Consider the following 60,948-nt stretch of genomic DNA (forward strand, 5'->3'; position numbering starts at 1 on the left):
TTACAGGAAACCAGGCAGAGGGCCTTCTCGGTAGTACCGGGTGCTACTCGATAGCACCCACCCTGTGGAACACCTTCCCACCAGATGTAAAAGAGAAAAACAACTACCAGACTTTTAGAAGACATCTGAAGGCAGCCCTGTTTAGAGAAGCTTTTAATGTTTAATAGGTTATTGTATTTTAATATTCTGTTGGAAGCCACCCAGAACTCACCATGAAGCTGTTACAATAAGTCACTGGGCGACTCGGAGCAGTCCTGAACAGATGCCAGTTTGACACATGGACATCTTAGGTAAAGGTAAAGGGACCCCTGACCATTAGGTCCAGTCGCGGACGACTCTGGGGTTGCGGCGCTCATCTCGCTTTACTGGCCAAGGGAGCCAGCATTTGTTCACAGACAGCTTCCAGGTCATATGGTCTGCATGACTATGCCGCTTCTGGTGAACCAGAGGAGCGCACAGAAATATCATTTACCTTCCCACTGGTACAGTACCTATTTATCTACTTGTAGTTCATGCTTTCAAACTGCTAGGTTGGCAGGAGCAGGGACCGAGCAACGGGAGCTCACCCCGTCGCAGGGATTCGAACTGCCAACCTTCTGATCGGCAAGTCCTAGGCTCTGTGGTTTAACTCACAGTACCACCTGCCCCCATTGAACTGAATAATAGAATTGTAGAATTGTAGAGTTGGAAGAGACCCTGAGGGTCATCTAGCCTAGCTCCCTGCAATGCAGGGATCTCAACTGCAGCATCCATGACAGAGGACCATCCAGCCTCTACTTAAAAACCTCCAAGGAGGGAGAGTCCACAACCTCCCGAGGGAAACCGTTCCAATGTCAAACAGCTCTTATTCTGAAGCACATGTGCACAGGATTGCAGTCTGGCTGCATAGTTGCAAGCCTAAAACAACTACCCTTTTGGATGCAAGTTCTGTGGAAATGAATGAAGCTAACTTCAAAGTAAACATGGATAGGAATGGGCTGCAATATGTTTGTTTGTCTTTAAAAACACACACACATCCCATTATTAGAAAAACTAACCAATAAACTGAAACTGACATGGGGACAAATAGAAGAAGACGCTTTCGCCCCGGTATGGTTCCCCTTTATCACATACACAGCCCAACAAGACAACACAACAAGAAGACTCCACCAACAGCATTCAAATCAATATGGCTAACCTGATTCAAAAATGCACACTCACACCCCACTCACACTCAAAACCAATTCTCACTACAGCCAACTAAAGACAACTAACCACGCCCTAACCCACCCCAACCTCTCTCACCACCAAGGAAATACAACAAGTGAATAGTAAGAGAATCAATGCAAGTAACGTTGACACAAAACCACAAACACACGCACTACGTAAGTAGAAGAATAGAAGCATAACCACCCCACTCACCATTCCCCCTCCCCCTTTTCCCCCCTAATTGTTTAAACCAATTCATGAACCGAGAACTTGTACATTGACCACTAATAATGAAACATATGTTATAGATATTTCCCACATTTATTGTATTTATTTATGTGATATACAAAGACATGTGGGGGGGGGGGGAGAACCATACACCATTTTCGCTAATTTCATTTACTATTTTGTTAAGAAAAAAAATGGCTAAATGGTCTTTTTAAAATCAATGAGGGGGAGCTGTGTAATATTTCTTGGTTGGAGTTTTCAAGAACTCGGCTCAGAGCAAGCCAGCAAACTACCGTACAGTACTTAAATTCACTTTATATTCAATAGGTACCAATGGACACAGATCTTCCTTTAAGACTGGTGGAGAGAAAGTGCAGGATGTTCTGAAAAGAACTCCACAAAACCAAAGTACCCAGTTTTAAAAGGCGTTTCCCCTTCCTTAAAAAAACAACCACAGCTAAAGCACCACCACTACAAAATCAGTGTTTTGAGTGCTGCTGCCGAAAGAATTGCAGAAGGAAAGTTTATCTGCACAGACTTAGGAAACCCATTTCTAATCCCTCTCTGTTTATTAGGAATAGCCCCCCCTTCCCCCATGCCATGGAGAATTCATCATTAGGCCAGGAGCCTGGGGACTCTTCCTTTGCTACCATGGCAACTTATCTGCATCATCTACAATGCCCTGTGGATAGTCTTCCTCAAGTCCTAGTTTCAGCGGAAAACAGGGAGTCAAGATAACTCTAGTCATCTGTCTTTCCCATTAATACAAGTCGCATTTGGAGGGAGGGGAGGCTGAAGAGGATTAAAATCGACAATAAATTTGTCAAGAAGCATTATGTTTAGGGGGAAAAGAAGCCTTTTAGCTAAGGCTCTGCAGGATTCCCTATATGCACAAGTACAACACAACTATAGATTTTTTTTCTTCTTTTGAAAAAGGCTCATGAAAGGGTCTCCCTCCTCAAAGCTGTCAAACGAAACAGTGCTGGCTAGCTTGTTCAAACATCTCTGGCCGTTCGAAGTCACACAGAGAAATGGGCCCGTTTCTTAGCTACAGAACTGAAATGGTAGCTCCACAGGAAGGCCGTCAGAGATCATGAAGCACTTTCTTCCCGGCTGGTTTAAGAAGTCCAAATATGGGTTTCTGTAGACATGTGGCGGCATTTGCAACCATTTTGTCTCACACACTTCCCCCATTTTATTCAAGACCCGTGAATTGGAGGGAAAGAGAGAGAGAAAGAGAGAGGCCTGTTTTGTCCACTGGCTTAAATGGAGGCAGAGTACAGTGGTACCTCAGGTTACATACGCTTCAGGTTACATATACTTCAGGTTACAGACTCCATTAACCCATAAATAGTGCTTCAGGTTAAGAACTTTGCTTCAGGATGAGAACAGAAATCGTGCGGCAGTGGCGCAGTGGTAGTGGGAGGCCCCATTAGCTAAAGTGGTGCTTCAGGTTAAGAACAGTTTCAGGTTAAGAACGGACCTCCAGAACGAATTAAGTACTTAACCCGAGGTACCACTGTAGTTAAAAGTAGATGGCAGACGTTTTCTTCTCAGGTCATCCTATTAAGAATGTAACCTGACCTTAAAATGACATTTGTCACAGCTGATGGCCCACAGCAGGCCATCTGCAAAGCGGCAGTCCGGTCCAAGAGCCATCAATCCCTTTTCCAACAGCCCGCTGGGTGGAGACAAGAAGAGAGGGAGCCAGGGTTGGCTCCATACACTCCTGGCTTTGGCCTTGCCCACAGTCACCATGAGACCCATGGCGGATCACTCCTAAATGTATGTGGCCCTCGATTTTAAGAAAACGTTGCCCAGCCTTGAGCTAAGAGAGTCAGCTGCTTGAGGCTGTGCTTGCAGACCCTCCATGTGTCCCTATTTTCCAGGGGAAAGTTCTGGATTTACAGAAACCGTCCCAGTTTCTGATCGCCAGAATGTCCTGCTTTCCCTAGGATGTTCCTATTTTCATTGGAGAAATGTTGGAGGGTGTGGAATTATGCGACCCCTGAGTCAAGGAGATAAGTAACTATACAACCTTTAGAAGAGATCTGAAGGCAGCCCTGTAGTGGGAAGCTTAAAAAAAATAAATTGTTATATTATGTTTTTATATGTGTTGGAAGCTGCCCAGAGGGGCTGGGGCAACCCAGTCAGATGGGTGTGGTATAAATAATCAAATTATTATTTTATTATGGTGGAATAGGACATCCCTATTTTCATCAGCAAAATGTTGGAGGGTAGGCAGCTGGACTGTGGCCTTGAGGTATCCTGCCTTGCTTTAAAAAGACCTAGATATACAAGGATATACAACAAGAAGACCGAAAGATGGGACTGGTGAATACGAAAAGCAGCAGAAATATGAGATGACTGCACCCTTACTGAACTCAAAGCATGGGAACCCCCAACAAAAATTTATAATTTTATATAATTGGCAAAATATTTGGACTTTATGATATGTATTGGTATAATTTGGAATAATTAATGTGATATGATTGGATTGTTAAATGGAAAACTTAATGAAAATTATTATTTTTTTAAAAAAGACCTAGATATAGTTAGCAGGTAGCAAGGTACATGTGTGGGGGACTACCCTGAGTCCCCTAAACTTGCCTGCTGCCCTCAGTCCTAGCAGCAAGATTCAAGAGCCAGTCCTGTCAGCTTCTGTAGGCTCAGTGGGAGACGGGAGAGAGAGAGATGCCACCTTGTCCTTTGCCTCGCAGTCGACCTGACCGATGGACCTTATTTGACCATCAAGAGCCACCATTTTCCACTAAGAATTCAAGGGATCATGACTGTTGAGATTGTCGGTAAAGCCTGAGGTTTTCCCTGTGGTAGTTCTTTGAAACACAGGACTGCTTTGACCAAAGCTATTGAAACCGAGGATCAAATGACCCAAATGTTGTTGTTTAGTCGTGTCCGACTCTTTGTGACCCCATGGACCAGAGCACGCCAGGCACTCCTGTCTTCCACTGCCTCCCACAGTTTGGTCAAACTCATGCTGGTAGCTTCGAGAACACTGTCCAACCATCTCGTCCTCCGTCTTCCCCTTCTCCTTGTGCCCTCCATCTTTCCCAACATCAGGGTCTTTTCCAAGGAGTCTTCTCTTCTCATGAGGTGGCCAAAGTATTGGAGCCTCAGCTTCAAGATCTGTCTTTCCAGTGAGCACTCAGGGCTGATTTCCTTCAGGATGGATAGGGTTGACCCAAATACAGAGAGTTCATCGCGCTTCAGGTGGACCACTTGAGCAGGATATCATGGCCCATGGCCATCTTCCTTTCTTCAGGTAGGGTTCAAATGTGTACTTAACAGCATATTGAACAGCAAATGTGGGAATTTTCCCAGCATAGAGATAAAGCACCAAGATGTACAATCCTACGCACATTTAACACTGACCTGCTCCTGAGCGCAGGCCCCTATTGCAATTCGTGTGATAATATGGTCTATGCTCTACACAGGAAAGCCGCTCAGTAAACTTCAGATAAAGGAGTCTTTCTTTCATTGTGCAGTTGGGTTTTTAAAATTCATCCTTTTGTGCTCCTAATTTGTCATAAGCGCACACACCCCCTTGCAGGAGCAGCAACAAAAGACCAGAATGATGACATAATAGATTCTGAACTCCCTCCTCCACCCTCTAGCAAGAGAGATTTGTTTTCTTCGTTAAGAATAAGCTGGCTGGTTAAAAATGAGAGACGAGAGATGATATTGAGCTCTCCTCCACAACCACCCACACACATAGTTGGTTTTAATCACAGATGAATGTGCTTGCTGCAGTGCTGCATGTTTGTGTAAGAAGAAATGGCTTCTTAGTAGCTACAATAAAATAAGCCCTCATACTTTGTAAGGTGGGATAGGCTGCAAGGCAATGTTTGTAACTCATTGACTGCCACCATGACACTGGAGTACTAAAGCTGGACACTTGGAATGCCCAATCTGTAGAGGTTTTTTATATTTTATTTTAAATGGATGGAGTTCAAGATGGCGACGAGGTAAGACGCACTTGCCGGAGCTCATTTTGAATCCTCCCTAAATTTGTGTTGTGGCTCCCAGCCTTTCAAGTTCTTGCTGAAGATTGTACCAGGGTGTTGGAGTCCATGCTAGGAGTTCACATTGCCGATAACTGTAAAGCCTGCATCGTAAATCAGTTTTAATGAGCAGATAATTGTATTCTCCGGCAGCCTTGGAAGCAGCCTTCGACTCACTGGTTTTCCGCCAGCTCACACTCAGTTGTATTTTTATTACCTTCTATTACCTTTTAATCACTGCTATTTTAAACATCTCATAACGATGGGTCAAGGCAAATGCCTAAGGGATTGTGACGAGGCTTTGCCCTCCCCAAAAGCCAAACAACCAAAAACCGACCCCCCCGTGTCTGGCAAATGGAGTGGCCCCACTGAACACTGCTATAGGGTGAAAACTCAGAACCGTTACTACCCACTAATGTCCCCAGAAACAACGTCAACACCAGAGGAATTGTTTTCACCTCAGATTAAAACTGCAAACGGCAAGCTTGGAGGAGGAGAGAGTGTCCCACTGAAGATGGTACAAGACACCAGAACTGAGGACTGCGCAAGACAAGAACAACATGAACATCTCCATCTTGTGGTCAGAACCCTTAATTGCATATTCAAGAAGATTGATGTGCTATCCTCCCAGCTATGTAACCTCGGGCAGAAAATGGATAACTTCTGGTTAAAGTCTAAGCCAACTGTAGATCCGGGGGAATTGAAGTTCCAGAGAACCTTACCCTCAACCAAAAAAGGAAGTGTGATTCCTAAATATAGACCAAATCCTGCACTGAAACATCAAGCACTGTCCCTGCAACCCAAGAAAATCTGCCTAAACATCTGGGCAGGGTCAGCAAGGTGGCTCACTCTGGGTGGGGTCAAAAAGCATCTAAGCAATCTCCTAAACATAGAAACCACACAATGCGATCTCATTGCAGTATTACCTTTGAACCAGCACTTCAGGCCACAGAAAGTGATGCTTGCGTTTTACTCTCCAAGGATCCCTTCAGTTATCATCAGGCAGAAATCACTCTTGGCTAGGTGCCAGAGAAAACATGCACTCCTTCCAGGGTTAGTGTTAGACAGGGCAGTGGGCTGTCGGCCAGATCACTGAAATAAAAACTCTTTAATCAGTTCTAGGTTTCTGATTTAAAATGCTTCATTAACTGATTCAGGAGAAATCGGCAGCTGTGCAGAAACAAAAGCAAACCGTATTCGCTAACTAGTGCTTACACTTGATGTAGATCCTAAAACTACTGTATTTTCAAAAACCTATGTATGAAAGCATAGTATCCTGTTGTGCACAAATGGCAGAGTTCTCCTTCTAGAGCTTCATTAACGTGTGACTCCAAAATTCCAGATCCCCCCAAACTGATGTCAAACTTTACTGCTAGTTTCATGCCATTTCGTGCTGCGAACCCTGCATTTTGTGTTGCCCCCCCACAACCGAGTAATTGACACAGAAAATTGGGGTCACAAGTTAATGCCAAAAAAATCCAGCCTTGTCCGATGGACTCTAAACAGGTGCCAAAGTTTTGAGCTCATTTTGTGCTGCAAACCCGACGTTTTGTGCCACCCCATAATCCAATCTTGTCTGATTGATTGCAAACTGCTGCCAAAGTGTTGTGCTAGTTTGGTGCTGTTTTGTTAATGAAGTCCAAGCAAAGCTGCTCCAGCCAAAAAGACAAAGACATGCCCATTCAAGGGTTTCTAATTTAATGCATACACACCGGTCATGATACTTAACACGTTAAGAGCATGCACACATAATATGTGCAGAAACTAGCATACAGCGCAAAGGCAAAATTCACATTATTGCTCCACCCACTTTTGTCTCTGACCGCACCCACCACTGGCATGCGGCCCCCAGCAGGTTGCTTAGAAAAGAATGTGGCCCCCAGTTCCTCCCTCCAGTCCTGGCTTACCATGCCACCCAACCCTGGTTTGTGGTTTGGTTTTGGGCTTAGAGTTTCTGTTGGTCTGGAGGAGAAAGACCACAAGCCTGGGTTTGGATGGCATGCCAAGCCAAATCATGGCTTCACTCTGAGCAACAACACAATAAAAGGAGAACTGGGTGCCACAATTTCCTCTCCAGGAACCCACACATTTGCATTTAGTCATGGTTTGGCTGGCATCACACGTAAATCAGCTCATTGCTGAGCTTCTGATGAGGTTCATCTGATGCTTCTGCTAAATATGAAAGGGTCTGCAGCAGCAAGTGCTGCTACACACACACACACACACACACACACACACACACACACACAGCTTTGCCAGTCATGCCATAGTGACCTCTGAATGGACCAACTCATTTGGCTGCTCTTAAAATGAAAAGAAAAAGTTTAAATTGCAGTTTCTGCTCAAAGCTATAGCCAGGGGGCTGGTGGTCAATACTGCCATGCTTGTTTTATGTGATCTCTACTGGTTTCTGATTAGTTTCCGGGAGCTGGCTTTGACATTTGAAGCACTTAAGTATTTTACTCATTTAAAAACCTTTATAATAAACCACCTTTCCAAATGATACTCTGCCAAAGGCAGCTTTCAAATAAAAATTCTAAAACATAATTTCTACCCCCCCACACAAAAAAAAACCACACACCTGTGTATCATAATACAAAGAGAAAGAATAGAGTTATTTGCAGATGAAGTGATTGTTGTAGATCCCATTCCTTTGGGTGACATTCCTGTAGTACATTTTAAAAGAGTGTTGCTTAAAAAAATTATTTGGAACTGGCATTATTGCATACACATCCTCAACCCCTGTGGCTCCCAAACTATGTTTTGGGTTCCTTAGATGGAAAGTGATTGTTGAAAAGAGCTGCTCAGTGCGAAGAGTACTAACAGCAGACAAAATTCCCTCAAAGGAAGCTTGAACTGACCTCTACTGATCTCTTGGAATAATTAAATTGGGGAGAATATTTTCCCCCTTGTCTGTCAGGGATGGGCAGACTTCAAGCTTACTTTTTTCACTAGGACGCCTGATATCCACCAACCTAACCCAAGCCAAACATACTGTAATGGTTCTAAGGGGTTGCTTGTGCGTAAGCAGGTGCCTATCTCCCTGGCTGGGTGCAAACACCTGGCTGGGCTGCCAAAGTGAACCTCTTCTGTCCGGACAGCCACTCACCCCTGGCTGACTCAATCGCTGGCAGAATCCGTCAGTGGGCGTTTCTTAAACTTCTTCCAGCAAAGAAGTTCTTTGACGCCTAGTCTCCGCCTACCCTCTCTGCGTGAAAGCCTTCTGCGCAGGGAGGACGTGGGCAACGGAGGACCCCTACTCTCCCCGCTGGTCCCAGGCAAGGAGTCATGGGACTGCCTCGCCACTTCCCCCACCTGCCCCCCTTCTCCACTGGTGCTACGCTGATTCTCTTCCCCAGAAGATGGACTGCTCCTCCCGATCCCTGGACGCTCTCCGGAGTCCCTCTGGCTTTTGCGCTCCCCCTCCAGTACTGATGGCAGATCCCTGACACATAGCATCAGAATAAAATAGTTCTGAGATCAGGAAACTGTTTTTTTTAAAAAAATCAGAATTCAATCGAATTTAAGTGTTTCTACACCAGCGCCTGTTCTTTATGGCCCCACCCCTGGGCACACTTTCTTCATTTCAGCAGAATAACGGAAGGGGGCGAAAAGCAATGCTGTTGTTTCCAAGTTGGGAGTCAGAAATCCTCATGATAGACTTCAAACCACCCATGCCTCTCTAAAACTGATTTTACAAGCTCTGTAGAAAAAAAGGCAAGACTCAGTTATAAACACCAATATTTGTTTTGTTTTATTTTCTAAAATAGTACAATGCTGTATTTTATTTTGTTGAACTGCAAAAGTATAAAAAACCCCTTTAAAATGCATATAAACCATAACGAAACTCTAGAGAAAGATTGTCTTTTTTGACACATGTAGGAAAACAGTTGATATCAAAGTAAGTTTGCAAGAAAAATGAGCACTCTCGTTATTCCTTGCAGTTTCCAGGAGACAAGGAGAAAGGAGGCTGAGCTTCACAAATTCGCAGCTGCTTCTCACTTGCATAAGGTATTTCTGAACATTCTGCAAAAGTTAAAATTCTATGAAACTAAAACAAAAACAAAAAAACCCTCTCCTGTTGTTGAGGATGCTCCTAGCCCAGCTTGTAGGCACATATTTAAAAATGGAAAGTAAAGGAGATGAGGACGGAAGGGGGAGGATTATTCTCTCTCCCCTCCACTTGTAATTGCTTATGCATTGGCTCTGAAAGGTGGAATGACACATCTAACAATGGCAGGAGTTTTCAAAAGCTGGACTTTTGCCAAGCAACTGCAAAGTAGCAGAGGGAAGGTGCAATTTTAAATGGGGGAACAGGAAACAGGAATACACGTTTTCTCCTTAATGCAACCAATATCCATCTAGGACAATGGTGGTGGTAAGGGAGAGTTACAGGGGGAAGTAGGAGACGAGCCAAAAAACCTAAGCATCTACCCCTCCTACCACTTCTGAGTTGAATTGTGTCCTCTCCCAACACTTTGTGTACCAGCAGGGACATGGGACTCCCTGCCAAATATGTTGCACCAGATTCTTTCCCTGTTGTGGAATTGACTCTATTCTACTTAAAGCTTCTTTGAGTACTTAAAAAAACCCCAACCCTAAATTACTAAAAGCCGACTGCTAACCTTCTATCCAAGTTACTATAAGGGGAGAACATTTGTTGGCAGGTTTCACCTTCCAGTTTAATTTGTGTTTTCACATTTCAATACTCAAGTTATAAAATGTAAACAAAATACAACCCAAATCAAAGGAGGAGTAAACCTCAGCTTAAAAAAAAATAAAAATCAATTATTTTCTTCTTCTCTTCATCATCTTTCTTGAGGGCTTCTTGGGGTGCAGCTCTTCAAAAGTGTCCTCTTCGCATTTCACTTCACTGTCCAAGTCTTTGTCATGGTCAAACTCTAAAAGAGGAAGAATTGTTCAATTTTAAAGACAAAACAATGCGCCAAGGAATACTTACTAAGCTGCATCCTAGCAGGGGGAAAATTTTGTGGAGTCCCACAGCCTTGTTGTTCACTTTGTCATTGGCAAATATGCCAGAATGGCTTGAATTTCTATTTTATCTAAAACCTTTTTCAACATATGTAAGCCTTAAGCCATCAAAAGGAGGTAAAACTTGCACTCGTTAGATGTCACTTATGAAATCTCCCCTTGCACGTGCAAGTTTAAACTGGTGAAAAAATGCTGCTAGAACTTTATAGGGTTTTTCCTCCCTTCTTCACTAATGAAGCTGCTGGATCTCATCTTGTTTCTTCTCTGGTCGCTTAGCCCCCATTCCATGAGCTGCTCTGTGACAATGCATGAAAGATATACTTTCCAATTACTGTATCACCTTACTGAGAAGAGCCAGCTGAATTTTTGTCGTGCAGCTAATAAAAGGTCCATGAACCTCTGTTCGAAAACAAAAGTGAGGATCCTAATCTCCTTTCTCAGCAAGTTCATCTTGACCCTGATTCAGAAAACACACAATTTGGGGTAGGGTGGAGGAAGGGTTGTGTGTGAAAATAATCCAACTTCAATAGGACACTTGAAGTTGATGCTTCTGTTTAAATGCCTTACTGCAGTGGTTTTCAACCAGTGTGGCATGGCGCCCTGAGGTGCCTTGAATAATGGTCAGGGGTGCCATGGGCAACACTGGCCTCCGTCCCTCTTTCCTTCCCTTCCCTTCCTCCTGATGCCCTCTTGCGTCTCTGCCTCTCAAAGGCTTGTATAGCTGTTTGTATAGAAATATACAAAGCTTGTATAGCTGGCTACAAGCTCTGTAGGTGAATGGTGCCTCTGGAGCTGGCCAGGGGGTGCAGGTTGCCAGGGGCTGAGGTGGCAAGAAAGTGGGCGAGGGAGTCCAGCCAGCCAGCGTGCCAGCCCTTGCTGTTGGGAATGGGCAGACAAGTCCTAGGCCCCTGTGGGGCAGTGTGAGGAGGCACCTCTCTTTGGGGCAAGGATGGCAGCTCAGAGACCAGGGGCGGCGGCAGCAGCTGCTCAGAGGACTCCCAAGGAGATGGGAGGAGGCTGATGGAACATTCCCCGAGGGAGGGTGTTCAAAAAAAGGGTGAGGGACTGCTAGCTCAGCAGGCAAGGGGTGGCATAACAGGGCTCCTGAGTCCCACAGGGGAGCTGCAGGAAGAATATAGTTGTTCAAGGGAGCTGTAGACTCAAAAAGGGTGAAAACCTCTGCCTTGCTGAATGGCCCATGTGTCAATTCTAATTGCCAAAAGGAGGAGAAAGAAAATTCCCTGTCCCTTCAGCAGTTGAGCAAGAAAGGAAGAATTTAGTCAAAGAAAGCTCCTGACCTAGCAATAAGGCTGCATACATACTGAATCCACTATCTCAAATTACAAGTTCCATGCTAAGTAACTGAATGGGCTGCCAGCATAGTATATCACTATTCTTACAAGCCACAGTACTGCTCACTTCTAAACAATACACGCTTCAGTTTTAACAGATGTAACCTTATATTAGTGAGCTGCATGTACTTAAAATTTAAAACGTACCTTCCTCCTTTAGTAGGCGGGACTCCGTTTCCTTCAGCCAATTAGAAGCTTTGTCTACATTAGAATTCAAATTGCTAGCCAACTTGGACATGGTTTCTTCAGCTAAAACATAAAACAAAAAGATGCAACCAATTAGGATCAAGGGTGTAATGGGAAGGGGTAACACCCCATTTAACACTTATTATAGGAAGGTAGAAACAATGGAAATTTGGGACAAGGGGTGGGCAGGAAACCACTACTTTCACCTGAAAAGGCAAGCCATTATTTAACAGTATATGTGCATGATGGCTGGTTCCTTATGAAGTGCTGGGCATTATATCTAACACTTCATTACTGGAGTGGACTGTTGTTGTTGTTGAAAAATCGCATCTGCATAGTGTGGGTCCTGCCAGAATGCTTATATTCACTAAATAATTTTGATGAATGACATTTCAGTATCATTCCCTGCAAAGGAGAACATTCCCTGACTGCTGAGATGATAGACGTTGAAACAACTGAAATGCCTTACCTTCAGCCCATGCCTTTCTCCTATAGATGTCCTCCACCATATCAGAAATCTTCTTAATAGCCGCTTGGATTCTACTTTGCATGTGATTAGACTGCTCATTGGATGCAAAGTGGCCTTTGATGCACGTGTTATCGGCAATACTTTCCATCACATCCATCCCCTTTCGGATTAATGGCTCCACGTTAATTCTGAAAAACTCAAAATACCTCTGGTAAGAGGCAAAATTATTTCCATGTTCGTCCAGCATGATGTGATTTTCAAACGTTTCACCAGCGGCAAAAATTTCATTTCTGTCCATGTTCTCTTCCCAGTCTGCCTCCGTTGGTGTTGTCACTTCTGTGGGTTCTTTTTCAGAAGGTTCTGTCTGAGCAGCAAAGTTTGCAGGCCTCTGGAGAAATTTGACTCCACAAAGGTCACACTGTGTTGGGTCAACGTCTGCTTTTTTGAAGACTCCCAGTGCCATATCCGGGGATTCTTGCTTTGAAGAGGAAATCCTTTTCCATCTAATGCAACAATAGACAAACAGGAAAAGGCCCCGCAGCTTCCGCTTGGCAGAAGCTTTTTGCTGTTGCTTCTGCTGCCTTATCGATGCTATATTGGCTAATGGGTCTTCTCTCTCTTCGATGTACATGTCCTTTTCAAGATCTATTTCTGCCTCTTCGAAATTCCTTGCCTGGCTCAGATATGCAAATCTGTCCAAGTCGGCAACCTCAAAGTAGATACCTCTGACAAGTTTGTTGTTCTCATACTTAGTAACCCTCGTTGCTTTAGCGTCCCACCTCCAACAACAGTCTGCTAAATACTCTGTATCTCGACAAAACAGCAGCTCCTTGAGGCCATCGACTACTTCTTTAACACTGGAAGTCTCACTCATCAGATCCACAATCTTAATCAATCTTTCGGGCACCTTGGAAGGGTAGTCCCTTTTCAGTTCTGCAAGGAATTCTCGGAGGGTGGGAAAAATTTTGGCTAAGAGATCTTTATATTTCCAACCAAGCACCTGATCAGCATTCACCAACATCACTAAGCAAAGCACCACAGTGCGCTCAGCTTCCCCAGACATGATGAAGCCAAGGTCACCAAAAGCATCAAAGAGTACATTGAACTTTTCATACCCACACAGAACATTGGCTAAATATCTCAGGTGAACCTTAAATTCCTTTATGGCTTGCTTCGTGTCCTGTGGCTTATACTCTTGTATGACAGAAAAGGTGAAGGCGTCTTTACATCGGTCCCCTCTTGCGAATAAATAGTCCCAGTAATGGAAGAGGGCAATATAACTCTTGGGGAGGCAGAGAGTCATGGTTTTGCAGAGGCGCATGAGGACAGCACAACACAGGATGAACTGAAATTCCAGCAAAGCCACAGTGTTTCCTATGCTTGGAATTAAAGGGTCAACGCATTTCTTCACCAAGACATTCATGAAACGATAAAAAAACCACCTGCACCGCTCAAGGTTTCTGTGAATGTAGAGTTGGTCCATGGATTCCTGCAAGAGTCTGATGAAACACAAGTATGTGCTCTCAGCATTGCCCGCATATTTATCAGGTAGCAGCATTCCATATCTGCCCTCTATGCCTTTGGATCTCCCTCTCCCCCTTTCATCCGCCATCTTCAGTTCTCTATTATAGTCATCTTCTTCTTTGGAAAGGAGTCTATCAAACTCTGCAGGGTAAGTGGAAGTAAAGGCAAAGACCTGCATCATTCTCAGCCACAGATCCGTCGATTCTCTCCTGTTCTGGGCCGTCTCATTTCTAAATTCGGACCGGATGCATTCTCTCAGAACCGCCCTGCAAGGATTAGAATTTTTATGGCTAAAGCAATAATGGCTCAGGATCTGTTTGCATACCACTGGATTTTCGGACACCATCCTCAGGTGGAAATGCTTGGGAAATATTGCATTGATAAGAGATTTGCACAGTGCATACTTATCAGTGGTCAACAGCTCATCAATGGCATTGGGTTCATGAAGCAAATCTTTTGGGAACACTTGCTTGGCTTCTAACAGAAGCCCATTTATTACAGCCAGGTGCATTTTACACCGAAATATAGATTTTATCTCGTGAAGTGACAGGGAGCTATGGAAGTCCTCACAGGTTTCATCCTCACACTTCAAGCCTGCAATAAACTTTGTGCAAATATTTGGGAAGCTCAGACCATGTAAATGGTGAATAATGGCAGTAAGCCTATTCAACAAATGTTTATTCAGTGCAAATTTCACCTCTTCCAGGCTTACACTGAGCTTATCACTTGTTCTCTTTTCTCTCTGTTTGTAATTCTCGGACAAATGTTCTAGAATACAGCCCGCTTCATTCTGGGAGAGCTGACAACTTTCCCCGTCTATCAGGACAATTCCAAAGTATTCAAAACACGACTTCACCATTTCCTTCTCGGCGTTGGTGCCTGCTTTTTTGAAAGCCTTGACCAGATTTAGGAGGGCTTCGATTCCATAGGATGTTAATCCCAAGATGGCCTCACTCTCGACATCACAGCTTGTTGCGCCAAACAGAGCTTCCACAGCCCCAGCATTGTGATTCACACGCAAAAACATCCCAGAGGCCTTCTCCAACATATAGAAGTCTTTCTCTAAAAGTCCTATCAAATAGGTAGCCTCTGCGCTACCAGACTTTTGGTCTGTTCGCTCAAACAGATCTAAGGCTTCGCTCAAGATGTCTCTCACGTTCTCCACCTTACAAATGCCTGCCACACTAAGGCGGGCCGCAGCAAGCAGACACGATGCTCGGAACTCTTTTTGGTTAGTGAGCTTGGCTGCTTCCAGTACAAAGCCATGTTGCATCATCAGCTTTGCGGCTTCTTCACCTTTGCCTTCCCTCTTCAGCAGGTCAGCAGCTTCAGCAAAGCATTTGTGCGTTTTCAAAAACACAAGCTGGTCTTCGGTGTCAAGGTGAGACAGCACCTCCTTCATTTCACTCATCTTGTTTGTGCGAAGGTACTTGGCAGCGGCTTCCAAGTAAAACTGGTTTGCTGTGTATGAAAGTTTGGAAATTGACAGTCCTTCTTTTCTCATCATCTTTTGATATCTGAAACAGACATATAAGAAGTAAACTTCAACAGGGAATTGGAAGTAGATGCACAACTTAACATCCATTGAGATGTTACCTAACACTGCTACAAGTTGTTCTAGAGACTCAGAGCTTAATGTGAAGCTGAGCCAGGTCTGAGCTAGCTGACAATATTTCCCATTTCCCTTTCTTCATATTACTGGTGTTTGGTTTTATTATTGGTGTATATTTTATATTATGGTTTATAGTCTGGCAAACAGTAATGAAATTGTCATGGCATTTGGCTAGTACAATCAGCTCATTGGTTGAGTGACTGAATGATTTTCAAAGCTGATTTAAAAACAAAAAAGTACTGGGCACTGTTTCTTTTTTTAAAAAAATAATCAGCACTTTTACTTTTCTATTAGATCTTTGTATATGCACTGTAGAAATGGCTTAAACCAGGGGTCCGCAAACTTTTTCAGCAGGGGGCCGGTCCACTGTCCTTCAGACCTTGTGGGGGGCTAGACTATATTTTGAAAAAAAATTATGAATGAATTCCTATGCCCCACAAATAACTCAGAGATGCATTTTAAATAAAAGGACACATTCTACTCATGTAAAAACACGCTGATTCCCGGACCGTCCGCGGGCCGGATTGAGAAGGCGCTTGGGCCAGATCCGGCCCCCAGGCCTTAGTTTGCCTACCCATGGCTTAAACTATCTTTTCCAAGTAAAGTGTTAACATTTTCACAGGCTATTTAGATATGCAGTTCTAAATGGGATGCATTGCAACCCAAGGACACAAATCAGCAATCTTTTCAAAAAAACTGGCAAGGCAGAAGAAATGCTATTTTTTTTAATGAAACAGGTTCTTGAAATACAGACCTTTCAACAGATTTTGCTGCTTCTTCATACAGCTCCTCGTGGCAACACATTTTAAGCGCTAGATCAAACTCTTGCATCTGCTCAAAACATCTGTATGCATCTTTGTAGTATTGTCCTCTTTTATAGTAATATGCCGCTTCTTTCACCTGTACGATGATGACACCACATGGATGCTTACATCAAGCATACAATAGCTGGCAACACCTCTCTAATTCTAGCAAATAGGGCTAGACTGACTGCAAGATGAAACAACTTGCTTATGCTAATAGACTAGCATCAAACATCAGATAGGAGTTTAGTTATCACCCAGAGTTCACTCAAGCACCACATATTTCAAGTGAATTAATACACATTCAGCAGCAAGTCACCAAGGGTACCACGACAAATGTAAAGGAAATCAAATCAGGTGCATGTGTGTGTGATCCAGCCCTATCTGTGACAAATTTCTCCCTTTTAACACTTCTCAGAATAGAAAGGAAATTGATTTGTCTGTCTTCATCACACAACAACACAAGGGCCAGCTTAAAGTATTTACTGGTTCCTAGACTTTCCAGACACTCTCTCTCTCCCACCCCCCATCTGCTTCTCCATGACTGACCTCAATTAAGTCTCACCCACTTAGGTAAAATTAAGGCTTCATACACCCATATATCCACACAACACACATATTCTGTAGGGGCAACCAGGTGTACACCAAGCTAGCTTTCATTTCTGCCTACCGACTATGCAAAAGTGAAGTAATATGAACAACAGAAAATATGAAATAAGAAACCTTTTGCATGCAGAGTAGCTGTAGGATAAAATATACTGACCCAAACAGCTCTCCTGAGTCAAATGTCACTTCCATTAACTGTTAAAATAGCTCTCAATGCAATGCTTTGATGAGCAGAGATAAATCAAATTGGATTTCTTACTCTCCCATAGTGAAATACTAAAGAGTCCCCCAATATAAACTGGACAACAAAAAAATAAAGAAGTGGGGAAACCACATTTACCTTTCCTAATTTTTCATAAAGTTGTGCACAAAGCTGGTACTCTTTGGCGTGGATTAGGCATTTGAGAGCCAAATTTGGTTCATCACATTCTAGGTAAGTTTTAGCCAGTTCCATATATTCCATTTGCTTCTCTCTGTTTTTATATATATATAGAGAGAGAAAAAATAAAACAAAGCAATCACATTTTGAAAATTAGGCAGCCAATTGATTCAAGGTATTTCATTCCATTAGCTATTTTAAAACATTAACAAACTGAGACAGAAACAGATTCCAACACGCGCTCTTCATGCAGCAAGAAATATAATGAACAGTGACTTCATTGCTCTAAAAGGGACCTCAAGTCTTCTTTTTGAATCAAGCCATGGTCTATGTTACATCTATCACAACTGTCTTTATTGGAAGCAAAAAGGAGTTAAGTAGTTATGACAAATTTGTTCCATTGGCTTCAAAAGGAAGCTCTAGATATGGAAAGAAGAAGAAGAGTTTGGATTTGATATCCCGCTTTATCACTACCTGAAGGAGTCTCAAAGCAGCTAACATTCTCCTTTCCCTTCCTCCCCCACAACAAACACTCTGTGAGGTGAGTGGGGCTGAGAGACTTCAGAGAAGTGTGACTGGCCCAAGGTCACCCAGCAGCTGCATGTGGAGGAGCTGAGACGCGAACCTGGTTCACCAGATTACGAGACTATCGCTCTTAACCACTACACCACACTGGCTCACACTGGTGCAAAAGAAAGGCCAGGCAGGAGAAAGTCTGATGGAGAAACTATGTGGAATGATAATTGTAGGAATGATAATTGAGGTGGTAGCAGCATCCTAAAGAGCTGGGTGTGCAACCTAGAGTAAGGCAAGATATTTACTTTTTATAGCATCTAAGATAGGAAGCATAATACTGCCACAGATTCCCTATCACCACCATGCCAATTCACAAGTCACAGCAAGCCGCAAATAATGATTTACCATGAGTACGAAGATTGTTCTTGTGACTCTCTACTAGCAAGTGCAAAGAACAAAGCAAGACTGAACCCTGAGATGCAAATCATGGTTTGCTTGGAGCGAAATGAAACAACCAATCTCTGGATCAAATTAACATTAAACCAAGGATTATGGCAGGCACAGTCAAACTCAGCCCTCCAGATGTTTTGGGACTACAATTCCCATCATCCCCGACCACTGGTCCTGTTAGCCAGGGATGATGGGAGTTGTAGTCCCAAAATAGGCCAAGTTTGCCTATGCCTGGATTATGGTTTGTTGCTTCTGTGCGCTTAAGTTGGGGGAGGGCAGGGTTTGCTGTAAACCAGCGTTTACAGTGATGCATCAACTGACCTTTAACCAAAAACTTTCAAACAGATTTATGTTTTTTATGTTTAGAAAACACTTACCTGGGGTTCATTTTCTTTGACTGTACTTTAAGCACAGCGTCATGTGCCAAGGCTAGTTTTTCCTTCTCGGTTGCTCCTCCTTTTTGATAGCATTTAGCAGCCACCTGAAATAGGAAAACAACATTTATCTAGAGCACTGGTTGTTTCACAGAGGAGCAGTGCTATCCACGCATTTGAATGGCAGACAACAGACCAAGCAGGCTTGCTAACTGTTGAGTGTGTTGTTGTTTTAAATCATCTCTTGCTCCTGTGCCTGTAACAGTATCTTGACATGCCGCTATCTGAGATATCAATGCTTCCCCAAAAAGCAGCGCTCCTAGAAGGCTTCACAAAATGCCCGAACAGATGCTTGTAGGAAGCCCGCAAGTGGATTGTTGCCCTTCTTCACTGTTGCTGCCCACCCCCAAAACAAAACTCAACATGGAGCTTCCATCTAGTCATCATAGCAAATAGCCACAGATAAACCTTCCCTCCATGAATTATCTGTTGAAAACCATCTAAGTGTTGGGGAGGCCACCAGGTGGAGTATTGGAAGATGGCCGACAATAACATCTCCCCGACCCACACGAGGTAATTAAGAGGCTGCTATGGGAAGTATGCAGTCTTCCCCCCCCCCCAAGGATATGGGGGGCTGCCTTGCCAGCGGTGGCCACAATGCACCCCCGGATTTGGGAGAAGAGGGTGTGCCGGTCACTTGGCTCAGCCCTCGGTGAAGTCAGCTCTTCCCGGACACTGTCTCCAATCTGCGCATGCTGGTTTGCTTTAACACGAAAATATAATTGGAAATATATAACTGGAAGATGTTAAAGCACATACGTCAAGCAAAGGTCGGGAGATAGGACTGCTGATTAATGGATCTCTGGGATCGGAGCGGCGGGCGAAGACAAATAAATCAAGAGATGAAGCGCCATTAAGAGATGGGTATGTCTGGAGCTAAGAAGGTGGGGTGGAGGAAAAAACTTTTATTTCTTTGTCTTATGAGTATAAATAACCCTCCACCCCAAAGAAAAAAGAACCGCCGTATTTTACTACACAAGCAGGAATCTAAAAACTGTGTGGGATGAATTAATGATGAATGAAGAGAGGATTGGTAAAGATCGGAGAATGGAAAAATTTTATGACGCAGTTTTAAAATGGCGTCTCGCAAGACAGGCTTGTTTAAGAAAGATGGGGGGAGGAGAACCAGCACTATTTGAAAGTGAACAATGTTTAGAATTTGATCTTTAACCTGGCAGAGCCCTCTAGGAGATATTTTACAAGCCTGGGAAAACTAAAGGGCAGACTGAATATAAACTTTCGAAGGAAGAGTGGAATGGCGGCTGTCCCTATGAGATATGACTTGTGGAGTGCGTAAAACCCACACAGACGATGTTTGTTTTTAACCTGCCTGTGAAGATTATCAGAGATCGCAAAGAAAGGAATATATGACAACAACAAGAAGATGAAGAAAGTAAAAAAGAGACTATCTGGACAGAACTGGATAGAACGGTTTAATTAAAGCAGTAATAGAAGTGATGTTTGGATTCTCATCCGGAGCTTGATGTATGGGTACCCCCAACAAAATTGAAAAATTTGGCTGTATAATTTGGAATTAATGTGATTTGAAATAATGTGATATGATTGGCCTGTTAATAAAAATTATGTTTTTTAAAAAAGAAAACCATCTAAGTGTTGGGGGTCACCGGGAGGAAGGACATGCCCCCTGGCAAATGACATATACATGCCAGCCCATCTCTCCCTTCTTCGTGCTGCTTGGGAGATCCATCAACCAACTTCCCGACATGCATCCGTGACTCATGTCTTGAGGCGATGAGCACACATTGACTTAGCAGAATCAATAACAGCAGAGCTAGGCTTGAGATGTGAGTACTAAGCTACTTTTATTATATACAAATCAGGACAAAGGAAACCAAGGCTCCTCTCTCTCTCTTCTTCCTCGGAAAGAAGGAATACAACAGTACAACAGAGTGGAACAGTGTAAAAACAACATCCACTCCCATGACTCCAACAGTGATGGAATGTAAACACAGACATGTGATGAAACAATCCCACATATCTGCACAACGGGGGAATGGAATTCCAACACTAAGCAGGTATCGCTCTTCACATCTTGCAGCAGTGAACTTCATGTTAATTATAAACTGCAGAAAGATGCAGAATCAGAGTTGGGAAAGGATTTGAAAGGTCATTTGACTCGTCCCACGCTTCAAGAGCCACTGCTGCTACAGCATCCATGAGAGGTGGCCATCCAGCCTCTACTTAAAAACCTCTAAGGAAAGATAGTCCACCATACTCTGAGGCCATCTGCTTCACTCTCAACCCAAACATTTGCCCAACCTTGGCTTAAGGCTTAAGCTGTAAATTGCAACATGCAATTAGTGTCTGTGCAAAGAAATCGAGCAACAAACTACGACAGAGTTAGATCCAAAGAAGTGTAAATGGAAGGAAAATAGCAACAAGCCCTGTTCCACAAACGTTGGCACAATGGCTTGATTTGGAGTTCACTCAGTTCTTTCTGTAGCAGGGCAGGCTTCTACAGCAAAGAAGAACAGCATCTTTGCATTTAGTTTCAATTCTTTCACACAACTCTGTAACCCTTGCCCTTCCATAAACATAAGTTGCCTTCTGCATCTGGAAAAGCACATCTGCATCCATTCCTAAATGTACATGCAAACCTCTCAAGAACATTGGTTAAAAAAAATATCTTAATATAAAATCCAAACTGCAAACAAAAAAGAAAACAGTTACAAAACACACTGCTTTTCTATATTAACCAATATATATAGAAAAGCACACCCAATATTTCAAGTGTACCAAAGGTAACCCAAAACAAGTTGAGCATGCTCTACAGCATTTGGTTAATTAAATTACTGGGTTAAAAAACAAAAGCAGCACTGGATCTAGCCTTAATTCTTAAGCATTTCTCAAAATTGTGCCAATTCAGCTATGACACACTGGTACATGACAACAAAGACAAAATGTGAAATTAGTTCCACAATTATCGGTCTACTTGCTATATAGTTTTCACTGAGTGACACTTTACCAATGAAAGCAACAAAAACAAGCCTTTGTGTTGCACTGCAAAAAAGTAAAAAAAGACCATTTTAAGTAAAGCAAACATTAACAGGGCATATAGACTTAAACACAGTAACTCAACAGGATTTGTAGGTGTCTTCCCAGCTGTGAGTTAGAGAGGCCACATCCATGGCATTTTGCCATGCCTCATCTGCAAAATTATTGAAAAGCATAAAAAAATTACTCAATTAAATGAAGTTCTGCCCCACCCTAGCAGAAGCCTCCCCCTCCCCCCAAGTTCTACAGGTACACAGGTTAGCATAATTCTAATCTGTATTGTTGTTTGCGTTTGTAATTTCACTTCTATGTTTCATTGCCAAGGTTAATGTATTTTTCCTAAAATGGCCTCCCTTTTAAGCAAGTCTGTGAATTTACCTTCCAACACTGATGCTTTGCATAATATTCTCCTTGCGCAATCCATTCTTCTGGAGTTGAGGTTTTAACAAACATGCTGTCATCAAAATCTAGGAGGCAAAACAAGGATGGAAGGAATTGTTGTTAAAATTCTTGTGACATCAGCTCAGCTCACTTTTAATTCAGTCATCTGAGCAGTTCTCTCGACTATAAGCCTGCTTTGGGGTGGAGAAAATGGGACGTTGGTTCCCCAACGCACATCCCCTTCTCAAAATGGCCCTCTGACAAAGCTAACTGTTGACCACAGATATAAATGTTCTTGGATATGTGACAGCCTTAGCCAATGCTTTCCTAGTATGTTGCAGTCAGCTGTGAGTTGGTTCCAAGGAACTCTTGAAGAGACAGAGATAAGAAGAAACCAGAGATATATTAGACACAGATCTTTTAAAGTCAGACTTCCCCAACCTGGTGTCTGCCAAATGTTGTGGAATTACAACTTCCATCATCCCTGACCTTTGGCCATATTGGATACTGCAGTTAAAAACAGGAAGGCTGTTTCAAGCTCATTAAACTAGCCCTGACATTACTGAAGTCATTGGGAATTTCCTAAAATGTAGGCAATAAAAAACATTTAAGCATAAATTTCTCCTTCCTTAATTATTTGCACCTTCTGTGCTAAAATCAAATGTTGATTATGAGAAAGTCTAGTTTGCAGAATTTTGTAGCATAGACCTTACCTTTATCTTCCTCTGTTTTGACAACCTGAACAAGTTCTCGCTTGATGAAATATCGAAATGCAGGTGCACGCCTGTCACTGTTTTCGTCAAAGATCCACAGATTGACTCTGGCCCTTGTAATAGCAGTATATAACTGCTTTAGCTCTCCATTAAGCATCTAGGAATACAATGTTGATATGTGCAAAAGACTATCATAAAGAGCAGTGCTGCAGCTAAATACATTTGGACTAATGTTTCATCAAGAGAAATCAGACTCTAGGACACCATGTTTGAAGACACGGAAATCAAAATAAATTTAATAGCGCAACCTAACATGCCATTAGACTGCCAAGCCAAGTGTGGCCTTTGGTTTAAACTCGCCTGTTTGGAATTCACTGCTTGTTTATAATACAAGTCTGAGAAATCAGCAGGTAATTTGGTGTGCATGTTCAAAACCTCATTACGGGCTTCAAGTTCACATATTAACTTGCCTGCCCAGGAAAGAAGGGCAATATATTGTAATGTTGTAGTTCTCTTGGACGCTAAGATACTTAAGTGAAACTTGAAATGTATTTTTATAAGCACAATTTGTATCCAATTTAAGACAATGGATGAAAGTTTAAAAATGCATTACAATGCAATATCTTCGGTTAGTCCTCAAAGATTGGGGTGTCAACTATTTAGAGATTCATATGTATTCTTTATTTATTCTCCAGGCTGATTAAAAGACAAAACGGACACAATTACTTGTTTAAAAATGGGGACATGATGATTGCTTCCGGTTTTATTTTGTAATCACCTTGTACATTTCTGGATTCAGAACAGGAAGTTTTCTTTGAGCATCAGCAAATTTCTCCAAGGGCGTTTCAATGACCATTTTGGTTTCTTCAGGTAAAGGAGAGGGAGGTTTGAAAGAAGAAATTATTTTCCATTCTTTGTAAGCCTAAGTGGGGAGGGGGAACAGAAAACCATAGCTATAATAGCACTACTGCACCCGGAAAGCTGTAACCAAGTTTTCAATTTTACTCGTGTTTGAAGTCAACCTCAGAAAGCAAAACAATCTTCAAATCAGTGAGCAAAATCACACAGTGCAAGGAAACAAAGAAACCTTCTGTCTCGGGCGAAAATCCCTTATCCAATCCCAGATATGAAAATGACTCCAGCTATAAGCTAAGTGGAACTTGTTTGTCAAGTGTTCCCAAAACAATTTACTTGGGGTCAATGTCTTCACTGGTCCTGAATATATTCTATAAATCAAGATGTGCTGATATTGCAAAAAACAACAACATTTAGTACAAACAAGCACATGTGATGGAAATCAAGCCAGCAGATAAAATAACATATTGTTATTAGCAGAAACAAAGGATGACAACTCAACCTAGCCTATTTGGGTTGTTCAGCTCTCCCCTAAAGAGAAATGAATGATATCCAGTCCCTCCCTCCCTCTCTATTTTTACATACCTCTGAATCTGTGAAAAAGTTGTAAAGGAGAACATCATCAAATTCCAAGCCTTTTGCTTCGTAAATTGTTAGCACAAGAGCTAAACTAAGTTCCTCAGGGATCTTTTCCTTTGCTATTTCATTTGCTACAAGAATCACCTACAATCAAAATGGGAAACATTAGATCACCAAAACCACAGCAACCCATGAAAATAATGCAACAAGGAGAAAGTTGCCTGAAGTTGAATCTAGGTCTTCAGATTCTGGTGATCGATAAGCCTAGACAGATCCTATCACTGAGAAGAATAGCCTCATTTAGGTGCCTAGGTTATCATAGTTATCCAGGAACAGTTTCCACACCTCCATCTGAAATTAGGGCTGTGGATTTTTCTTGAAGATTCAGACCTGGTGCCCATAATTTGCAAGTGCAATGTATTCTGATGCTCCCAAACAAATAAACAAGAAAAACAAGTGGTCTTCTCTATTAATACAGACATGCTTAGTTTTATTAACATTCTGAAAAGCTGTTCAAAGAACTCAAGACAGCACACTGTCATTTACAAGAGCGGAAACAGCAACGTTCTGTTCTGGTACAGAACATTATATGCTGAGAAAAGCCTACCTGATGCGCTCCAAACTCTATCGGCTGTGTTTTTCTTTTGTTGCCTCTCAGCAGAATTGCCAGATCGCTAACACTGCAAGATTCCAAGACGGTGGGTTTGGGCCCATCAAAGAGACCGGAATCCCTAGGAAGACGATCAAAGGATTCTGGGAAATAGTACTGAAGCAAGTCAACAACTCCCGAGGCCAAGTGGAGAATACCTGCAAACGATAATGAGCAGGTAGAATTGACCTATTAAATCTGTCTCTCGGGTGGGAAACAAAATAAAAGGGTAACAGAAAGAACAATATTAATCTTGAAAAGTTAGCAAATGCCTAGCTCAAAACCGCAGCTGGGACACAAAGCTGTTTTACAGCTATGGCTTAAAAGCTGCTTCATTGATGGTGGCCACATGAGGGGACAGAGAAGGACAGAACATGGTTGAGTCATATATCCTCCTTCCACATTTCTGATAAACTCGTGTTCATCAGAAAGGTGCACGGAAGTGGGTATCACGGAATCACCGTTTTAGACCCTAAGGAACCAACCCAAGTTGGTGCCAGTGCCCAATCCTGCACAGCAGCAGCTATGAGAATCAGTCACCAAAAGCCTCAACAGTTCTGTGAGAAGTCATGTAGGATTGATTTGGGTTGCATCTACGCCATACATTTAAAACAGTATTATACTACTTCAACAGTCATGAAGAATCTTTGTTAAGATTAAGGGTGCTGGCAACTGTCACTCTGTGATGTCAGCACCCTTAAAAAAACAAACTTATAGTCCTTGGGATTCTCCAAGACTATTAAAATAGTGTTTTAAATGCATGTTGTCCATGTGATCTTGGACTGGGGCCAACTTCCCGATCAGCCACGGCTTTACTGGGAGCAAAGATTCTCCACCTCTTTTCTGTGTTCAAGAAATGCTATACAGTAATCACAAGCCCACATTAGAGAACTGTTGCAATGATGGGTACGAGAAATCACACAGGTCAAATGGCAGAATTACAGGAAAATCCTCTGTAAAGCAGTGCTTCAGTATAAGACTGCAGAGGATATCTGTACAAGCTAAAATAAATTCTCATTCAGCCTGGAAATTATCGTTTTCATTCTAGATCAGTGGTTCTCAGTTAGCTAAGTACTGTGGACCCTGTTTTTCAAAAGCCAAGCCATAAACCCCCTACTTTTAAAAATGATATTTTTATGGTAGTTTTTGTTATATGAATGGTGTGGGTGGCTTACACAAACCCCTTGGGGTCCGCAGACCACCAATTGGGAACCACTGTTCTAGGCATAGCTGTCAACTTTTCCCTTTTCTTGCGAGGAATCCTATTCGGAATAAGGGAATTTCCCTTTAAAAAAGGGAAAGGTTGACAGCTATGGTTCTAGGTTGTTCAACCTGAATACTTTAAAGGAACTTTAGCTTAATGGAGTACAGCTATCCTCTCTTTTAAACCTCTGTCTCCTCAGCCCACCCCATGTAATGTATGTATATAGATTTAAGATTTTGATACCTGAATGAGATCTGTAGTTCTGATAAAGCTGGTATATCCGTTTTGGTTTTCTAACAATACTCTGTTTCTTGTCAGCAGAGTTTTTGCTGGCATAGTGGAAAAGTGATTTCAAGTCACTGAAACGAAAAGCAACTCCTTGCATAATGCTCTGTGCTGTGTCACCAGTCAGGAACATCGCATTCGGGTCATCAATGCATTTCATTAACAATGCTAGCTCTGCCTGGGTGAAATCCTGAATTTCGTCCCCATAAAGCTCATGGATGCACCATGGTAGATCATTGAGCTTTAAGAGTCTTTGAGACAATTTGTGCAAGACATCTTCTTCATCAAAATAATTTCCTTGTGATCTTATTTGTTGGTAAAGGACAAAGAGCTGATAAATTTCGCTACGGTCTTCTTTGAAGTCTGGGGACCTCTTCCGTCCTAGTTTTTTGTATTCCTCTTCTGTAAGTATGCCTTGGTGGCTGCTTAAAGCCTCAAAAGACCCTTTCAAGAAAGATTTTATTTCTTTCCAAACTAACGCTGGGTTGTAGGGACATTTGCCTTTTACCATTTTGGGCCAGATTTCATTAGCAAATATACCGTAAGTCACAAAGACTCGAGGATCACTCTCTCTAATATGGACTTCTGCAACCTTTTCATCCTCATCATAATCTACGCCAACGTCTTCCTCTTCCTCCTGCCAATTTGAGATGGCGAGATCTTCTTTAGTAGACCATCCAGCAGTGGTGCACTTAAGACTTCCGTCTTCATTTCTCAGAAAAAATGGTTCAGGCATAGAGGCATCAAGGAGCAGCAGCAATTGTCTGGATGTGAGGAAGAGAGGAAAGTTTTCGTCTTTAACATCCTGAAGTCGGTGAACATTTGGTTCAAGGGGCTTGAAATGACTAGTTGCCTTTGAAGACTTGCTAAGCTCTATGAAGTTCCTCTGAACTTCTTGGCACAGAACATGGTTTTTAGTAACAAAGATCTGATGCAAGTGTTCCAGTTTGTCAGTTTCTTCTGCAGCATGTTCCTCATCAGAGTCATACCCCAAATTCATTTCTGGGTCTCCTAGATTTGAACCCTGTTCATCTTCATCCTGCTCTTGCTCATCTGTACTTAGAGATGTTTCCAGTTCAAATGAATCAGTGGGGTCGCTGCCATCTTGCTTTTCACTGTCTTCCTCCTCAGTGCTGTTTTCAAAATGCATATTAAACTTCAATCTGTGCCACATCTGTCTGACCAGCAAGGGACCTCCTGCCAACTCAGCTTTCTCCCAGTAAGAATAAAACTTTTTCCAAAGCCTGTACAAGCAACAAGTAGTCTTCCCAGTTCCGCTCCGTCCAATTAAGATGATTGGCTCCAACGGTCTGGGGTTCAAGTCAATGACTGCGTATTCCAACTCGCCCACTCTGAAGGGGTATTCAACAGCAGTGGTCATGTCACTAATGATATTAAGTGCCATGTTAGTACTGAAACTGTGAAATTTCATGATGTTGTATTCCGTTTCCACCGCACTAGCTGGGGGAAAGTATTCAGGCAGGACATGATCTTTTAACTTTTCTGGCTTAGTATCTTCAACATATATGCGAGGAATGCGCTTTTGTATATTCAAGTTGGAAGAAATTGGAGTTGCATTGATACCTTTAAGCTTTTTCCTCAAAATACAGGACAGCCCACGATTGTATGCTTTACATATCCTTTCAACAGCAAGGTCAACAGCGGCACGGTCAGCAGCACGGTCGATAGCGCGGTCAATGGCTCGGTTGAGTTTGCAGTGATCAAGCACAATGTCCCATATCCTGATGATTTCTGTGTAAACCCTCCCAGTTTTTTCTGTGGGATGTGTGGAATTCTCATTCTCTATTATCTTTTCCGCAGCCTCGCTACAGCGAGGAGAAAAGTCTATGGCAAGCTCCCAAAGCAGCCTGGCCCCTTTGTCCAACTTCGCCTCGTAGAGCTGAATGTCACCTTTCAAATGTTTCAGCCTCTTTTGTAAACTTTTGGTCCATTCACCGTTTCCTAGCTGCTGAATTGCCAATACTACTTTCTTCTTCATATGGTGAGGGAAGCTTTTGTCTCCTAATTTCTTAAGCACCTCAGAGGTGCACTCAATTTCCCATGTCATATTATCAAAGTCCTGAAGGCACGTCTCAATTTCCTGAAGCTGTCGATTGGCTTCGGCGTCTTCTTCCTCTTCTGCTTTGGCCTCCTCAAGCTCATTCTGCATCTCCTCCACCAGTTCATCTTGGTCTGGGCAAGCATAGGCCTCATGGGCGCACGCCTGCCGATATTCACTCTTGTCATCTGCAATCCTAGTCATGGAAGGTGGCTGCTTTGGTACTTGGGGTGCCACTGAGTTCTCTTTTGTTGAGACTTCATTCAGTTCGAGTTTTTGGATTAACTGTGTGATTGCTTGGACAAGGCAATCTCGCAGAGTCAATGGCTTATTGGTATCTCTGAAAGATGAGCTTTGAACTCCAGCAACTTCTGCCTCTTCCTCTTCACGGGAAACACCACATAGATTATGTTCTGTGTCTGACGGGAGTCCTTCAGGCAGCATTTTGGATGACTGTGCAGCTGAAGAATGGGTTGAATTTTGGGGCTCTGACTTGCCGCAAGCCGAAGTGGATTTCAGTATTTTAGTTTGATGTCCTGCTGCGTCATGTCGGGACCTCTTCTTGTTCTCAGCCACAGCTTCATTCCAAGCTATAAGCATCGGGTCGGTCTTTTTTATTCTGTGACGCACATCTCTGCCAGATTTATTTTTTAAATTCAAGTTAATTTCAAACTTTGCAAGCAAGCCTAACATTTTCTTAACATGCTTTGTTAGGTTTTTCTGAAAAATAATGTGCATGACTGTGTCCCCATTCTTGTCTCGCCTATTGGGACTAAGATACGAAAATCTGGATGGATCTGAATCGTACAGTTCTAGAAGGAGACTCAATAAATGTAAGCCATTCTCATCTAGAGAGAGAGAAAAAACCAAAATATACAAAATTAAGTTTTGTATTTCCATTTGCACAAGCCACAGTAATATTTTACATTAAAGTTGATCCTTTTTATCCATACTGTACAATGCTCAAAGTGGTTCATAACCATCTCTGTTTCCATCCTTCAAGTTAACTTACTTCTAATGAGATGCTGCCTACCAGAAACAATAAAAATTTACTGGCCTGAGAGAAAGCTATGGAGGGCAGATATTTCATTCCAAGTAGAAGGAATTCTCCACAGCCTTGGAACAAGTTCAGAGTTCTGCAATCTCTTGACCTAGGGAGTGTTAGGTGACTTTTCTTTTTAATCCTTTTGACCCACCTTAAGGAATATTTATTCCTTTTCGGAAGGGGATAGGGAGTGGAAGAATAAAAAGGGTGCTTCAAGAGCTGCACTCTGCATACAGGTTGTCCCCATTTTACTCCCATCTGTCATCACCAGCATATAGATTCTCCATACAATGCAATGGTTCATTTGTTCCTAATTAACTTGGCTAAATCTCTCGGCTCTGTTGAATTTTATACTTAATTGTTCAGGTAAAGCTTCCAAATGAGGTAGCTGTACTCTAAGACAGGACAGAAAGGAGAATAAAAAGTGCCATGCTGTGTGCTTTGATATTTAAAAGAACTAACAAATATTACACATGATGTAGGAGGTTTCATTTGTTCATGGAACCCCAAGTTGCCCATTTCAACTGGCAGCAAACTCTCTGGGTTCTTTGGTAAAGATTCTTCTTATGATTTGCTGGCCACAATTCCTCTGAGCAGAAATCATGGGGGGCAGTATGGGGTAGTGGTTAGAGTGGTGGACAAAGACCTAGGAAACCAGGGTTCAGATCCTTGGCTTAGCCATTCAGATGACCTTGGCCAGCCACTGCCTTTCAGCCTAATCTCCTGCACAGCGTCATTGTGGGGATAAAAATGGGGAGGGGGAAGAACTGTGCATGTCTCCTGGAGCTCCTCGGATGATAATGATGATGATGATGATGATGATGATGATGATAATAATAATAATAATAATAATAATAATAATAAGAGGTAAAGGGACCCCTGACCATTAGGTCCAGTCGTGGCCACCTCTGGGGTTGTGGCACTCATCTCGCTTTATTGGCCGAGGGAGCCGGCGTACAGCTTCTGGGTCATGTGGCCAGCATGACTAAGCTGCTTCTGGCAAACCAGAGCAGCGCACGGAAATGCCGTTTACCTTCCCGCTGGAGTGGTACCTATTTATCTACTTGCACTTGGACGTGCTTTTGAACTGCTAGGTTGGCAGGAGCTGGGACTGAGCAACGGGAGCTCACTCCATCACGGGGATTCGAACTGCCAACCTTCTGATTGGCAAGTCCTAGGCTCTGTGGTTTAACCCAGAGTGCCACCCACGTCCCTAATAATAATAATAATTTATTATTATTATTTGTAACCTGCACATCTGGTGAGAGGATGGCAGGAGAAGCTGCCGTCAACATGGTTGATGAAGGTTATAAACTATTTCAATAAACCACCACTCACAAAAATACCAAGTCAAAGTCCTTACCTTTCTTATCAAAATAAATGGACAACGCAGCATGTAAAGGGGTATCGCCTTCTGCCATGGATATATGGCGTGGATTTGCACCCGAGCTCAGGAGCACACATGCCAGCTCAAAATCATTGCTCTTTAAACATTTCTGAAGTGGTTTTTCATGGCTTGCTCTACTCCCCTCGGGTGACGCTTTGGGAAATGATATTACAAATACCAACATTACAAGTGCATGCTACTGTGGGTCAGGGAAACAGCAGCTAAATTTCAACAGTTCTAGAAAAGGCACAATGCATCCACAGACGCTTGTGAGATTAACAACAAGGATTTCGCTATGACTGCATGCAAGCTGCCCTTTGTCTACTAGCATTTAGGTTGGAGATGAAAGAGTGGCTTTCATAGCGCAGCCCCATGATAAACAGGACAGAGGTGTGGAAGGCATAATGGGAGCCTCTCTCTTAAGCTTAAGGCAGGCTTAACAAAAATGTAGCTCCATTCGACGATTGGATTGAAGACTTACACAAACACGCAACATATGAACAACTTGCATATAAACACAGACTTGCCATGGACAGATTCAATGCTATTTCGAATCCACTCTTACAAATACTGTAACAGGTTACGATCTGGTGAAGAACAATACAGTGGTACTTCAGGTTAAGTACTTAATTCGTTCCGGAGGTCCGTACTTAACCTGAAACTGTTCTTAACCTGAAGCACCACTTTAGCTAATGGGGCCTCCCACTGCTGCTGCGCCGCCGGAACCCGATTTCTGTTCTCATCCTGAAGCAAAGTTCTTAACCTGAAGCACTATTTCTGGGTTAGCAGAGTCTGTAGCCTGAAGCATATGTAACCTGAGGTACCACTGTAACAACTTTGCAAAATATACAGTTTTGGGTGTGTCCCCCCTTCCCCCTTTATTCTCCTTTATACACGGGTTCTGTTTCTCTGTTTCTTTCTCAAAACAGCTCAAAAGCAAAGTTTATTTCCATGAGGGCACTGTGGGTTCTTAGCGCTCTGTACAACAGTAATTCCTAGCTTCTGCAGCCATCCACAATCAAGTTAAACCAAAGGATGGGTACATCAAGCTTGCAACTGAGCTAGCAGTAGCAAAGCAACTCATAGCATCACAATTCAATATTGCTTGATTGTATCCCACACCACCAAGCCTCTGCCACCAATTTTGCTTGGTCACCCTCTGCTCACATAAAGCACCATCTTATTATGCAACACAATACCACAGCTTTCCCATGCCATAGTTCAGCAGGCACAAAAAGCTATTTGTACTTACAGTCGTACCTTGGTTTTCGGACAGCCTAGTTCTCAAATGCTTTGGCTCCCAAACGACTGAAACCTGGAAGTGACTGTTCTGGTTTTCAAACGTTCTTTCGGAAGCCAAACATCCGACGTGGGTTCCGCGGCTTCTGATTGGCTGCAGGAGCTTCCTGCAGCCAATCAGAAGCCGCACTTTGGTTTTCAAAGGCTTTGGAAGTCAAACGGACTTCTGGAACGGACTCCGTTTGACTTCCAAGGTACAAGTATATATTTTTTTAAAAGGCAGAAGAGATAAGACTGGCATTAGTTTCACTCAAGAATGAAGAGATATTCAGATCTTCAAGGAAAGTTTGGTATCTGTGAATACTCACCTCCCCTCTGGATCAAGCATCTCACGAGATGCAGCCGTCGCCCATCTGACCTGTTTATGTCTTTCAAGATGGTGCCAATGTCAATGTCTGAAAGATTACAGTTCTTAATAAGGCCGTCTCCCAATGTCATATTCCCTGTGGTTTTTCGGGTCAGCAGCAGCAGAACTTCATGCCACCTATGCTTCTCCAGCAACAGCTTTATGAAGCTGCTGGCGCATGCAGGAGGAATGTCACAAACTATTTCTTCAGGAATTTCTGAAAAGTAGTCAAAATAAGGCTGCCATTATGCCCAGCAAAAGTAACAAGATCTTTGAAATACACTTGACTAAAAAAACAAATTCCTTGGCACTTCGGATTTGATTATTGCATGTGTAGAGGCGGGCAACCCATTTCACACAACCAACACCTCTTGAAGCCACTCCATGGTTTCATTACATCCAAGTCCCTTCATTCTCATTTGTTTCCCTTCTTATTTTTCCTAGCTTTTTAAAATGCCTTTTCTTCCCTATGATTTAGTTTTCAGAACAATTAAAAGAGGTAGTATTTTACCCACTTTTTCCCTAGTTGTATGGAAGTTTCCCTCCAACTCTGCTGGCATGTACAGTGTGCCGTGTTTGTGGAGCACATTAAAGACAGAGGTACAGTGGACCCTCTGGATACGAATGTAATTCGTTCCAGGGGTTCGTACGTACCCCAAAAAATCAGCAAGTAGAGGCGCTGCTTCTGCGCATGCACGTGCGGCTAAACCCTGAAGAATACACTTCTGGGTTTGCAGCATTCGCAACCCGAAGGTAACGTAACCCAAGAGTCCACTGCAAATTACTTTAACCCACTTTCCAGGAAAGTAGCCTGGGGGGGGGGGGAGTGATATATGTATCTCTTCTAGATACTCACTGAACCAAACCTAATCAAACCCAGTGGGGTTACTTCTGAGTAGGCCTAGATGTAAACTGGAAATTCTAATCTGATTTAGACATGGTGAAATTTTTCGTTGTTCTAGAAAAATCCAAAACACTTTCACCTTTTGCTCTGTCCGTAACATGTCACAACTTCTATCTTATTTAAATGCCAACTGAATACGTTGACATACAGAGATGGGCACTGATTGCCCTCCTCAAAACACTGAACACAGTTGTGCATTATTAAAAAAAGCTACAAACCTAGGGAAGAAAAAACTGAACTCCCCGTAAACCTGCAAAATAGCCAATGTGACGTTTCAGTTCTCAATTTATTTAAGACAGGAAGAAGGCAATGAAAGTACAGTGGTGCCCCGCAAGACGAACGCCTCGCAAGACGAAAAACCCGCTAGACAAAAGGGTTTTCCATTTTGGAGGCGCTTCGCAAAACGAATTTCCCTATGAGCTTGCCTCGCAAGTCTTTGCTCCCCCCTGCCTGCCTTCCCGGGAGAGCGGGAGAGCCCGCCAGCATTTTAAGATCGCCCGGGACCCGGACCTGGTCTGAAGGCGGTTTCCATAGGAACGCATTGATTGATTTTCAATGCATTCCTATGGGAAACCGTGCTTCGCAAGACGAAAATCTCGCAAGACGAAAAGACTTGCGGAACGAATTAATTTCGTCTTGCGAGGCACCACTGTACATCATTGTTTCCCTTTTGTTTCTCAGAAAGATTCCACTGGTGTCTCCTATTTGCTACAAACCGTAGATCACAAACTAGCACTAGGGTACATCAAACTTTCTGGCAAGCACTGAAAGGCTTCTAAGTGAGGCAGGAGCTACAGCCCCTGACAACAAGTGCTTTTCTTTTGTTAATCCAACGATGCGATAGAATTCTCTATGTTCCTCGACTCAGTTGGTTACCTTTCACAGAAAATCAGTTTACACAGCACATTAAAATATCCAACTGGACAAATTTTGCCGCCTACAGGACAATATAAATGCTTTGCAATTAAGACTTTCTATCTAATATGCTGATCCCTCTGAAGACCAAAAGTGGACATGCATCAGGACTGCAGCTGTCTTTCTGGGGTTTTATGGAGCACATCAAGACAGGAAAACAAAGCAGTTAAAAGGGATTAGTAAGTATTCAATCTTCAGAATGTTCAAGCAAGCAGAGGATTGTATTTCAAACTGCTCCTATGTAAAATATCCCCCGGTGTGCTAATTTCCTACATACAGCAGCAGGTGCAAGGGGCGGCAAGACTTGAACAACTGCCAAAATTGGCTATTTAGATGAAGCAACATGAATGCTCAAGTTCTAGAAATATTAAGTAGTGGAGGATTGGTCTTTATAGCAAACATTTTACTTCGTTTCCAAGTCATCCTTGTGTTTCGGAAATGATTCAAACAGGTCCCTGGCATATATCAGACACTGAGAATGAAACATATTTACCTCTTATTGAATTCAGCAGGTTTAGAAGCCTCTGAACTTTTTCATGCCTCAATACACCGACGTTATGCACTCTGTTTTCCGAACGACAAAACCTCACAAACTGCTCAAAAGCATCATGAAGCAAGGCAAGGCTGTCTACAGGGCCTGTGTTTTCAGTCTGCTCTGTGGGGAACAACATTGAAAACCTTTCTGAAACATTTTCTCTCTTTCTGTTTTCGATGGGAACAGAGCTCATGGATCTGCAATCCATGATAAGGGGCTATGAAGGAAAAAATCAATAGTAAAGTGGTCCTACATTTCTACTTCCAATAGCCATATATTTCCCAAAAATAAGTGGTTTTCAAATTTTCCCGTCATCCAAAACCGTTCGCTGTAACCTCTTGAAAGTGGCAGCTGTGACAATACCTCATGCATATAAATCATGCTTATAAAATCATGCCGTTTAAAAAGGGTTACATCTTTTAATTGCTATGCCATGGGACTGTTGTGGTTTTTCTCTTCAAAAACACATCAAGTTAATGTTCTTTGGAAATCCTGTAGAAAATTCTAGGAAACATTCTTGGATAACTCTTTCTGTTGGACACATAACTCTTTTGTGTTGCCTATAGATAGTTGTGATGTATGGAAGTGAGAGCTGGACCATAAAGAAGGCTGATCTCTGAAGAATTGATGCTTTTGAATTATGGTGCTGGAGGAGACTCTTGAGAGTCCCATGGACTGCAAGAAGATCAAACCTCTCCATTCTGAAGGAAATCAGCCCTGACTGCTCACTGGAAGGACAGATCCTGAAGCTGAGGCTCCAATACTTTGGCCACCTCATCAGACTCTAATGTTGGGAAAGATAGAGGGCACAAGGAGAAGGGGATGACAGAGGACGAGATGGTAGTTCTTGAAACTACCAACTTGAGTTTGACCAAACTGTGGGAGCCAGTGGAAGACAGGAGTACCCTGCGTGCTCTGGTCCATGGGGTCAAGAAGAGTCGGATATGACTAATCAACAAATACAGTGGTATCTCTACTTACGAACTTAATTTGTTCCAGAGGTCCGTTCTTAACCTGAAACTGTTCTTAACTAGAGGTGTGCTTTTGCTCTTGCTGCTGCTGCACCGCCGGCACACAATTTCCGTTCTCATCATGGGGCAAAGTTCTCAACTCGAGGTAACTCTTCCAGGTTAGCGAAGTTTGTAACCTGAAGCGTTTGTAACCTGAGGAGTTTGTAACTCGAGGTGCCACTGTAGATAGTTGTTGGGCCTCGGCACTGGGCCCATAACCAAAGAGCATGCCCTGGAATAGGACTGAAGGACATGTCCCTCTCCAGACGTTTTTAGACTCCCATCTGCCCCAGCCAGTGCTCAGAGATGACGGGAATCTTGAAAAATCTGGAGGACCATCCCTGCTCTGGAATACACCCCCAACACTTCTCAGCCGTTGTGAATTGTAGGAGTGAGCAAGATTCTTTCACAGAAGAGTGTCTGGCATCTTCTCTCTGAAGATGACCTGAAAAGTTTAAGAGGAACCCCCTAGTTTCCCAAAAGAGCTTTAGGGGAAAGCTCCATCACTAGCACATAACATATATGTATCAACCAAAACAACGTCGCCATGCAGGCCTGTTGCTCAACTGGTGAGATATTATTAGTACAGTAGCGGGCACACAAGCCCAAAGGACTGCACAAATCTCCTCGGCCTATGTATGCTTGTCTCACCTCTGCACCGGTACTGATAGCTGCCATAGTGTAGCAGCCTTGGGTTTCCAGTATCAAAGCCCAGTTTCAAAGCTTTGGCGACAAAAACACTTTGCAAAAACCTAACAGGAAACCATGGTTGGGGTGGGCAGTTGGGACATGGATGAAATTAACACAGAGATGGAAAGAAGCAGAATGATCATGACCTCCAGTCCCGGAATAATGGTTAAATGTTATGTCTACAGCAGGGTTTCGAGCTGTTTTTGGACTACAGTTCCCATCATCCCTGACTACTGGTCCTGCTAGGTATGAATGATGGGAGTTGTAGTCCAACAAGAGATGGGAGACCCAACCTAGAAAACAAAGAGGACACTTTTGCCAAGTGTGAGTTATTACTGAATTGAACAAAGACGTCTGCCTCTGAAGTACCTGGTGACTCATCCCGGTGTAGATTAAATCTTTCCATGTGCTTGCTGATTATATCTATAACCCTGAACTTCTTGTGTTTTTTCAAGATATCCATAGCAGACCTTGACTGGGCATCACAGATCTTGGGATCCACCCCAGCGTTCAGAAGCATCACCACATTTTCTATCAGATCTGAAATACAAAACAAATAAAAGGAGTCTGCAATATTCTTGACTTGAATCACAACAGGCTTCACGCCATGAGTTCAGCTTTGTGATTTGACACTTGCAGGAAGGAAGAACCTCTGAGAAGTGCGTGCCGCTCGTATGCAGCCGTTCTGAAACTGGGCCAAAGAGCAAACAATGAGTAACTGATTGCAGCAATCCATGCTTGCTAGAAACATCAAAACACACGACTCATTCATCTACGCCGGGTCTGTCACAAAGGGAAAAGAGGATAACAAAAACTGCAAAAAGTTCCCAGGTCACCAATCTGGGCTGAGAAATATATGGTGGAGGATTCACATTTTGGGTGCCCACTAGACTGATAATTTTTTTTAAAAAGGGAGGAATATAGGTGCATTTTTCAAACGGAACAGATAGATGCTTAGTTCCTCCCCTTCAATCTCAAAAAGGATTGCAAGACAGGAAGCCAACAAGACACCTGCTTCCCCGGCTCCCTCACAAAACTAGTGCAAGGCAATACAAATTGTTATTTCAAAAAAACTGGGAGCACAAAATTATTGCTTTTCAATGGTGGCTCCAATCTTATGGAACTCCTAGGTTTAGCCAGTCTGAGCCCGGCCTTGGCTGGGGAGGGCAGGGTATAAATAAATTATTATTATTATTATTATTATTATTATTATTATTATTATTATTATTAGGTTTAGATGGCCCCATTTTATTCTGGGACCTTCTATGCCCAGAGCCGTTGTTCTATTAGCAAAAAAGAGTCCTTCCTGAGCATGTCTTTATCACATTATTCATGTTATTCCAACTTTTTGGTCACCCAGTGGCTCTGGGAAAATTAACACAATGATGCTTACTACTGCCAACCCACTTACCTAGGAGTAAGCCCCACTGAACTCAGTGGAGCTTATTTCTGAGTAGATCTACCTAGGATTGCACTGTAACTGAATTAGAAGCCTACTTTTGATGCTGGAACAGACACTTGTTTTCCCACTGCCACCTCACGGGCAAAATAAAACTTGCAGAAACTATCACGCTACAATTCTGTGAGAATATGTCCACTAGAGATGGTCTCAAGGAAAGCAGATTCCTAGTCTGAGGATTCTGTTCGAAATGCAGCAACACAAAAGCCAGTCTGTGTTAAAAGCACAATGTTAGCCAGAGTTAGCCCTTTCTAGGGTTTCTGTAAAAAGAATAGGAGAGCAAGAATTAAACTAGCAAGATAGTGTATTGTCCAAAAACCAGGTTACCTAAACACACACACACTTACTTTTCATAGGATAGCCAGCTGAATGAGATGCTACAATGTGGAGAACTGTGGCCCCCTCTTCATTTTGCTGGTTGATAAGATCCTTCAGTTCAGGCTTATAATTCAATAACCATCTGAAAAGGTAGTTTCCATCTAAATAATTAAAAAGAAGAAATACACCATCAATTTAAGGAAGACTGTGCTTAACCTTTCCGGAATACATAAAAAGGATAGAATATATCTTTGCAATATAATTTATTTTCCCTGCTTGGCTTTATCTAGTCTAGTTGGTGTATAGCAAAGAACCTTGCAGGGCAGAGATAGCCAATGTTCTTGGCACACGCGGCACAAATCAAGTCCAGAATATGAAATGGTGCCACTCTAGTTTGACGGTACAGTATTTTTACAGCTCCTCCCTGCCTTGGGGTTAGTTTTCTCTTTAAGACCAGTTTAAGGTAAAGGTAAAGTGACCCCTGACCATTAGGTCCAGTCCTGACCGACTCTGGGGTTGTGGCGCTCATCTCACTTTATTGGCCGAGGGAGCCGGTGTACAGCTTCCGGATCATGTGGCCAGCATGACTAAGCCGCTTCTGGGGAACCAGAGCAGCACACGGAAACGCCGTTTACCTTCCCGCCAGAGCGGTACCTCTTTATCTACTTGCACTTTGACGTGCTTTCGAACTGCTAGGTTGGCAGGAGCAGGGACCGAGCAATAGGAGCTCACCCCATCGCAGGGATTCGAACCGCCGACCTTCTAATCGGCAAGTCCTAGGCTCTGTGGTTTAACCCACAGCGTCACCCACATCCCAGTAAGACCAGTTTACAGATACTCTAATATACTGAGGAAGGGAAAACACCAGACTTTATAACATAGCTACTTCTACGCTGCCCCCAACAAGTGTCCCCCTATCCAAAGGCTGGCCAGCCTATATTGTACATCTCTCACTATTTTCATACGACCATAGCTTTATGTTTTGCATATAAAATTCATCTCCAAACTACCTGCAGCACCATTCAGGACATCATTTATTTTGATTTGATTTTTTTAAGCACTTACTTGCTTTGATACAAAGCATTATGATAGAATGAAGAGGATAGGTTCCAACACTACTTATATTTGCTCCAAGGGAGACAAGCCACTCCACCAGTTTGGGCACCCTCTCCATTTTTTCATACTGGCCAAAGAGAACATATTTCTGGTTCAAGAGAAACAAATAATACATGTTTAAGGCTCTGGTCACTTGGTGCACATAAAATCTCAATCCTCCATCATCACTGTATTATGATAAAATCCCCACCACGTAGAAATGCTGATGATTAGGCAGCATAACTTGGATACAAATTTTATTTCTGTTGACATAGAATTTTTTTAAGCACCATGTTTGCCTTAAATAAACAAACTAAGACCCTTGTTATCCATGTCCACCCACAATTAAGGGAAATAGACAAGTCTGTTAAAGCAAGCTAGTAATGGAGTTGGGTTTTGTTTGTTTTCAAGTTTGCTGGTCTGCATGCAGGCTCCTCTTACACCCTTTAGTTTGTAAAACAGATATCAGTTACCTATGTCACCTGCCATTCATGCAAGCCCACTGGTGAAATCCATTTCCTAATTCCATTCACCCAGGCCCCAGTAAAGGATTTCTACTGGAAGATTTCAACAAACCTCAAACAGCTCTCTTAGTGATAAATTGGTCACTTGCAGATTCCTTGGCAACCGGTCTTTCTCAGCAGCCAACAACAGGCAAGACTAGGGAGTGAGGGAAAATATTTTTTCCTTAGAACTTTAAATGCATGTAAGACCTCACATATTTTTCAGATCACAGCGACACCTGGTGCTTTTGCTAACAAGAATAATTCTTTGAAACTATGGAAAGGGTGAAAAGGAAATATATGTGGCTGTATTCTGATTCTATTTTCTCTGTTTAGGTGCTACTGTTAGTGAATAAACACAAATGCCTTATAATTTTGCTTTTCCTGAATCACCAAAGATTACAACTCGTTACTGTTGAATGAGACAGAAGTGAATTCAGTATTGCTTCCTCAGAGATTATTGGCATCAGTAGAAAGGTGAGAGTTAATTGGCTGAGCAGCGGGTGATTGTTTCCTTTTGCTAACAGCCATCACTGATCAACACAGGTTACTATTGCATCAGCCTGCAAGAATGTAATTACCTAAACAGCCATGAAACACTGTTGGTATTGCTATGGGAAGCAAATAAAGTGCTTTTTGCTGCACTATGACCTGCCAACATGGAGAAAACTGCAGTGCTTGTCCTTTCCTGCTCATGCTACTGGTTTAGCTGCTGAGAGCTAAACCAGTTTGGTTTACAGTTCTGTATGAATCTGGCCTCGTCATAGGGTCTCACTTCAACAAGCCACCAAGTTTTGTCCTTGGCTTGCCATTGTGGTTTGTTTGGAGTGAGATAGACCACAAGACAATGCTCAGACATAACATGAAGCCAAGCCATGGCTGAGCTCCCAGTAGCATGGCAGCAGGAGCACAGAACGACTGCAGTAGCTGTGCTTTTCTCCCAATGCACCAATATGCTTGCCTATTCACAGCAAGCCACAGTTTGGCTTACTATTACCTACATGGTTCGTCTCTCTTTTTCCTTCTTTAAAAGGTGCAAGCAAAAATAATGAACACTACACCAAAAACTGTGCTAAGCTTACACATTAAGGAAGCACACCTACAATTCACGTCAGCTTATCCCAATTCTAAGCTGGGCTATGTAATCGCAGGGCTGAAACGTCGAAGCAGACAGATTCCAGAACCTGCGATCACCTACTGTCATACAGGTTTTGAAAAGCCAGCCTGAGCTCAGGAGAAAAAAAGATGTCATTATTTACAACGATAAGATGCCTACCTGCCACAGTCCTTTTCTGGCCAGCTTTTCAATCACCTGTTGCCAAATTGGTGGCGTGAAATTATCGCTCACAATTTTTTTACAGACAGATAATAAATGTGGGGTAATAGTCCTTTCATCTAAGGGGGGGGGAGAGACAAAACAAGAGAGGCTTGAGCTTACATAATCTTCATCATCATCATCAACAACATTTACAGTTTGTGCTCTTCCAACTTAGGAAATCCCCTCACGGCATCAACAAGGAAAGGGAAAAGCCTTTACACAACAGAGAAAACAAACTGCACAATCACCAATGCTCTCTCCCTAAGGCTCCCTTCATTTGGTCTATACAAGCAACAGAATGAGGTAGGAAGTTGATGGCAGAATGTTGTAGTGGTAGAATGTGCTGCATTATTTCAGCCTGCAGGTTTTGAATGCACCAAAATTTATACAGATAGAAAACTAACGCAGTTGGTGGGGGGTAATTTCGTTCTTTTCCTGCTCTTGGCTTTCTGTTTGTAATGAGTTTTCAACGTAGGGAAGCGCTGAAAAACATTGTCACCCACCTGCAGGTATAGCAGGGGGCAATGCCAAATGTGCAGAATCCGGGCATAAGGATTGGAGCACAGGTTCCTTCCTATCCCCACCACGTCGTGCGAAGAGAACCACCAGACATCGTGCGCCTGAAAGCGCATTGCAAGCATGGTTCTTCCATCTCCTCCCTGAAGCTGCTTCTACGCGGCTAACTCCCTCGCTGGGCCAGGGCAAAGATCTTGCCGTTTTAACCTAGCATTGCAGACATTTTACCCACCAGCCTGAGGTCACAAATCCATTTTGCAAAGGTTACACTATAATAATGATTGTGGACAATGACCTGGTTTGCAGATCATTGTAAGCAATACTCTGAAACACATTATAAATGACTGAGAATGAGAAACCGCTGCTCAGTTATGATGCACTTCACTTTGCCAAGCCTGTAAAAAAGAACACCATGGATTGGCTGGCTGAGTGCTAGATGCAAACCAGTGTAGTGGTTTGTTTATCTCTGAACAAAACACAAGTAGCAGCCAAGTTTCGTTCTTGGTCTACTGCTTATAGCTTATTTGGAGAGAAATAAACTACAAGCTTTGGTTTGCACATCCACTCCAGAGTTAGTTACTCAGCTCAGCAAAGGGAGTAGTGAACCACTTGCATGCCGCTCATTCATGGTAATCCATAGTTTCTTTCAGACTACGGTTTACTGTGATTTGCAAACGAGGCCATTCATTTCAGGCACTCACCAGCCATCAGCTGCGCCCATCCTGTCCTTATTGTGACAGTTTAATGAAGACAAAATCTCACGTTACCACCTACCGTTAACGCTTGAGAAGATACCGACTATAAAATCAGAAATTTGAGCCACATCTGATGAACCATGGAGATAGTCTAAACCTTGATAAAACGTTTTAACAGCATCGAGAGGCTGTCTCAATTTAATCAGGGAGTAGCCAGCTCTATAGTAGCCCTAAGAAAGAAAGAAAGAAAGAAAGAAAGAAAGAAAGAAAGAAAGAAAGAAAAGAAAAGATCCCAAGAGTCAGTCTTTCACTTCAGGAATATATGTGAAGGCTAACAGACATTTAATAGCAACATTTCAATATAAAAACGGAATAACCTAGCAGTAAATACATTTAAAATGGCAGGGTTGAAACACTTTTGCACCAAATACAATTGGCACTAGTCAACTATGTTTTACTCAGAATATATACTCAGTATTAATGAACATGATAAAATTAAACATTCATTTGGTTTATTATGGCTTTCTAAACTATGGGAGGGTGATTGCTTTTGTTTCTTACTATAGTGTGGGGTTTTTTTAACATAGATACAAATCTTATTTCTGTTCTCAGTAATATTTTATTTAAGCACCATATTATGTTTGTTGTGTTTTTATATTGCAAACCATCCCGTGAGCCCCAGATGAAGGGTGGTGCAGAAATTAAATAAATAAATTTCTGAATGGGAACGCTGTTCTGAGCCAACAGCTGCTCTGCAAATAAGTTTATGTTCATATTAAGTAAAAGTGACTTGCAAGCCAAAACGTGGAGCTTCTGAATACAACAAAATTTAACAACCAAATGCAAATCCAAAGTTCTTCAAGCTTTAAGCTCCTTTAATGTCAGCGCTCAGTCCTTGCATTTTCGGTCTTGAAATTTCTCTGTTTAAGAGTCAAAGCACACATTGCTTCAAAATATCTTATATTCAGAACTCTTAATCCTTATTTTATTTTTTGATTAAAAAACAACAACCCTGCAACCTAGGCTTAAAGAATCATAGAACTGCAGCGTTCTAAGGGACAGAGCCGTCTTTCCTATTGGGTTTACTGGTGCGTTGTGCCAGGGCGTGGGCCTCTCCGGGGCGCCCCAGCAAGTGGGGGAGCTGCGTGGCTTTGCCAGCGCTTCCCCTTTCCCTCCTCCATGCCCACCAGCTGCTCCCCGTCAACCATATGGCTGGAGGATGTGCAGCTTCTTCCCCAAGCCCCCGCGGGAGAGCAATCCCCCCAGAGGCTTGGGAAAAGGTCGACAACTCTGGGAAACGGGGGTGGGGCGCCGGAGGGATCTTTGCACCACGGCGCCAGGTATGCTTAAGACGGCCCTGGTAAGGGACTCTCTGGGTCATCTTGCTCGAATCTCATCCGTGACAGATGGCCTCTTAGCCTGTGCGTAGAGTACAGAATACCTTAACGTAAGCTGGATCCCACTGGAGGCTCTGTCTTGCTGAGCAGAAGGCTTCTCTCCATTTATTTAAGTTGTAAAAGGCATTTGATCGGTTGCAGAGTAAAACTGCCACTTCACGCCGTTGGGAAAAACTAAGAGAAGAGAATGTTAAACGTAGTTGCGTCAAGAGAAACAGCTTTATAGTTTTACAGAACACATGAACAGATTCCCGCCCCCCCTTCCTCTACACAGAAAGAGAGTAGAGGGGGGGGGGAATTGTTATACCTTATGAATTCCCTTTATTAAATCCCAACAAAACACTGCTATGAAAAGTTGAATAAAGAGTGTAAGGAAAACGGCAAATAATTACTGCAAAGATCACAGATAACTTGGTGACTGGAATCCAAGTTCAGTAGCTTCACAGAAGGAAAGCTCAAGTCTAGAAGCTAGCGCTAGACAGCTCACAGTTCTCTAAGAAAGAGCTTACCTTACTGCCCGGTGTAAATAGACCAGTATGTTTAGTGCTTCATCATACTTTCTGATGGCAAGAGCATAGTTTCCATTTTTGAAGTCTTGATTCCCTTGCACTCTCAAGAACTCGGCGTAACTCATGGGGTCCCCAATGCTGAAGGGATCCATTCTGACAAAAAGAGGAAATAAATATGCTCTGAGAGACAGCACAAAATATTTCCCTTACTCCACAGCACGAGAGCATTTTCAGTTACTTAACCAACACCGCATATATTTAAACACCAATAAAGTGCTTCTACCATCGATGATAAGCTAAAGTACCGTATTTTTCGTCCCATAGGATGCTTCGTCCCATAGGACGCACCTAGTTTTTTGGGGGGGAAATAAAGGGGGGGAAATTTTCCTTTATTCCCCCCCCCCAAAAAGCAGGTCGGGGAAACCGAACCAGGTCGAGGAACAGCGGGATGGCGGCGCTGCGCCTCCCTGCTGTCCCCCGAGCTTGTGGGGCTGGCCAATGTCTGCCTGGCGCGAGGGGCGCTCTGCTTCAGTCTTCCTGAAGCCTGGAGAGCGAGAGGGGTCGGTGCGCACCAACCCCTCTCGCTCTCCACGCTTCAGCGAAAGCCTGCATTCGCCCCATAGGACGCACCCAGATTTCTCCTTCATTTTTGGAGGGGGAAAAGTGCGTCCTATAGGGCAAAAAATACGGTAATTATCGGGACTATCTAGACCAGCGTTTCCCAAACTTGGGTCTCCAGCTGTTTTTGGACTGCAACTCCCATCCTCCCTGAACACTGGTCCTGCTAGCTAGAGATGGTGGAGACCAAAACAGGCCCAAGTCTGGAAAACACTGGATCTAGATCAAACATAAAAGGACACAAGGCGTCACAGGAAGGAAGCCTTTTGCAGCAGGAGCTGAGGAGAAACCTGCCCTCTCCAACTTTGGTTTGTTTTTGCCCCTTATTTTAATTGCATCTTTCTTCTACCGCCACCGCCCAAATTATTAAGGGGGTGGGAGGAAACATTTTATAAATACAATTTTAGAGGTCAAAAAGTTTGGCACATAAGAAAAATCCCAAAGTCCATATTAATGTAATATCTTTATTAACCCAAACAAAATACAGCGGTACCTCGGGCTAAGTACTCAATTCGTTCCGGAGGCCTGTTCTTAACCTGAAACTGTTCTTAACCTGAAGCACCACTTTAGCTAATGGGGCCTCCTGCTGCTGCCGCGCCGCCGGAGCACAATTTCTGTTATCATCCAGAAGCAAAGTTCTTAACCTGAAGCACTATTTCTGGGTATTTTTAAGACTGAGGGAGAGAGGAAGTCGCAGGCAATGATACGAGGCCCTTTAGGTGCTATGCAAGTATCAGGTTGCTGGGAATGAGAAGAGTAACAATGGGGTAAATTCCCCATCTCTGGGGCTACAAAATTAGCAGCTATTCCCCAGCTCGGTCTTTATCCTTAAGCAAAGCACAGAGAGTCCTCCATTGTTTCCTTTCTGTTTTTGAGCTAAGGCAATCTTCATATTAGCAAAGGTGAAAATTAATATTAGATGGTTTGCCAAGTCAAAAGAAACCAACAAGGACAACTGCGCCTAGCAGCTGAATGAAATGTTTCCTTGGAAAATAAAGCCCTGCCCTCAGGTGCCCTCAGTTTAAGGATTCTGCTGTTAAAACAACCAAATTCATTATTTTCCAATCACAACCAGTCTTTTCCTTACTGCCACCTCTGCAGCACCTAAAATACCTACTATTTTTTGCTTTGTTTACCATCTAGTCTGATAATGAGTTCCAGAGTACTCAAAAGACTGGATGCTATTTTGCAATATTTTGGTTGGCCTAGTAAAGGCATTGCCTTAATAAGGACTTTAGAGATGAAACATTGGTGGTAAAAGGGGGCGGGGGGAGAGAAAGCTCTGTCCTTTTATTTGCAGCAAAACATAGCATTTGGCTCCAACAGACTCCCTCACACTGAATTAATATTCAAAAAATATTAATTTTGCCTAGTGAGCATATAAACAGCGACCAAAACAGCCAGAACCACTCCAAAATAAACAAAAAAGCAATTAAAAATAACTGACAAAAGGTGAAAAATGGTAAGTATTCATTTACTAGTGAAAGCATGATACAAAATAAACGCAATGTATAAAAATGAGTGCATGGATAAATAAACAACACAATTACAATGAGGCTACTACAAGAACTAAATAAGATATAAGGCTTTGTATTAGCTGCTTCAAGTACGCAAGAAAGCAGTTATTTTCTTAGCACCCTCTTCCTCCAGTCCAGTTAAAAGCAATAGCACTAAAAAGAAAATTTAAATTCTGCATTATAAAGGTAATTAAAAAATACAAGAAAAATTAAATAAGATTTAGCATAGATGTGTGTCCCTAATATTGGGATAGACTCAGGGACTTTTAGGGTATAATGCATCCATATCTACCAGACCTACTGTGGTCAATTGGCTTCCACTGCAAGACTCCTGAGCAAAAATAATCCACAAGGATTAGAAAAATCAAAAGCCGATCAAAGAAGGAAAAACCCTTAAAAAAGCCATCATCTATGAGGCCACTTCAAAAGCACAGGCCTAGTCTTCAAAACCCCAAAGCCAGCTTGCCTCCATGGAACTGACTTTGTTTTTCCGTATTTTCCATAATACAACCCTTCTCATTTCAAATCTCCAGCTACGCTCCAAATTGTTCTCTTTTGTAACACTCCTGCACAATTTTACTCTCATCAAAATGAGTCATTCTTAAATTTATGACTTCCACCAACATTCTCTACCTTCTCTGGTTCTTCTTCACTTTCATCCCGAAATCTTTCAACCTTCCTTATCAAAACCACAACACAAATTCCACCCAGTCTCGGAATAATGACCTCGAAACCATCTGCTCTCTAGCTAAGATTGTTCCCTCCTTTCTCGAACTAATTGCCCAAAACAAAGGCTTCTCTCTCTCTCAATAGGGGCAAAAATGTTGGTTAAAGAAAAATAATAATATTCTAACTCAACTAACATATCGTACAAGGTACACACTTGGACAATTATCAGATAACACTCACCACCACAGGCTTATAGCGCCCAGTTCAAATATTATACCCCTCTTTTCACCCCCATAATTTATAATTGGGATGTTTTTTCCTTGAGCAGCTGCTTCCCGTTTAACCAGAGATATATTGTAACTTAAACTCTGAACGGGAAGCATGTAAAATCAAAAGGGATCGAAAGATGCAAATGCATCAAAGTAATAAGATAAAGGAAACATTTGTGTAAAGGGTCAGAGAGATACATATTCTCCTTTTTCTTATTTTGAATTAAAATGGAGAGTAATCAGAATTTGCTCCTCCAGCGACCCCTTTGGTGCTGTTCTCAGAGAACTGTCAACCACACAGACACAAGTCAAAGTACCATAAGTTATAGGGCTCACCTCTCTGTTTATCTCTTTAAAAAATAATAATTATGATTTTACGTTATACATTTCAATAATTTTACAATCATTTTAACATTTCAAAACTCGACTTCCTTTCCTCTTCCTACAGTTCCTTAAATTTATGTTTTATATTTTCTGCATATGCCAAATTAACTTAATTTACTGATTTATTCATCTACTTTAAATATACACTCTTATAAAACTGCAAGTTATTACAATAATTCTGCCAATGTTCTTATCGGTTTACAGTTTATTTGTAAATATTCAATAAACCATTTTCATTATTTTATTAAAAGTTTGCTATCTTGATTTCTTATTTTTCTGGTGAGTTTCGCCATATCTCTCTGTTTATCTCAAAGCCTCTAGGGTAGGAATAACAACAACAACAACAACAACAACAACAACAACAACAACAACAATAATAATAAACTTATTTATACCCCGTCCTCCCCAGCCAAGACTGGGCTCAGGGTGGCTAACAACCAATAATAAAAATTAGTTGATTAAAATACAACTTAAAAAACAAGATCAAAATACAACATTAAAACATTAAGATGCAGCCTCTTCACAGGAGGAGAAAGGAAAAAAGAAAGAGCCAAAGGTCAGGTGGAACAACTCTGTCTTACAGGCCCTGCGGAAAGAAATCAGATCCCGCAGGGCCCTGGTCTCATGAGACAGAGCGTTCCACCGAGCCGGAGCCAGTGTTGAAAAGGCCCTGGCTCTGGTTGAGGCTAATCTAACTTCCTTAGGGCCCGGGACCTCTAGGGTGTTGCTGTTTATGGACCTTAAGGTCCTCCATGGGGCATCCCGGGAGAGGTGGTCCTGTAGGTACGAGGGTCCTAAGCTGTGAAGGACTTTAAACGTCAAAACCAGCACCTTAAACCTGACCCTGTACTCCACCGGGAGCCAGTGCAGCTGGAAAAGCACTGGGTGAATATGCTCCCATGGCAGGGACCCCGTGAGGAGCCTCGCTGCAGCATTCTGCACCCGCTGGAGTTTCTGGGACAGCTTCAAGGGCAGCCCCACGTAGAGCAAATTACAGTAGGCAAGGATCTCATGGTGCAATGATAACATCATTTCCACTCCTTCAGCCTTCAGCATCTGCAAGTTGGTCATCATGGATGCCTGAAACCATACTTTGGTGCATACAGTATGTAGAACTGTTCCCTGTGCCCAGCATCACAGAAACCAGAATGGAAGGACCTAAGTACACTGGTACCTCGCAAGACGAATGCCTCGTAAGACGAAAAACTTGCAAGACGAAAGAGTTTTTCCTTTTTTGAGTTGCTTCGCAAGGCGAATTTCCCTATGGGCTTGCTTCGCAAGACGAAAACGTCTTGCAAGTTTCAATGCATTCCTATGGGAATTTGGTTTCAATGCATTCCTATGGGAATCCGTGCTTTGCAAGACGAAAAATTCGCAAGACGAAAAAACTAGCAGAATGAATTAATTTCATCTTGCGAGGTACCACTGTAACTACTTGCCACTTGGCAAGTAGCAAATTCAATAAAAGCACCTGTGGTCTCAACTGTGATATACAACAGGTTTTTTCAACAGGGAGGTGTGGGACCATGATGGCCCTTTGCACAGAATGGGCATCACTCTCTACTACTGGTGGAAGATGGCAAAAGTGAAGTTCAACAGTGAATGACAAAAGTGAAGTTCAACAGTCATGATGCCAACCCAACTTTAACTGAAAAAGGCTTTCCTTAGGACTAGCTGCCGAAGGTGCATGGAAACATCTTGAGCTGTTTCCTTCAAAATAAAATAAAATCAGTGTATCTTGGGAGCTACGTAGAAAGAGGTTGCTGAAATACCAGACACACAAAATACTGTATAATGAAATGGTTGCTAGATTTATTTTTGTTTGCTCCCAGCAAATCAAGGGGAGGGCAATCTAAATATCGTGCTTTCAGGATTTATTGTAACAGAATGTCAAGCTGGAAAGCTATCAGAAACTTAAATTACCTTGCTAAAAAGTGCACAGTTGGGTGTGTTTTTTGCCAGCATACAAGATGAAAAATCACTGGCCCAACCGTCTGTGCTTACCTATGTTAGTTATTTGTGGCCTAAACATGGAGGGGAGCCTTTGTGAAGTTTTCCTGCCTGTGTGAACCAGCTCTAAGAATGGTAAAACAATAATCTCTCCGCTTAATAAGCCAATATACGAACAAGGATTTTCTTTACAAGCCACAATTAAACTAGGAAGCCTGTAATTAAACAGTGTTTCCATATTGTCCAAACCAAGAAACTATGGATACCAACTTCAGAACAAGCCACGCTATTAAAGGAAGGCTTGAAGTTGTGTATAATATCATGGCTTGTTCCAAGGCTGGCAACTATAGTTTTCAGCCTTGAATGGAAGGCTTTCTGGTTTGGTTGCTCATACCACAAAAGGAGGAATGAAGGGACCAAAGACTAGCTCATTTCTCAGCTTATCAAGACGACATACGTTCATCTGGTTATGGCCTTAGTCACCACAGGTTTATCAGGCCAGTGGCTATTTACATGCCTGCTACAAACTCTCAAATATGGAAATTAAAGTTCATTTGTGAGTTCAAGGAGGACCCTTGCAGATATCCCACTATCCTCTGGGAAACGGATGGCAGAACACAATTTGCCACTAAAGGCTGGACAAGGAGGAGACAGAGGCAGGAGAAGATCTGTGAGTGGAGATGAAGATGATGGAGTTTATGGAGCTGGCTGATCTCACCGGGAGAATCCGTGACCAGAAAGAAGAGGAACACCAAGAAGATTGGAAGAAATTTAAAGACTATTTGAATAAATATTGCAATATTAAAGATATGTAACCACTTGAAAGAACTAATTAGGCCTAGGATTAAATTAGGATTAAATAAATAAATAAGGAAAAAGTACGATAAGAAAAGTTAGGAAATTTGAATATGACTGCAATATTGTTTTATGAAATAATGATATTGGAAACTGCTGCATTTAATTACAAGGAAATTCAGATGGAAGAGATTAGAGGAAGACAAGTAATATGTTTATGAAGATGGATCTTAATTAACTAATTAGGTTTTAGCTTATGTGATGATATATGGGAAGTTTGGAGTATTTTATGTTTCATATTCTTTCTTTTTCTTATTATTGTTTATTCTCTTTTTTATTATGCTTTTGTATGAAAATTAATAAATATTATTGTGAAGGGGGGGAAAGAACTGTGAGAGGAGGGGCACTCTTTCTTCATCCTTGGGAGCCCCTGGCAAACTCACCAAACCTACTGCACCTGGAACTGGGTGTGGAGAGGGCAGCTGACTGTTTAATGGGACACAGCTGTGGGCAACTTGAGAAAGCTCCATCAACCCCGGGACTTGCCCATAAAAAGCAAACCTAGAGGGGGAAACTAGGGTTATGCCCACAGCAACCCTTCTCCTAGCGGCACTTTTTGTGGCTGCACTGAGACCTGGGTGAGAATTAGGGTGGGAAGGTGGAGTCCGGGGTGAAAGCAGGAAGCTGAGAGGAAGGGTGCTTCCAAAGGCAAAAGAACCAATATTTGTTGATACGTGTTAGCAACGCAGTCATGCAACTTTTTCATATGTTGCCTGTACAGTGGTACCTCTGGTTACGAACTTACCGTATTTTTCGCTCTATAAGACCACAAGATGCACCTAGTTTTCGGAGGAGGAAAACAAGAAAAAAAATATTCTGAATCTCAGAAGCCAGAACAGCGGGATCGCTGCGCAGTGAAAGCAGCAATCCCTCTTGCTGTTCTGGCTTCTGGGATAGCTGCGCAGCCTGCATTCGCTCCGTAAGATGCACACACATTTCCCCTTGCTTTTTAGGAGGGAAAAAGTGAGTCTTATAGAGCAAAAAATACGTTCGTTCCGGAGGTCCGTTCTTAACCAGGGTACCACTTCAGCCAATGGGGCCTCCACTGCCACCATCGCGTGATTTCTGTTGTAATCCTGGGGCAAAGTCCTGTCCTGTTCAACCATCCCACATAGAATTTGCGTGAGAATCTTAAGGGAATTTAAGGGGAGGGAAGAAAAACAGAAAAGGACCCAGGACATAGTCAGAACTTCCTTCTGGGCACGGAATGATGTAAGGAGTAGCAAAAATAAAGTTGCAAGAACATGAAAGTGGCCCACTTACAATATCAGGAAAATCATAAAACACAACAGGAATGCCCTGAATTGCAATTGGGTCTAACAGAGACAATACAGATATAGCGGCAGTTAAATATATATATTAAATCTTGATCACTAAAATATAACCTAAAATTGTCATTTAAAACCTTAATCATTTTAGTAGTACAGCTTGTTTTATGGCAGTCGCACAGAATTTGGCCACCCTTAGCGTGATTTCTAGATCCTTGTCCTCCACCAGGAGTATAAGACATTGAAGTTTGGACCCATTTGGAGATTTTTGTACAACAGGAGTGATCAATACCGAGCGTATATCCCCGTAGAAACGGCAGTGTAACAAGACATGAGAGAGTTTCTACCTCCATCAAGCCGCAGGGGCAAACTCGTTCCACGTATGGTTTACCCTCGAATCTGCCCTGCAATAAGGCAGATGGCAGCACGTTGAATCTAGCGAGGGTAAATGACTGTCTGCATTTGGGTATTTGTAATTTTGAGAAATAATTTGCTGGGGTAAATCCTCTCCCATTATCTTTTCTTGCTGGGTGTTTATTCACATGAAAGTGGCATAAAGCAATGTTTGTCTGGAATAATTTTCTTACATTCTGGAAGCATTGTTATTTAAAAGAAACACATTTTCATAAATCACCTGTATATTAAGGGAACTCAATACTTCACAGTATAAAGCAGTTAACATTGGTTTGCTTCAGGCTTGTTGGCTGACTAAAAGGTCAGTATGGTAGACGGCTTCTGGACAGTGCTATCGCACTTTAAACTAAAGCAGTAAAGACAACCGTAACATTTTTTCAAAATGCCCTTGCTTTAGATAAGAACAATCTGCCTGCAAACAACAAGTAGTAGGAACAAAACTGTACAGTTTTGCACTTCCATGCCAAAACTTAGATAATATTCAATCCCTAGAGGATCCAGCGAATGGTTACTAACATTGTTTGGCTTGACTGCTTGTTTTCCAATGCAGATTTTTACTGCTTTGTTATTGGCAACATTTTTTTTTCTGCAGTAATGCCAGGGATTCCCAGTTGCTTCTATACAGGAACACATTGCTAATGCAATTATTAAAGAGCTAAACTAACTTGATCTAGAAGAAGCCAACTCTCCAAACATGCACTCTAGTTTTTCAGCTGAAGTTTTATAATGGTGCTATAAAATACAAATAAAAAAATTCCAAGTTCATCTCCGCTTGAAGAAAGGCTGTTCCAAATTCAAAACCAAAGCCCTTGAGAAAAACATAACCTAAGCAGTCAATCTTTTTAGGAAACAGCTTTACTTACAAATATTTAAAAGTTGCCAGAAAGTTTCAGGTAATTGTTCTGCGTGCAAGAAAAGCAAAGTGGGTTTTTTAAAATGTTGACTTGATAACAATCACACCACTACTATTTCTAGGCTGGTTAAAATTTCCGCTATTAAAATAAATGTATACAAGCTTTTCTTCTTTGGAAGTCATACTTTGCATTTGCAAAACATGGCCCAGCCAACATTCAAAGGAACAGCAGAGGGAATTCAAGGATGGGGGAAAGGGAACAACTTTTGTAACATGCCTTACGATTTCAGAAAGGAGCAAAACTCTTGCAAAATTAAAAGACAAAGGCGAAGTTGCCTCTCTACCCTGTTTTCCTCAATGAAGAGCATATGACATGCATGTAACATTTACCATAATTTCTAACGGACATGGTACAAACTAGAGACAGAATAATGTGGAACTATATCTTTATATACCAGCATGAGTTTGACCAAGCTGTGGGAGGCAGTGGAAGACAGAAGTGCCTGGCATGCTCTGGTCCGTGGGGTCACAAAGAGTCGGACACGGCTAAACGACTAAACAACAGCAACAACAACAACAACAACATATCTTTAATGACCCCCTTCATGCGTCTCATAAAATGGGCTCTGGCCTACAGTAAACATGACAGCCTTTTCAAAAGACACCAGACTCCACGCTAGTTTTCAAAATGCCCTGCATCCTTCTTTGAAAACTGCATTTAGCGTGCTATCAACTTCTCAGTTCTCAACAGACTTTCAATGCCCCCCCCCACCAAAGGCCAACTCAGAGGCCTCACAAAGTTGCACAGAAACCAGCTGATGTGTCTAACAGGGACACTTCACTTTTCCTGGACCAGCTTCTGTTAGTTTGCAAGCGCGAGGGTTGGTCGAAGCTCTCATACTTCTTTTTTTTATTTGCAGGACAACTATTCTGAAAGAGCCAAGCCACCAACATTAGTCAATTGGGTCAGACGTCACCACCAACGTTTATGTTCGTTTTCCTACGAAGGATGTGTACACACTTCCTTTTACTCTGGTTTGGGAGAGCAGCCTACACAAGTGGAACCGAAATACTGTTTCAATGCAGACTCCTCCAAACCAGTTTCAATCCAAGTTGAAAGAAAAAACAGCCTAGGTCTGAAGAGGACATGTTCTCTCACAGTGTGTGCCTTGGCAGGAAGGAGGCAAATATTTTTTTATCTAACCTGGGCAGTGCTGGAAGTTATGTTTCTTACAACCTACGCTGGCTATCAGTGAGGCAACTGCCAGCCACTTTTCTGCAAGGCAAGGGCCTAATCTTTCGCTCGCCGGATTATGTTGGACTCCAATTCCCATCAGTCCTGGCCAGTGGTCATGGATGATGGGAATTGTAGTCCAACAAATATGTGAAAAGAAGCAGGTTTTAGCCACTCCAGCCCTGCAGAAACACCCAAAAAACCTGTGGGACCATGCCTGATTCCTTTGGTCCGCTTGCTTGCTTACCCTCTAGTTATACTTAAAACCCAACTTAACTTCCCTGTCGCCCATGACTCACAGCTGTTGACTGTGCATTTCCGCACAGAAATTAAACCAATTACCAGGGAGCTCCAGGAAACTTAATCTCGAAAAGGATTGCACCCTGAGGCTCAGCTCTCACGCGAATCCTGCAACCCAAGGAAACGCAAACCCCCAAAATTTCTTCCACCTTAACAATGGGCGTGCAGGATTGGGGTTTACGTGGCAAAAATTTAAAAAGTGACGAGGGGAGAGGGGGAAGCGATTCAAACCACTTGCTTCCATTGCCCCAGGGTCAACACACCCGCGCAAGGAAACGCTGCTTCCGATTTGGGGCTAGTTCGTTTGCTAAACACAAAACATGCCCCGTGCGCGCATGCATATACCTACGTTGATGCAAAAAGACGCGCCTCTCCTTCCTTTTCTTCCTGGACTGGAAGTAACCCGGCGGGGCCCCCAGGCGAGGCGGCGCGCGGCGCTCCTCGCTGCTTTAAGGCGCGCGCGCCCGGCCAAAGCGGGAGCTGCCGCCGCTCAGCTGCTGCGCATCAAGCAAGCCAGCCATTCTGAGAAGGCGCGCGCGGGTGGAAGCCGAAGAAGCACAAGCCGCGGGCCAGCCCCGCCCCCGCGACGTCATTTCGGGGAAAGGGGCGCTTCCTCGCAGGCAGCGTGTTTCCTTTCGGCGAAAGCGAAAGCGAATATGAAGCTTTTCCCAGTTCCGCCGACGCTTCCCCGCCTTCCAGCGCAGCGCCTGGGAGCTGGGTGCACACAGCTGTCAACTTACAGATTTGAAAATAAGGCACCAGCAGCCTGGAAAATAAGGGATCAGCAGCCCAAATAAGGGATTTTGCTTAGCTTATACAGAAATCAGGCACTGATGGAGCCAGGCTGCTTTGGCTGCCACTGACTGTGTTTTGCAGGGGGTCGGACTAGATCAGTGTTTTTCAAGATTTTTTGGGCAAAGGCACACTTGTTTCATGAAAAAAATCACATGGCATACCACCATTAGAAAATGTTAAAAAATTTAACTGTGTGCCTATATTGACTATATATAAAGTAATTCTCTTGAATAGGAATCAATTAAGCACAAAGAAAGTATTTTATAATTATTATGAAATAGTAAGTAAACAGAACTATGAAAAATTATAAAATACTTTATTTTTAAATCTTTCGAATGTTTCCATTTTTCCCACGGCACACCAGGCAACATCTCGTGGCACACTAGTGTTGAAAACAGTGGTTGAAAAACACTGGACTAGATGATCCTAAGGGTCAACAACTCCAACCAAAGAAGAGTGCAGACAAAACTGATGAACGACGTCGAGATGGCAAAGCTTACAGGCAGAATTAGAAACCAGGAAGAGGTCCTCTTTTATAATTTAGTTGGAAAGCTATTGTAAGGAGTTACATACATTGGTAGGCTTGACAGAAAACTTGTCGTAAAAATTTGAACTGTGGCTGGACAAATGATTTATAAAAATAGAGTTATGAAAGGGATGCAGAGGGGGAAATCACTACATTAAGATGCTGCACTGGTTGGAGGGGATGCTAAGCAGCACGTTGGGGCTGCCGTCGTCCTGGCGCGAGGAGTTCCATCGGCCCTTCCCCGCCCAAGAGAGGAGGGAGGGAGAGAGACTCTCGCCCATGCTGCCCGCGAGCCCGGCATGAGGCGGTTGCGGCACCATGGCGGCCGCTGAAGTGCCACCCTTCTGCATCCCTCCCCATCCCCTCCTCTTCCTTCTCCCTCAGGCCGCCTCCTCAGCCGCCGCCACCGCTGCTGCCTCCAGCTTCCCCTGGCAGCATGGTGGAAGTCTCGCAAGAGAGGGGCTGCCTGCCCGCCCACCGCCACCCGTCTCCTCACAATGCGCCCCGAGGGGGAAAAGGGAGAGATGGAAACACGGCAGCTTGTGCGCACGCTCTCTCTTGTGGCGGAGGACCCCCGAGCCGCTGCTTCCCTCCCTAGGCGGGCGAGCATGAAACCTGGGAAATTTAAGGGACATCATCAATAAGGGACAGCAGCGGGAGTTTCCCGCCAAATAAGGGACAGTTGACAGCTATGGCTGGGTGTAAAAAATCAGTTTCTAGTCGACCTTCCACCCTGTGATTTGCCTGTCTCTCTTGTCCAGGGTTCCCTGTCTCAGAAGCAAATTGCATTACTGTATAGGACACAAGAGAGATTTTTCACTTCTGGGAGAAACTTTGGGGAAGCGACTTGAAATCTACAGCATGATGTTGTTCTTTGAAGGAGAACTATCTGAAAGTGATTCACAGGTGGTCTCTAACTCGGAGTGGGCTTGCTAAGATTTCCAGGGCAGAATCAGACAGGTGCTAGAAGTGTGCTGGAGGGAATGTTCTTTCATATGTGATGGACATGCAAAGGAATATTGGGAAATGATTTATAATGAATTGGAAAAAATGGTTTAAAATTACTTTGCCAAAAAAACAAAACCCCAGAGTCCTTTCTGTTGGGGATAACCCAGACTGAAATCCCCAGGTGTCAGAAAATATTATTTATATATGCAACAACTGCAGCCCCTCCTTTGTTAGTCCCCAAATGGAAAAAGAGTGAGGTCCCAACGAAAGTAGATTGGCAACTTAAGTTTGCAGAATATGCACAACCTGCAGACTTAACATATAGAATAAGAACTAGAATGACATATGTTTAAAGAAGATTAGGAAATGTTTATTGAGTATATGGAAAATAACTACAGCTGAAAACGCTGGCAGTGTTAAGATAAATTCAACAGTGTAAATAATCTGTGATGGATGTAATAATGAAAAACTGGTAGAGCTGTTGTAAAATATGCAGAGATATAAGATATGCAAAATGAACCATGGAAAGAAAGAAGGGAAGTCACTGATATTTTAAGTATGTATAATGTTTATTTGAAATTGTAAAACAAATTTTAATCAAACACACACCCACACAGGTATAAATTGCATTATAAGGTTTATATCATTAGGGCAAATGTCATAAGGCACCCTGCAAAAGCCACGCAGAAGCAATTTAAGGCAAAATTTAGCCCCCTTTAAAATGGGGAGGGGGCACTGGATAAAAATGGATGAAATGTGGATCTGATTAAAAGCTGATATGAGAGTCTTTAAAAAAATTATTAGGGTGATGGAAGAGTGCCTCTGGCCCTCAATATCAATTAGGCCCAACATGGATCCCCCCATTTGACTGTTATTGACCAAACCATGCCTACCTGCCCTACACAGGTATTTAACTTTTTATTAGAATCAGAAACCTAAAGTGGTCGTCACTGGCAAGAAGCCCCACTGCTGAGCGGGTGTGCTTTCCCTTTTCTCCTTCTGCAGGAAACAGTTTGGATACAAACTGCTTTTCTCCAAACAGCGCTTTCTTTGCTGAGGCAAAACAGGATGTTTGCAGGTTGGCTCTCTAAGCAGACTTCAAAGGGGCTTTCTGGGATCTCCAATGAATTTAGCAGTTACAGCAAATCCCTTTGCAAAGCACCAATGAGCTCATTTTAAAGGCTCTTGCTGTAACCACTGATAAGTTCAGTGACCCCTTTTGAACTCTTGACACCTTTTAATCATAGCTGTCAACTTTTCCCTTTTCTCGAGAGGAATCCTATTCAGGGAATAAGGGAATTTCCCTTTAAAAGGGGGGAAACGTTAACAGCTATGCTTTTAATTACTTGATGTCATTACAGTATTAGGAAATGTGGGTGATCCCTATAAAGTTGGTCTGTGTGGAGTGGGGAAATTAAGTTTTCAACCTATCGTCCGGGTTTGGTTGTCTACCCACATCCTTAGGGGAGCATATTCCATAAATATAGGACCACCACTTAAACAGACCTCGTCTTTGGTTTCCATATGCCTAACCACTGTTACGGATGGGTCAGAGAGCTGTCTCCTTCGGAGGAAGCATGTATAGGATTAAGCTGTCCGTTGAATTTAAGTCCCACTGATTTCAGTAGAAACTAAATGCAAGTAACTTACTGTGGATCAAATCCAATCACTATTGTAACACCTCATATTTCTGTCCAAACTACTCAAAGATTGACATCCGCAAACTTTGGTATGTTGGAGCCTCAATCTGAAAATCCATTTTTAAATTGTAATTACCTGTAAATTTTCAATAGATGATATATGCTATTAATATTTAATTTTTTAAAAAAAGATTTTTGTCTATGTTTTTAGCTGTTCCTATTTTATCTATAAATAAAATAGATAAAATCTATAAATAAAATAGATAAAAATATTTTATCTATTTTACCATGATGCTTTTGAATTATGGTACTGGAGGAGACTCTTGAGAGTCCCATGGACTGCAAGAAGATTCTTAAGGAAATCAGCCCTGAGTGCTCACTGGAAGGACAGATCGTGAAGCTGAGGCTCCAGTACTTTGGCCACCTCATGAGAAGAGAAGACTCCCTGGAAAAGACCCTCATGTTGGGAAAGATGGAGGGCACAAGGAGAAGGGGACGACAGAGGACAAGATGGTTAGATAGCGTTCTCGAAGCTAAAAACATGAGTTTGACCAAACTGCGGGACGCAGTGGAAGACAGAAGTGCCTGGCGTGCTCTGGTCCATGGGGTCACGAAGAGTCGGACACGACTAAACAACAAACAACAACATTTTATCTATAAGCTGCCTTGTGTCTCTGTTGGGGGGGAAAGGTGGGGTATAATAAATAATAATAATAATAATAATAATAATAATAATAATAATTATTATTATTATTATTATTATTATTATTATTATTATTTATGCTCCATATGCCTTCATGCAAAATATCCTTTATGCCGCACACTGGAAATGCAAATTAGAAACATGTTTAGATATCTGTGCACTGGGCTGCCCCAAATCCTATCACATATTATTTATTGTTATTTTAGCACTGCTGAATTCAACAAACTCCATCATGCATCCATGATGGTTCAATGCTGGCTTTGATTTAAAAAAACCCCAAACCTGTTAACATATTTGCAAAGTGAAGCAACATCTACTATGGTTTCAAATTGGATGGGGGACCCATATGTTGAGATTCCAGAATTTGGACAAGATGACCCCCCGTGTCCTTTCCAGCTCGGCAGTTCTGTGATTCTATGACCAAAACGGATGACAACAGAAATATCCAGCTTGTATCTTTTTGCTGAGATGCCTTGGCATTTGGGAGGCTGAAAATAAAAATGTGTGCTTGAAGGGTATTTCAAATACCACCGTAGTGAGAGAAAACAAGAACACGGTTTTATTTTGAGAATATACTGATTATGCAATGGATTTACATGATGGTGTGACCACAGATAAAATGTTCTTTGTCGAATGTTAGCTGTTTTGAGACTCCTGGAGGGGAGTGAAAGGCGGGATATCAAATTCAAAACTCTTCTTCTTCTATGGTTTATTTCTAAGCTATGCTGAGAGCATACAAATATACATCTTGTCTCTGTGGGAAGCAGAGACCAACTCCAACAAAGAAACGACAGTACAAAAAAACCAGGAAACCAGTAAACGTCACATCCCGTCTCCCTTTCCCGTGGGAATCCAACAGTATCTGGACTGTGGAATGAAAACATAGTCTTGTGACTACCAGCTGTTGCTCAGTGAGGGAAACAGAAACCAACATGAAGGTCGGGTCCTGTTTCTGATCAGTCTTTGCAGGATGGGAACCTCTGAGGAAATGTAGGGAAATCGAACTTGAAGCACAAGTCCTTCAAGTTGTATATCCCTTTGCACTATCAGAGCATGTCCAACTTAACTGTTCTGATCCCTGCTCTTCTTTTAATCACATTGCACATACTTATTACATTGTACTGCCTTGTTTTTAGCAGGCATATAAAGCAGCACAGTGAGTTCCTATATTTAACAATGTATTAGCCAGTAGGCATTTGAACACACCCCTCCATTGCTGAATTCCTTGGTTTATGATGCAGTGACGTTCTGCATAAATGCATTTATATAGTCCACACCTGGATGGGGTTTCTACCCAAATGCTGTATGCCGTGAAATGCCTGAGTGACTTTTCATGCTGTTTCACAATGTCACACAAGTGTTTCCAGTAATTGGTCCCAGTACTCCCCAAAGGAAGAACTGGCCCTAGCAGAGCCACCATCTGGATAGATAGATAGATAGATAGATAGATAGATGATAGATAGATAGATAGATAGATAGATAGATAGATAGATGATAGATAGATAGATAGATAGATAGATAGATAGATAGATAGATAGATATAGATAGATAGATAGATGATAG

At 42.6% G+C, this 60,948-nt stretch overlaps 1 protein-coding gene across 2 annotated transcripts; it reads right to left on the reverse strand.

Moving 5' to 3' along the window:
• Positions 1–9,166: 9,166 nt before the first annotated feature.
• On the reverse strand, positions 9,167–55,495 carry TRANK1 (tetratricopeptide repeat and ankyrin repeat containing 1). 2 transcript variants are annotated; one of them, XM_083706227.1, is made up of 24 exons: positions 55,123–55,495; positions 44,443–44,595; positions 43,978–44,107; positions 42,616–42,766; positions 41,284–41,402; positions 40,081–40,164; positions 39,475–39,613; positions 38,439–38,570; positions 37,002–37,172; positions 34,891–35,052; positions 32,541–32,795; positions 30,910–31,086; positions 26,401–29,349; positions 24,912–25,111; positions 24,311–24,448; positions 23,649–23,792; positions 22,871–23,027; positions 22,155–22,243; positions 18,705–18,808; positions 17,323–17,455; positions 16,328–16,473; positions 12,438–15,478; positions 11,930–12,031; positions 9,167–10,339 (listed from the first exon to the last, which is right to left on the reverse strand). In XM_083706227.1, the coding sequence occupies exons 2-24, from the start codon at positions 44,592–44,594 to the stop codon at positions 10,227–10,229; spliced, it is 8,988 nt and encodes a 2,995-aa protein (XP_083562353.1). In that variant the 5' UTR covers position 44,595; positions 55,123–55,495; the 3' UTR covers positions 9,167–10,226. The 2 variants fall into 2 exon arrangements, with proteins under 2 accessions (XP_083562353.1, XP_083562354.1); XM_083706228.1 differs by lacking the exon at positions 55,123–55,495 and adding an exon at positions 45,131–46,056 and having other exon boundaries at positions 44,443–44,738.
• Positions 55,496–60,948: the final 5,453 nt, after the last annotated feature.

The sequence above is a fragment of the Podarcis gaigeae genome (genome assembly GCF_964106915.1).
Source record: "Podarcis gaigeae genome assembly, chromosome: 12".
Lineage (NCBI taxonomy): Eukaryota > Metazoa > Chordata > Lepidosauria > Squamata > Lacertidae > Podarcis > Podarcis gaigeae.

Bases quoted from the DNA above. Each gene is read 5' to 3' on its own strand.
- TRANK1 (XM_083706227.1), bottom strand. From the start codon at position 44,594: ATGGATCCCTTCAGCATTGGGGACCCCATGAGTTACGCCGAGTTCTTG. The intron at 37,173-38,438 runs GTAAGTGTGTGT...TTTGTATTTCAG, and splicing joins AGCTGGCTATCCTATGAAAA to ATCTGATAGAAAATGTGGTG. The intron at 17,456-18,704 runs GTAAGTGTTTTC...ATATAAAAACAG, and splicing joins TCAAAGAAAATGAACCCCAG to AGAGAAGCAAATGGAATATA.